At 41.8% G+C, this 68,398-nt stretch overlaps 4 protein-coding genes across 5 annotated transcripts in view; all 4 read right to left on the bottom strand.

Moving 5' to 3' along the window:
• Positions 1-4,155: 4,155 nt before the first annotated feature.
• Positions 4,156-11,353, bottom strand: LOC149303564 (sulfotransferase 1A1-like). The gene is made up of 9 exons (XM_089479780.1): positions 11,314-11,353; positions 10,544-10,728; positions 8,947-9,072; positions 8,553-8,650; positions 8,147-8,273; positions 6,915-7,009; positions 5,631-5,811; positions 4,698-4,832; positions 4,156-4,243 (listed from the first exon to the last, which is right to left on the bottom strand). Exons 2-8 carry the CDS (start codon positions 10,671-10,673, stop codon positions 4,720-4,722), a joined length of 870 nt encoding a protein of 289 aa, XP_089335906.1. The 5' UTR covers positions 10,674-10,728; positions 11,314-11,353; the 3' UTR covers positions 4,156-4,243; positions 4,698-4,719.
• Positions 11,354-15,203: 3,850 nt separating this feature from the next.
• Positions 15,204-29,437, bottom strand: LOC149303563 (sulfotransferase 1A1-like). The gene is made up of 8 exons (XM_089481155.1): positions 29,405-29,437; positions 22,925-23,113; positions 20,392-20,517; positions 20,029-20,126; positions 19,721-19,847; positions 18,786-18,880; positions 17,528-17,708; positions 15,204-15,919 (listed from the first exon to the last, which is right to left on the bottom strand). Exons 2-8 carry the CDS (start codon positions 23,052-23,054, stop codon positions 15,807-15,809), a joined length of 870 nt encoding a protein of 289 aa, XP_089337281.1. The 5' UTR covers positions 23,055-23,113; positions 29,405-29,437; the 3' UTR covers positions 15,204-15,806.
• Positions 29,438-35,571: 6,134 nt separating this feature from the next.
• Positions 35,572-60,282, bottom strand: LOC149303562 (uncharacterized). Of its 2 annotated transcripts, none has more exons than XM_089479753.1 (5): positions 60,213-60,282; positions 52,625-53,955; positions 43,085-43,211; positions 40,930-40,983; positions 35,572-38,667 (listed from the first exon to the last, which is right to left on the bottom strand). In XM_089479753.1, the coding sequence occupies exons 2-5, from the start codon at positions 53,780-53,782 to the stop codon at positions 37,355-37,357; spliced, it is 2,652 nt and encodes an 883-aa protein (XP_089335879.1). In that variant the 5' UTR covers positions 53,783-53,955; positions 60,213-60,282; the 3' UTR covers positions 35,572-37,354. The 2 variants fall into 2 exon arrangements, with proteins under 2 accessions (XP_089335879.1, XP_089335880.1); XM_089479754.1 differs by having other exon boundaries at positions 35,572-38,664.
• A 7,493-nt stretch (positions 60,283-67,775) lies between these two features.
• The window catches only part of LOC149303561 (uncharacterized), a 15,047-nt gene continuing 14,424 nt past the window's right edge, over positions 67,776-68,398 (bottom strand). Inside the window, exon 4 of the mRNA XM_089479755.1 lies at positions 67,776-68,398. This exon is cut by the window's right edge and continues 2,232 nt beyond it. The gene's annotated coding sequence lies outside the window, so the exon portion shown is untranslated.

Genomic DNA, 68,398 nt, shown 5'->3' with positions numbered 1-68,398 from the left:
TTCAGCCTCAGAGGAAGGCAATGGCAAACTCACTGTGAACAAATCTTGCTAAGAAAACAGTAATGAAAATTATGGTCTTAGGGTCACCATAAGTCAGAAGCGACTTGAAGGTACACAACAACACAACACAAAATTCATAATTTTCTCTATAGAGTGGGCAAACAGCATTAATTGCAGAAGCATAGGTTCTTTCACAACCCATGACCACTTTTGTGTTGTTGCTGCATCTTTTGTTTTGTATTTAGTTAGTGCCACTAACAGCAACAGCACAACTGTGTGAGTGATCTTGCTGCCATTTTGTAATCCTACGTGGAGTAGAATGGAAGAAATATTTGACTGTGTATTCCTGCATGGCAGGGGTTTGGACTGCATGGCCCTTGAGATCTCTTCCAGCTCTATGATTCTGTGATTCTATGACATCTTTTTTACTGAGATGGGAATGAATTCTCAGTATGTCTAAAAGTTCTTTCTGGGAAGTTTTGGCTCAGCTATACTTGTGACAGCAGCAACAACGTGGACATAGCCTTAGCAGGTTGTATGCTTGTTTTTCACTAAGTGAACCCAAGCCCATTTTGGGCTGGATGGGTCCTGTTTTTTGTCACCTCTCAGTGACTAATAGCCCAAGACTATGGTCTGTGGGGGAAGACAAAATGGTACTCGCCACCCAATGCACATGCAGGAGCTGATGACTAGAAGTTGAAAAATTCTCAGTATTGGGAAGCTGAGGGACAGCTTCCACAGCACCTGAGTCACCAGCCTACTGGTAGTTTAGGAGGCTGTGGAAAGTTATATGCAGTGATGTAGACTCAAGTTAATTGGCTTGGATTCAACTCACAAGTTGTATATTTTTAGCAAACAACTTACTGGCCTAACCATCTAGAAATGTTACAGTCACATAATGGAAGTGGCACTTTATCCTTATGCACAGGAAGCCCTTGCTTTCTGTAGACCCCCACCTCAAGCCCATTGCCTAATGTGTTTGCTGTTTCCCTTTGAGAAACGTGCCCTGTACTATGGGGGGTAAATCTTCCCTCCTGCTCCAAGGAAAAGCTTTAGAAGGCTCCTCCAATGTGCTATGGGAACAGACTGCTGAGTAGTCCTCATTTTTCTAAAATCCAATCTTGATAAATTGCCTATATTTTTTGAAAAAACTGATTTTGTGCATGTCTTCTTGATTTTCTAGTTAGAAAACTCCACACACCACCTCCACCACTACCTCCTCCTCCTTTATATTAAAGTGGGCTCCCAGGTTTGAGACACGAGACTTGACTTGAAAGTACCTTGCAAGGACTTGAGACTTGAGAGTTGGAATAAAAGGCTTGACTGTGTCACTGGTTGTATGATAATCACAACTGTATCCTTCCAAAAGAGGTAGCACCAGAGTAGGATTACCAGAGTGAAAAAGAGGCAGCTCCCATACCTTTTATGGTTGTGTAGAAGAGGAAATTTCAGCTGGTGTTGCTTGTTACCTGGTTGTGTGACAAGTAACACCTGCTGAAATGTCCTCTACACACCATTAAAGATTGGGAGCCCTCTCCGATTTTCATTGTGGCAACCCTAAACTGATGTGTTTATGAGGTACATCTGGGAGGCTGCTTCCACCAACCTGCAAAATCTGCCAGTTGAGGCTATCTCTTTGCTCTGCCTACTTTGGCTTGTTTTGGTGTTGGTCTGATCATATCTCAAGCCATCCTAGGCTGGACTCAGATATGACAACTTGCATAGGCTATCACCCAAGGTTGGGTGTTTCTCCATTTCCACTGCTGCTGTTGCTTCACACAGGCTTATAGTGAATTTGGGCCCTTCAGTGGCCCTATTTACCTCTCATTTCTAAGCCCAGATACTGCCTCTTTTCTCACTATAGTAGTGGATAGCCCCCCTTCCCCCACCCACCTCTTTGTGCCAATACAAAATAAATTTCAGATGCAAATTTCAGAGGAAAAACTCTCAACATGTTAGCCTTCCTCCTTCATACAGGCTCCTAAGAGCTTGTAGTTAATTGGTATTAGCCTGTCAAGTCTGGGAGAAACCCTGTGAAAATAAATATTATGCAACAAATGCAAATAGCACCCCAGCCAGGAGTTGTGTAAGAGGAAAGGAACAGAATAGCTGTGGGACAGTCTTAATCTGTTTGTGACTTGTTTTGCTCAGATGTGGTCTGCAGGCAGCCAAAGCTGAATCGGAAGTTCAGGTTGCAAAATAATATAGAAGCTAGCCCAGTTAAATTGTTCCTGTAATCTATTACAGGCTTTCTGCCACAATTCTGAGGACCAATATACATATTCTGTAATTCACACTTAACAAGAAACTGGTTTCTTGAAAAATTTGCATGAAAACCAGTTGTAATGCTCCGATCTGGAATGTGTTTCTAGTCCATATTGTGCCACCATAGCTGTTATTTGGACCCTGTAGGTAACTCTTCACTACAAGCTTTTGTTGTTGTTAACTGCCTTCAAGTCGCCCCTGACTCATAGGCCCGTTACAAACGGGCCGTTTTGTGCGTGCGGAGCGCGCACTAGGGTTAGGAAGGGGTGGTGCTTCCGCCCCCCCCTAACCCTAGTGCGCGCTCCGCACGCACAAAATGGCGGCGGCCGTTCCACACGGCCGCCGCCATGAGGACGTCACGGCTGCGCCACCTCTATATGGGACGGCGTGGACGTGACGTCCTCGCTCCGTGCCAGGGCGCATAGTGCGCCCTTAGCGCGGAGCAGGAAGGAGCTCCGTTTTGGAGCTCCTTCCTGGTTTGGTCCGCTGGGCGCAGCCTTCAGATGGCTGCGTCCAGCGGACCAAAGGAGAAAGGGGCCAAGCGGCCCCTTTCTCCTGCTCCCTGCCACCGTGGGGTGTCCTTGGGGCTTGAAGCCCCAAGGACACCCCTTTCCAGGCTGCGGGGAAGCGGCCTTTTGCCGCTTCCTCGCAGCCCGGAAAGCGGCGGATCAGGGCCTCAGCGGCTGCCGTTCTAACAGCTGAGGCCCCGATACACCGGGGAAAGGGACGGGTACAGCCCGCCCCAAATGGGCGGTCTGTAACCCGCCATAGTGATCTTGTGGATGAGACATTTCCAGAGTCTCTGCTTATGTCCTATATATCATACCTGTGACCTCCCTAATTGCGTCGATCAGTCTAGTGTGCAGTCTTCTATTTCTATTGTCGGGTTATGGGCTTTCACTTTATATTGTCTTTTGATGTTAGATTTTGTAAACCGCTATGATCTCTAAGGAATAGCGGTCTAGAAATAAACATTCATTCATTCATTCATTCATTCCACTCTTTCTGCTTCTCTCAACTTTTCCTTGCATTATTGTATTTTCTAGTGAGTCATGCCTTCTCATGATGTGGCCAAAGTACGACAGTCTCAATTTGATTATCTTAGGCCCCATATAGACTGGCCAAAATAAAGCTGCTTCGGGTCACTTTGGAGGTATGCTGTTTAAATGACACATGCATCTTAAGAGGCCAGAAGCTGCGCTAAAGCTGCACTCTAGTCTTTAAGACTGGAGCATGGCTTTGGCACAGCTTTCATACTCTTAGGGCACATGCAGCATTTAAACAGCATACCTCCAAAGTGACTTGAAGCAGCTTTATTTTGGCCAGTCTATATGGGGCCCTGGCTTCCAAGAAGATTTTAGGCTTGATCTGTACAAGGACTCCTTTGTTTGTTTTTTGGCTGTCCATGGTATCCTCCATACTCTTCTCCAGCACCACATCTCACATGAATTGCTTTTCTTCTTATCTGCTTTCTTCACTTTCCAGCTCTCACATCTGTGTGTGATGATAGGAAGGGATACAATGGCTTGGACAATTCTAACTTTAGTGCTCAGTTATATATCTTTACTCTTTAGGATCTTTTCTTTCATAGTTGCCATTCCCATTCCTAGTCTTGTTCTGATTTCTTGACTGCAGTCTCCTGTCTCTTTTAATTCTGCTGTTCGTTTTTTTGCAGCACGATTCTTTGGTATTAATTGTGAACTGATCTGGAAATTTGAAATTCATTTGAAATTGAAGATCAGGGTATACATGCTGCTTTGTTTTTGCAATACAATTGTACTTTGTTTCTCTCATTTAAAGTTTATTGTACAAGCGTAGTAACTTATAATCGAAAATTATTGGATGCAACAAAAGTTTTTCAAATTTGTAACAAACAACTAGCAGCAAAAATGAGTCTGTTGCATGTTCAGACCAGTTTTTTTTTTTAATCCTCAGTGGATAAAATCTAATAATCTTCCTCTGCATTCTTTGTTCCGTCCTGTGGAAAAGTTAAAACATAAAAATAGCTTTAATAAAGGCAGGTTTCCATAGGCCTTGTGATTTGGACTGGTGCTCTAAATTCAACCATAGATACTAAGAGGTGTGATTCAGGAGATGTGAATGGGGTATTTCGCACACAGGATTCATTTAAGAGAGTATGGGAACTTTGGTGAGATGAATGGAGGAGAATGTGAAATATCTTGTCAACAGTTGATCCTTGAACACACACACACACACACACCATGAATGCACACACACTCCCTGACAGTCAGGGATTGTGAGCCCCCAGAGCCATCTTCCTCTTCTCTCCAGTATCTTATCCTATGCTGTACTCATCAAACAGAAACCCACAGCTTTTCAATAAAAGATAATACATTTTTAAAAGGAAGTTAATAGTATCGATGCCATTATTTAAAACAAAAAGAAACACAATTGTTAAAAGGAGGTCATACCTAAGTAGCAAGGCAAAAGGAATTAGATCTCCATCCGGAACTGCAGGGTTGCTCCTTCCATTTGTCTCTTATAATCAGCATCAAAGAATTCATTTTGGGCCACTGTGAAATGGTTCTTCCAGTCACCAGCGACTCCTGGGTTGAGGGGAAGAATTGGTAGTCAAGGCAAACTACAGGAAAATAAAGTCTACTTCAACATTAGGAAGAATTTCCTAATAGTGCTTTTTAACAGTTGAACACATTCCCTTGGAGTGTGGCGGAGTCTCCTTCTTTGGAGGTTTTTAAACAGAGGCTGGATGGCTATCTGTCGGGGTGCATTGATTGTGTATTCCTGCATGGCAGGGGATTGGACTGGATGGCCCTTGTGGTCTCTTCCAACTCTACGGAGTTTATCACATGGGGAAAAGCAGGGGGTTAAATGGACATTCGTCCATGAAAATTGTGCAATCATGGTGAAGATTTTCACACAAGGTCACGATTAAAGAGGACTTATCCTGACAATAAAAAAGACATTTTCAAAGCTCTGTCCTGAGATGACCACCACACTTTATTTTAAAAATAAATGAAAGTACACAGAAATAGGCAACCCTTCTGCCCAATGCTGGTGAAGTCTGTGCACAGAAGGTTGAGGAGGAAGGAGAGGACAATGTGTCTCAGTTGGGGATGAAATGGAGTTTTCTTAAAGATGGCCTTATTGCCTGGCTAGAGCAGGAGCTGGCACTTCACCCTGCAACCATTTGTTGGGGATTGTTCTAATAGCAGTTTTGATAGTAGTGGTAGTATATTGACAATTAGCTATGTCTTCCTTAACCTTCAAATGATCCTTAAGTTTTTCAGGGCCCTAATATATGACATTAATAATAACAGCCTCAGCACTTCATCTGAGTAATACAGGTCTACTTTCCCTGCTCTTCAGGTATTGAATCAGCTCACCCTTCCTCATGAATGGAGAGATGGAGTGATCCATAAATGTTGAGGGAAGACGTGTGTAATTCGTCATGTGGTTCTGACGCATCTCTTTAAAGGAGGTGTAGTGTGTAATTTTTTCCACCAGCTGTTCATCAATGGGCCTCTCCAAGAATTCCATTACCTTCTGGATCTCCTGCTGTGGATCCTGGAGGAGAGGCAACAACTGGAGACTAAAACCAGGAGTTCTGAGCTTGGAAGGGGTGGTAGAGAGATGGATACAATGGACAGACTAATATTACACAAATAGATTAAATAGTGGTCCATCTCCTGTAACAGTAAAACTTTCTTATTTGGCAACTCATGCTCAAGTCCTGAATCTTGATATTTCTTTACAATACTCTATATGCAAATGAGAGCCAGTACGGTGTAGTTGTTTGAATATTGGACTCTAGAGACCAGGGTTCAATTCCCTGTTCAGCCTTGGAAACCCACTGGGTGACTTTGAGCAAGTCAAACACACCCAACCCCAGCAAATCCCATGATAAGTTCACTTTAGGAAGAGGGTGATAGGATCGCCATGTGTCTGAAATAACTTGAAGGCACACAACAACTAGAGGCAAATTCATAACTATTTGATGTCTACACAGAACCTCATTCAGAGGCATGATGATGATGAATGATGATGATGATGATGATGATGATGATGATGAATTTGATGTGTTGAATGCCTGCCACTGTGTAATTAAAGTACAGCCTCCAAAAGTTAGAGAGCAGTTTCTCTATATGTGTCAGATTCACCTTATCACACAGGAGGAAAGCGCCCAAATCCCATGGATAAATGGGGTTTAAATCAGGGAATGTGCTACAAAAGCGGGATCATTTTTAGACAACATCAGGTTAATTAAGCATTAACGCAACATTAACAAGTGCAGAAAGTTGCAAAATCGTGACACTTTTTACTTTCAAGAAAATCCCAAAAGTAAAAAGCGACGCTATTTTGCCCACTTTCTGCATGGGTTAATGCTCAATTAGCCCGATGTGTCTGAAAACAATTCCACTTTTGCAGGATATTCCTGGGAGCTCAACCCCATTTATCTATTGGGATTTGGGCCCTTTGTCTCCTGTGTGATAAGGTCCTTAGAATCAGAGTTGGATGGGCTCAGAAAAGGCAAGGCTCAGGGCCTGGGGAGATCAACCGTAATTACAAACCAAGACGTATAGTTGTTGATGTTGCAGAACTGGCACTGAGGGGCGTGTAAGCTGGTGAGGGGCAGAGGACGAACATTTTTGAGCAAAGGAAAACCTTGCCTCTTTCATATCTTCATAGAAGAGGTAGAGCATCCTTTGTTCTTCTCTCTTGTCCCACCAGTCTTTGACATGGTCATACCAGGATCCAAATGCAACTGAGGAGAGAAATAGATTGGGGCAGGGGGATGAAAACCAAGCTATGGAACATGTTTGTCTTGTATACAATACTGCTTTGTGATGGAAAATGGGTTGCTCTTCAAGTGTTATTGGACTCAGCCTCCCATCAGTCCCTATCAGCTAGCCTCAGTCTTCAGTATGTGGGACAGTGAGAAGTGGTGGTGGGAACTCTAATGGAGAGCATGGAAAGATACAGGCATTTGCAGCAGTAGCCTGGGATTATATCACCTTATCATCATAAATATCTAATCACTCTATCTCTCTGGCACATCTGTAGTGGTATGAAAGACTACAGTGTTGGTGAATATATTGCATTGAGCATAAACTGGCTGGAGCATGGCCATCAGAAATGAGGGATTAGTCCCTTGAAACTCCAGATCCTCAGCATACTGTTGCAGCCACCATTTGGGGTAACTGGAAATGCCATCATATCACTCCTGCTGACCTATGGATCCATTTGGGGGGGGGGGGGTTCTTACTTGTTTCAAAGAACACACCCAACTGCCTTTTAAAAATGCTGTGCTGTTTTGAAGGGGTGTTTTGCAAAAAAAAAAAAAAAAAGGGGGGGGGTGGTTGGGCTAAAAAAAAAATTGAAGGGTGGGAGTTGAGTCCAATAAAACTTGAAGAGCAACCTGAACATTAGGAGTAGAACACACTCCTGTGGAGTGTGTGGTGGAGTATTCTTCTTTGGAAGTTTTTAAACAGAGGTTGCATGGCAGGAGGTTTGACTGGAAAGCCCTTGAGCTCTCTTCCAATTGTATGATTCTATGAGTGGGAACTTTGGGGTTCCTTGAAGACCCTAAGGGACCATACAATTTTCAATCCTAGACGTTTCCACCACAAGGCAGAAGAACCTCAAAATGTTAAGAAGCTTCATCAGGGGGTGACTTAAATCTCTCTCTCTCTCTTCTGCAAATCTTGAAATCTAGGAAATAAATAAGGCAATGGCCCTAAATCATAGGAGTCCAACCATGCTCAAAACATCATATCAATGGTACTGGCAACAGTCTCTCTTGCCAATTCCACACCACCTTGGTACCCTTGAAAAGTAAGTTGGAAAAGCTGACCTAGGTCAATGCTCTGCTAGGATTCATTTCTCACTGCACAATCCTTACCGTCTCCAGCCATAAATTTTTCCAAGAATTCATTCCAGGTTCCAGGTTCAGGATGAACTTTTGCCATTTGATAGAAGAAGTAATAGGAGACAGCCACATCTTTGGCATTTCTGGCCAGGTAGATCATCTGTTGTCAGGAAAATAGTGTACAAACTCTAAGATGGTTGCCACATTTTAATCTACTTCTAGTCATGCAGGAGAACAAAGAGTGATGGAAATGAGATTGAAAGCCTTCCTAATGACCACTAAAAATCCTCCTCAGTTCTCCCCACCGATATTTCATATGTTGCTGCTACACTTTCATAGCTGCCTTCATAAGGACTGGAAACTTACTTTTTGAAAACAAAAGAAAATTATTTGGCTACTCATTTATCTCATACAATTTGTAGGCACCATGCCCTCTCACCTTGCAATTCTTTTCCCAGAACGATTTGGGGAGCAGCTGGACAGGAAGATGGGTTTTAATTACACATGGGCGGGGTGTTTTTTGTAGCAGCTTAAAGCCTAAATGGGGGGAAAGAGACAGTGAAAGGGCTTTTCCCATCCTCTCCCCATCTTTAATCTCCAGACCACTCCTGCAGTTTGCCTTCCTAAAACCAGGACCCTCTGTTTACATTGGACTACAACTGCCTTCATCCTCAGCCGACACGGCCAATAGGGAAAGTGCCTGATGAGATAAGAGTGTGACTCCAGGAAGTTCTATCATGTCACACAAGAGACATTCCCCCATGCTACACAACTGGCATTCACACATACACACACCTTGCTCTCTGGATTGGAAAATACATGGGGTGTTCTACCTGCATCTGATCCAGGAAAAGAGTGCTCCAAGAAAGGGACTCGCAAGTAGATGGGTTTCTCTCTGCAAGCCTCCACGTTGCCTTCTTTATAGATCATGTCTACAACCTCGCAGATCCAAGTAGTTCCTGAAAGGGCATAATAGGGTATGTGTGTGGCTTATTGTGCTTTAAAGTTGCCTGTTGACTTATGGTGATCCCTTGATCCCATGAGTTTCATAGTGTTTTCTGAGGCAAAGAATATGTACAGGTGGTTTTGCCAGTTCCTTCCTCTGAAATATAGCCTATCAAGTATTAGTTGGTGATCTCCCATCCAAGTACTAACCAGGGGTGACCATTCTTAGCTTCCAAATCAAATGGGATCTGGTGCTTTTAGAGTATTTGATAGGGTTGGTGTAAATAATAAGCAGGCAATATCAGCTGGTGACCAGTGGGATCTGTTAAATTTCATACTGTTAAAGTTCATACTAAAACCCATAGTGGATTCACCATCCCATTTCCATGGATGTGACCAGATGCCATCGCAGGCAGGGAAAACTGAGTGTATTCCTCATAACATACCATCACATCTTAACTGAGCACAACATCAACAATGACATGACAAAATGTAGGCCTATATGATTTTTAACAATTTTGCCTGATGAAGAAGCCAGTGGAGCTTCGAAAGCTTGCAGCATGCATATTGTGCATTTTGGTTGATCTAAAAAGGGTATGGCTGTTTTGCACATTTTGGATGTTACTGTACTTGGCTGTATGGCCAACATGGTTATCCCTGGAGATGAGTTCATTCCTGTATATGGTCTCCCTCACTCCCATTTCCTTTCTTTGCTTTCCAAGTCACTAAAAAGGCAAGTTCGAATGTCCCTCCAGCATCTTTTTAGTGAGAGAAGGGGTGGTCAGGAGTGTAAATTTCTCTTGAAAGAGCAGTTACTAGCCCTGAACTATCTGTCGATATCAAGACTGGAGATCCTATCAGCCTCTCCAGATATTGTTGGACGATGCCTCTGATCACCCTTGTTCATTGGTCACTGGGCTGTGGTTGATGGGAACTGGAGTCTAGCAACATAGGGAGAACCATAGTTTCCCTACTCCTCTTGGCCTTTATTGTCCCAGACCAGGACTCACTCTGGTACTCAGCAGTATCCTGCATTATTATTCTTATTTGGACTTGCTTTCTCTTGTTGTCTATAAATGTGAATTGCAACTAATACAGATGAATAACAACAAAGATTTCATTTACGTGGAAGTCTTGCTGAAGTGAGTTTAGCTGCATGGATGCACAAAAACCAACAAATGGTGAGGTCAGTAAACCCCCATGGAGAGTTCAAAAGTCAGTGAGCTGTGCTGATTTTAAACAAATTGATACTGGATTAATTGGGTCTGTCCCTGTCAAATCGGGGCAGTTGGACAACATGATTTCAGCAGTTGTCCCTCTGTCCATGGAATTCACGTATCTGAGACCCCATGAGGCAAAGAGGAGAGCAGAGCAGTTCGGAAGGGAGAGAAGGAAAATGTCCTGTAAGAAATAGGTTAAGCACCTTCTTTCTCAGCAAAACTCTTTTGCTTTATCAATGTGAATTCCACCTGAGACATCACTCACCAGATTTGGGGTACGTGGAGATCAGCAAGTCATCTGGATGTGCTTGAAATCTATCCACCTCATCCATGATGTCAGCAAAATACTTTAGCATGGGAACCCCTTTAACGGACTTTAGTGGAAGGCGCTCCATCTGTCCTTCTGGCTTTGCACACTGGCAGAGAAAGGAGTCTAGATGGACAGCTGGTCTGTGAGCAAAGTTAGAGCTTGGGATATTATCTTTCAAAGGTAATTCATTCTGTTGTTCAAAAAAGAATCTATTCCTTGTTGCAGCAGTGGGGGGAAAATGAACCCATTACATTATCCTTTGTACTACTAATTATTATTCAGTTACTTTCAGCTGCTTTATCAAACGAAAAATCCATCTTAGCATCCATAAGAGAAATTCCATAAAACTTGAAATCTACCAATTAAAATGCCTCTTAAATTGCCCTCAGAAGTAACTTTTGGAAATAACTAGAAACATCATACATGCATTCACTTGATACTATTGTATTGCCTATTCAGAGTAAGTATGAGTCAGTCTAATCCAAGATATAACTACTTAGAAGCAAGTCCTCCTGAGTTTATTCCCCAGACAGTGAAGGCAGCTTTGAAATCCTGAACAGGGGGAAACAGAAGCCAAGGTTGGTTGCTAAGGGCTTAGTCCTTCCCAGAAGTAGAAAAATGTTACTTTTTGGACTACAACTCCCAGAATCCCTCAGCCAACAAGGGACTCTATTTTGCAGAATATGGGGAATGGAAGACAACTTCCAAAGAAAGATATCTATTACCTTGATCCTGGGATTTCAGCTGGCTTTGTGTCTGTCTCCAGTTTAGAAAATAAAGTACATACTCATCCAGTTTATTGGACATGGACCAGGAATGGGTGGAGAAGAGAGGAGGGAATATTAAAAGTACTGCAGATATAAATTCACCCCCTCTGATTAAACAAAGTGAGGGAGGTCCTTGCATCACAAAAGATACTGATTTAGAAAACTTTATTACAATCTATACTGGGACTTTTCCCCAAATTCACTTTTGATATCTGCTATAGTACGTTGACAACTGCTGTGGCTCCATGGATTCCTGGATCTGTAGTTTAGTGAGATATTCGGAATTATCTTCCAGAGAGCTCTGCTCCCTCCCTCCCAACTACAAACCCCCAGGACTACATAGAACATGGCAGTTAAAGTGGAATAAAAATGTTATAATCGTGTGGTGTGAAAGGGCCCCAGGATTGATAGGATTCAGTTTGAATGATACAAAGGAGCTGCCAGAATCTGTCCCTCCAGGTCTTTGAACCCTGCCTGGCCTTGTATGTTTTGTGTGTGTGCTATGTGTCTTCAAGTCATTACCAACTTAATAGATGAATCTATTGTGAGGTTTTCTTGGCAAGATGTGTTCAGAGGAGGTTTGTCATTACCTTCCCCTGAGGCTGAGAGCATATGATTTGCCCAAGGGCATCCAGTGGGTTTCATCATGGGAGTTTATCACACAGGAGGAATTTCTCTTAATTTTGAATGAAAAGAAAGTGGGGCATTTACGTGAATTCGCTAGTTCAGCAAATTTATCTGAATTCGAATTGTGTTTGAACTGACTTCCCATTGTCCGAAAATAGCTTGCCATTGCCCGAATTTGCGTGTGGTAGTCTATCACGCAATAACGTTAAACCCCATGATTGCGTTCGGATTGCCATTGGATTATACTTCCAATTTCCCTTGTCTGATAAACTCCATAGTCCAACACTCAAACCACTATGCCGTGCTGGCTCTCCCATGTATGCTTTACTGTGAATTAATGATGCCCCATGCCTTTAACTGTGTCAGAATACAGACTTCCCAATCCTTTTTCTTCTGTAGGCTGGGGAAGAAAAGCTGCTGCAGGCCTGTGTTAAAGCCACTGTTGGGAAGGTATACACAGCACCAGTAAATAACCCAGTAACTGATGGAGCAGAATTGCTTATTTTGTGGTTCGACAAACAACATAGTTTGGAATTCTATATGATTCCTCATTCATATAGAAAATGGACTCTGCATTTTATTATTTTTCTTTTTACCTCTTCCAGGCACAGATTAGCACATCTTTAATGGTGTATATTAACCATACCTTGACATTTATTGTCCTGCAGGTGACCAAACCATTTCTACTTGTTTCATGTTTGTTTCATTCTCCCCATTTTGCCTGCTTTTGTTTCCCTGCAGTTCTAGCCAGAAAAAAAGGACAAGTACTAACTAGCCATGATTTTAAGCAAGCCAGGAATTCATAAGTCAACAACAAACCATTACGCCTAATTGTGGTTTGTATCCAGCTAACAATCCCTAGTTTGCTTGTGGAAATTAGTTTAGACAGGACAACCAGGATTCGATAAACTACATCCCGGGTTCTGGTTATGCATTTTAAACTATTTATGACAAATCACAGAGTACTGGGAGAAGAATACTTGTTTACAAAATATTTCTTGATTTGTGATGTTTATATACTATTCCATCAGATAAAATGATTTCAGAGCAACTTACCCAGTAGTACAGATTAAAAACAGGTGAAACAACAGCAGTCAGTAATATATGGTAAGCAAGATTGTAAACTGCAGTATATTGTATTTGCTTTTACCATATATCCATAAGGTGGATTGCTATCATTCCGGTGTGTTTCCAGGGCAGAGATGGGATTTCAGTCCCAGAACTTACTAGGTGACATGAAGTTTTTTGAACTCTTAAAGGGGTGGACTGAGGTCAGCACTCTGTGTCTACCTTGTTCTTCATAGATCACCCATACCAATATCCATCAAGTGGAGCAATGTGCTTAAGGTCAGAGGTACCCCTGAGCACATACACAGTGCATGTATTTGTTTTCTTTGACATAGTTCAGCTTTCAGCCTTTTCACACAGAATATTCAGTCCTGATATTCCTCCAGCCACCCTTGCCCCAAATTCCCATTTTTTCAGCAGCCAAAATTAGTCTTTCAGTTATTACTATTGTGCCCCCTCCCTCCCCATCTCATTTTCCTTGCATGGTATGTCTTCATTTTTCATTGTAAACCCTGAGAATAAGGATTGTCATACTTCATATCTTGTAAATTATACTGGCAAATCTTTGACTGAAGTACAAATTAGGACATATCCTCCAACTGTCCCGATTGTCTACTTTTTCAGCTACTTTTAAAATGCCCCCATTTCCCTTTCCTCCTCTTCCCCTTTTAATAATAATAATAAAATTTTATTTCTATACCGCTATTCCAGCGATCACAGCGGTGTACATCAAAGAGTAAGACAATTGAAACATTAGCATGAAATAATACAAAGTTAATAATTAAGAACAGTAAAAAAAAAAACTAACAACACTCTATACAAGTGGCTGTTTAGAATGGAATACACAATGTCCTCGTCTCACATCAGTTGCTGCAATCTGAAGTCATAGTGCAAAAGTACTTTGCACTCCATTAATTCAACAGAGAGGAAAAGTCAGAATCTGGCCTTTCCCACTAAGCTCAGGCAAAAACAAACTACTGGCAGCCTCTCCTAGCTTGTGGGTTCCTCCTCATTAATAACTTTTGACATCTTAAACATGCTGTGAAGTTGCTTGGCCACACATGTCCTAGTTTTCTTTTGGAATAGTTGGGTGGCATCTGTGCCCAGGAATCTGTGCCCAGCGTACACAGTTTAACCTTGTTGTCTAACAAGATTTTAATCCCAATGTGCCTGTTCTGTTGGGATTGCAGGGATGGCACCATCTTGTCTTTTTCTTTGGCCTCCATCTGTGTTAGATTTGTATATTTATTTATTTCGTCCTTTTTTTAGGGAGGGGGGGTTTACTCTGGTTTCTCATCCGATTGTGTTGATCTTTCACCTTTTACTAAAAATATTTGCGGATTGATTTGCATATTTCTAGTTATCCTAGAATCTTCCACTTCAGGAAGAAAAGAATTTTAGGACTTATTCTGAGACAAAATTATCAGAAGTGAGATGTGGACACTCTATTTCTGTTATGCCATCAATGGAGCTGTACTTACTAGGCAGACCAAGGCAACTGTATCAGGCCACAGATCTTGGATGACATGACGGGACAACAGATAAATATTCTGTTTGATTATATTTTTACTAGGAGGAAGAGGGAAAGATTCTACCTCTTGTGCCAAAGTAACTTTGCTGGATTCAGGTACAATCCATCTTGACTTGGCCAGAGGTGGAGCTGGCATTGTTTGCTCTACCTCAGGCTCCAGAATTATCATAATATGGGTACCACAAAGGAAAGATTCCCACATGACCCTGCCATGCACGCACCTTCCACTGAGGACTTGACTTTATAAATCCACTAATCTCATTATATAAATAAGATAAATTTGGAGAGATGGTCTATTCTATGTGCTTTTCCTCAATATAGATAGACTATACTGTCAAATATGTTTTTATTATTGATTTTTGTTTTGAAATAGTGCAAAGTAATGACGGTAGCTCAGATCAATTTAATCTAATAACATGTTGCTAATGCAAAATGTTGATTATTGACATTCAGACTAAGGGCTGGTTTTCATAAAGCATGAAAATGACAAACCATCTCAAGAACCAACAGCTATTATTAATCATTCAAATGATAAAGATGAAAGAAATTTTAATCTAAATATTTATTTGTTTCCAATGTGTGTGTTTTTTCTTAACTGAGTATAAAATGTAGGTATGAAAAGTTAATTAAAAATTATCTTTATTAGATATGTTTCATTTTGAGTAGTCTCTCCAAGAATAAAATGCTGTACTCTACAAAGTGAAATAAGGAGAAAGAAGCCAACATGTGCTCATTTTGGTACTGTAACATCCATGTGTTCTTGGCATTCTTTCCTGTGTCTGCTGCCAAGAGAAGGAAGCCAACAGGTAACAAGGTACTGAGTCATAAATTATAATGAACAATAGTTCAGATTTGTTTTTGGCACAGTCTGATAGGAAGACAACTAAAACTAGACTGGGATCTGAGTGGTGTGGATGTTTCACAAGAAGATGGCTCTTTTACTTTTGTAAATTTTTCAACCTCCAGACTGAAGGAACCGGGAAAATATCTGGATTTGACCTTCATTTTTACATCATCAATGTGCAAAGTATCTTCTCCAGCAAAGGTGGGGAACCATGTGGCTCACAGGCTGTCTGGCCCATTGGAAGGATCCTTTGTGAGCCATGGTATCCCTGCCGTCTATTTTGTTGTCAATAAAGCTAATAGCATCTATAAGAACATTTGAAAGAAAAGAAAAAGGGCATCACTGCAAGGAGCCCCTACACAAGCAGGGAAGTGAGAGCAATCAGATCTCCGTCCGGAAATGCAGAGTCGATCCCTCCATTTGCCTCTTATAATCAGCATCAAAGTGCTCATTTTGGGCCACTGTGAAATAGTTCTTCCAGTCACCGGTCATTCCTAGAGCAGGGGAAAGAAAGAGGAGTCAAAGCACCGTGATGATTAATAGCACTTAAGATAGAGGGTTATAAAACTAGAATCTAAAAACCTGTCAAATCTGCTGAACAGAGGAAGAAAAATAGAAGGGAGTTCTTATCCTTTATTGACTTCATCTTCTCAAGTTTCTCATTTTTCTATCAGCAGCTGAGACACTGCCTCAGAAGCCTGATCTGCACTGTAGAAACAATGCAGTTTGACACTTTAACAGCCATGGTCCAATGCTATGGATTTCTGTGATTTATTGTTTGTTGTGGCCCCAGAGCTCTCCGACAGAGAAGGCTAATTACCTCACAAAACTACAAATCCCAGCATCCCACAGCATTGGGCTATGCAGTTAAAGCAGTGTCAAGCAGCATCATTTCTGCAATGCAGATTAGACCAGAGAAAGCAAAGTGCGTAGTATGAGTCCTCCAAATTGGCCTTCCCTTTTGCTGTTCTGAATCAGCCAAGGGCTCCAGGCCCTGAGGAGGAGATAGATTGGCAGGCAATGGAATCTTTCTTCCTCACCAGACAATATCCTGTACTGTGCTTGAAAGCAGCATGTAGTTTAAGGATCAGGCCCTCTTACACACAGTTTTCTCACCTACCAGTTTCCTGGCATCTTCAAAGACCAGTCCCAGGGGCATCACTAGGGGGGTGCAGGAGGTGTGGGCTGAGCCAGGTGTTATCCTAAGAAAGGGTGAGACCATTGCTCCCCGAAAGTCTGCCTTTTGGCACAAACAGGTTGTGACTCTTTAGCATCCCTTTAAAACCCTGGAGCTGAGTGGAAGAGAAGGCATGAGTGGGACAAGGCTCAGTGGACAGAGAAAGGAGAGGTCTTGGGGGGGTTATTATTATTATTTTAACAAGTTTACTCTTTTTAAGTATTCTTTAAAAACAACACATCTTACCAAATTTTTCATTTTCATTACATGAAACTATGTAAATGTAAATGCATTTAGGTTGTGTTTATGATATTGTAATTTAAAGGTATAATTTTAATTTTGCAAGTTTTTTGTGTCACAACTATTGCCATTACCTTCAGTGATACGTGAGAATTATGATTTATGAGTAACATTAGTATGAAAAGCAGTACTAAGGATTCTGTGTGAGGTGGTATGGGAGGAGGTCAATGGCAATGGTGAGAGCATGAGTTAACAGACCAGGTGACACTAACCCTACTAGACACCCCCAAATTTGTAGAAAAATGTAAAAATTAAGGGAGAAAAACAGAAAGAGGCAACGTTGCCCCAGTTTCAATGAGGTCTGAGTGTACCTATTGAGCATAAAATGCTGACTGTTTGGGAGGGAAGGAAAACCCATGTATAGAATTTTGTATACTCTATACCCATGGAATGCAATGGAGTTTCCTGAAATAAGGCCTCATTGCCTAGCTAAAATACTGAACAGGAATTTGTTAGAGGACCATCTTGGATTAATACTGGTGGTAGTAGTAGTCATCATCACAACAACCTTTGGTCTTATCCTTCAAGCTATGATGTTTCTCCAAGCCCTCTAATAACTGCTTCAACTCTACTTCTGAAAAATATAGGTACACCTCACCCACCCCCATCATCTTCAGACACTCACCCTTCCTCATAAAAGGGGAGATGGAGTGGTCCATAACTGACGTGGGGATGCTTGAATAGTTGGCCATGCTGTTTTGACGCATCTCTTTGAAGGAGGTATGATGTGCAATCTTTTCCACCAGCTCTTCATCTGCAGGCCTCTCCAAGAATTGCATTACTTTCCAGATCTCCCGTCGTGGATCCTGGAGGAGAGGCAGCATTCAGGGACTGAATCTTGGAGGGGGACATAGAAGAGGAGAAGGAAGAGGGGAAGGAAGGGGGGAAGATGGATTTGGCCTGCCTACATCTCTATTATTTTAGAGTAAATATCTAGGAAGTGGGGATAGAGAGCCAGTGTGGTGTAGTGGTTAGAGCATTAGACTACAACTTTGAAGGACAGGGTTCAAATCCCACTCAGGTGTGTAAACCCACTGGGTGACCCTGTGTAACTCACACTCTCTCAGTCTCAGAGGATCACAGGGGCAAACCCCCTCTGATCACCATAAGTCTAACATTACTTGAAGGCACAAAACAACAACAATAACAATAACAACAGGAGGTGGGTGTATGTATGTGAAAAGGGAAGATTCTTTCTTTGTTCCAGGCCAAAACTAAAAAGCCATTTCACACTACAGTGGTCCCTCCACATTCGCTGAGGTTACGGGTAAAGGAGCCCTGTGAATGTGGAAAAACCACAAATAGAAAAAACACAATTGTTTTTACCTAAGAGAACATGTCTCTAGGAATCTCCACTCCTCCAATGAAATTTTATGGTTAACATCTGCCAGAAGCTGATCATAGAATCATTCTGGAGTCCCTACAAATGCCTAGGGAAATGTTTTCTCTAGGACTGTCTGGGTTCTCCAGCACAATTTTATGGTCAATTTCTGGCAGAGTTGTCCTGGAAGACCTAGAGATTCCTAGAGAGAACATATTAATAGAAACTGCAAATAATCAGATCCACAAAAGTTAAAGCTGCAAAAGTGGAGGACCAACTGTACACAAATATAATACTATGATTCCACTTAAACTGCCATGGCAACATCCTATGGAATCCTGGGATTTGCAGTGTAGGGAGAGATACTTTTAATTCACTGCCATGGTGCCCTAGTGCATCACTGAACTAGAAACTTCAGAATTCTATAGGATGCAGCCATGGCAAGTAACATGGAATCACAATGCTCTAACTGTATAGTGTGAAAGAGCCCAAACCAGCACTAAAAGGGATTAGATCAGAGAAGGGCAGAGGATTAATGTTTTTGAGATGAGAAAAGCCATGCCTCTTTCAGGTCTTCATAGAAGAGGTAGAGCATCCTTTGTTCTTTTCTCTTGTCCCACCAGCCTTTGACATGGTCGTACCAGGATCCATAAGAGACTGAGGAGAGAAACAGATGTACTTTATGAGAACTGTACTTGAAATAGATCATAGAATCATAGATGCTCCAGAGTGCTATAGTGGAGGAGAGGGAAACAGAAACCAGTGCAATGCCATAGATTTTCTTGCCTAAAGTTCTACTTAAGGGGTAGGGAACCAGTGATATTCCAAGCATTATTGGAATCAGCTACTCATCAGCCCCTAACAGCTAGGTTCAATCTTCAGGATATAGGGAAGTTTTCGGGGGGCGATGAAACTCTAAGAGAATATGGAAAGAATCCCAGCCATACACACAGGGTGATTAGACAGACTCCCGCCTGAAACCCAAGAGAGCTGCAGTTAGAGATTGCAATACTCAGGTAGAGGGACTCCTACGTTATTTCCTTTTTAAAATGGTAAAGGACAGAGTTTGTCCTCTTTTTAATGGATAGATAATCCTACCTGACTAGCTCATGACCCCCCCCCCCCCATGTCAAAAGGAAACTGTAGAGGCAAGACCACACTCTGAATGTCTCCTCTGCAAATCTTCAAACACAGGAAAAAGGTGTAATAATGGCCCCTAATGAAAAAAACTAGAAACATAAGGATAAGAAACAAGTTCAAGACATCACTCACATCACTGGTACTGAGGGCTTCTAGAAAGCCTGCAGTGGTCCCCCCTCAAGCATCTACATCAGCTTCATACCCTCGAGATGTGTCTAATGACAAAAGCCATCAATTTTACTCAAGAAATTCTTCTGCAATGATGGTTGGAGATTATGAACCTTGTGGTTGCCACGTAACTTCAGATCAGCAAGATGCCGGAAACTTAGGGTTCATTTCCCATTAAACAACCCTTACCATCTCCAGCCATAAATTTCTCCAGGAATTCATTCCACGTTCCAGGTTCAGGGTGAACTCTTGCCATTTGATAGAAGAAGTAATAGGAGACAACCACATCTTTGGCATTTCTGGCCACATAGATCATCTGTCATGTGGACAATAGCATATAAATTAAGCCACTTGGTACAAATGTAATGGAAATCACACTCAAGTCATCCTCTACTGGAGATCTGACTCAGACCTCTCTACTGGTATTTCAGATTTTTCTCTGCTATAGAATATATTCTATAGATAGTGTGCAATATTTAGCCACCATGCCCTCTCACCTTGCAGTTCTTTTCCCAGAATGATTTTGGGAGCAATTGGGCAGGAAGGTGGGTTTTAATTAGACATGGGCGAGGTGCTATTTTTAGCAGCTCAATGCCTAGATGAAGGGGAAAACAGAGTAAATGAAAGGATTTCACTCATCCTGTGCCCAGCTTTAAGTTGCTATCTCCACATCATCCCACCCCAGACCAACCTTCCCAAACCCTGTGCCTGCCAGATGCTTTGGATTACAACTCCCATCATGCTCAGCCAACATGGCCATTAGAGAAGATGATGCCAGGCAGTTCTTCCATTTCACACAAGTGGCATTTCCCCACCCCAAACACATCTTGTTGCCCAGATTAGAAAACTTGTAGGGTTACCTGACTCTACTTTAGGAGCGGCAAACTCCAAGAAAGGGACTCGCATGTAGATGGGTTTCTCTTTGCAAGCTTCCACATTGCCTTCTTTGTAGATCATGTCTATGACTTCACTGATCCAGGTAGTTCCTGAAAGGTTTTTACAAGGTAGAATTGAACCAAACACAGACAGCAGCAGTTGACTCCACTCTGGGTTTTAGTATGAACCCTAAACAAGCTATCTAAGGAGTTTACCACATGAAGGAGATTGGGAGTTTATCCCGTGAATATCCCAGAAAACTCACGCAATCACATGAAACAATTTCACATGACATCACACAAAACCCACCATTAAAGTGGTCACAAAGAAGCGTTAATGCACATCATTTTACTTTCTGGATTTCAGCAACAATGCATTTCCAATATCACTTTATTTGTGCAATTGCATATGATAATCATTCGCACAATTACTTGCCATTTTTGCTTTATTTGCAGGTTGCTTTAAATGAGCTTTAATCTGTCTTTAATGCCTAAATTAGTCCCAGTGTGATAAATTCCTAAGGAAGAGAATCTATGTGGAGATGGGATTCCTCCCCTGGGATAGATCTTTTAGAGTTTAGGGTAAAACCTAGAACCAATTTCTTATTCCACTGCCATAGAAGCACCCATCTGCCATTGCAGGCAGGGGAAACGAGAGTGTATATGAAATATAATTATCATTATTTCATTATTTCATTGTTATAATGATATTTAATTATTTAATTTAAATATCATAATGATATATAAAATTTCTATAGTCACAGGAGATATAATTTTCTCCATTTGTCTTCATACCTTCTAAGGTACTGAAAGGCCAAGTTCACAGTGATTCCAGACTCCTTTCAGTGAGAGAAGTGGCTGGAAGGAATACAGATTTCTGTTGAAAGCTCTTAACTGGTCATGTGTATCAGGGCTAGGAAACTTATCAGCCTCTCCAGATATTGTTGGATGATGCCACTGCTCATTCCTCTTCACTAGTCCTTGGGGTGTGGTTGATGGGAGGTGGAGTCTAGCAACATATGGAGGTCTATAGGTTTGTCTCCTCTTGAGCTATATTGTCCCAGAGCAGGGCCCTGTCTGCAATATCCTGCATTATTCTTATTAGCACTTGCAGTCTCTTGCTGTCTATAAATGTAAACAGCAAGTAATTCATATTATTTGCATGGAAATCTGGGCAAAGCCTTAATCTGCACTGCAGAAATAATCCAGTTTAATGCCTCTTTAACTGCCAGAGCTCAATGCGATTGAATTCTGGGAACTGTAGTTTTGGGGGGCATTTAGCCTTCTCCGTTAGACAGCTCTGGTGCCACAACAAACTTCAGTTCCCAGAATTCCGTAGCATTGAGCCACAACAGTTAAAGTGGTGTCAAACTGGATTCTTTCTGCACTGTACATGCAGCTTTATTTGCCCAGATAGGCACAAAGTCCAATGTATTTTCAGGCCAATAAACTTTCAAGGAGTTGTGTTGATCCTTTACAAACCAGTTTGGTCAGTTTTCATCTCAGCCAGGAACACCGTCTTTTGTGGCGACTGATCTAGCCTCAAATTTTCCCCATTATCCCAGGACTAGCTCACAACAATAATTTGTTCCAGCTGGGACAATCCATCTTGTCTGTCCTCACATGCCCCTCCACTCCACAGCCTTTACTGTGAGGAGTGCAGCTTAGTTCAGAGGGGACAAAAATTCTGGAGGGAGGAGGTGGTTATGTAACTCTTCCTGCAATTCAAAACATTAATGGTAATTTGACTCATATCTTGGACAAAGTTCATGCACTACAACTGTCCCAATATGGCAAGGATGATCTGCTTTTACGATGTTACAGTTTCACCTCTTTCAACTTTCCCACTTTCTTGTCAACTTACTTCAATGGCTGCAAAAGGAATTCAAAGTGTAAAAGAAGTTTATACTAAATTAACTCAGCGGAGAGAAGAGGGCACAAAGGAGCAGAATCTTTACCTTCCCTCTAGGCTCAGGCAGCAACAAACTGCTGCAGTCTCTCTTGGCTCATCCTTTATAACATTTTATAACTCCTCCTTTGTAACCTTTTCCAACTTGACCACACGCTGATGTTGTTTGGCCACAGAAATGAATTTGTTTGGTTTTTTAAAAAATATTTTTAAAATCTTTAGAGAGCTGAATACCAATGTGCCCCTGTGTGATTGTGCTAAAACCAATAGAAATGTTCTGATCAAAATAATCAACTATTCAGAGTCTAAACATTTGTGACGTAATACATTTCAAAGTCTTAACCAGGCTAATTTATTAGTTAATTTTTAAAATGGGTTTCCTGGATTCTTTCAAAATGCTAATCTTCCCCAGAAGGGGCTGCAAAACTTATTTGTTTATTTTAAAACTATTAAGATTTACTTTTAAAAATTACCATATATGTGTGTGTATATATACACATAGTCACCCACACTTTTATAATTCCTGGGCTGTCGAGGTGGAATAAAGAACCCAGGAGGCTAAAACACCTTCCTTTTCTTCATGCAAATGCAGGCTGAGGGATCACTCACCAGATTTTGGGTAAGTGGAGATCAGCAAGTCATCTGGATGCGCTTGAAACTTGTCCACTTCTTCCATGACTTCAGCAAAGTACTTTATCATGGGAACCCCCTTGACAGAGATAATTGGCGGGCGCTCCATCTCTCCTTCTGGCTTTATCTTGACAGAGAAGGTGGTTGAAGCGTTTACCTATGAGCAAGCTGAGAGCTCAGGAAGTTACTTTTCAGAAGGAATTCATTCTGTTGCTCATCACAGCACCTAAAAACCACACATTTCTCTAACCTGTTGCAGCAGAGGGAAAGTTAACCTATTGCACTATTCATTCCTTTTCTATTACTTTCTGTTGCTTTTTTTAAAAAAGGAAAATAATTATTTGGATTGATAAAAGAATGGACTAATACTTGCTTTTATCGGTTGAAATGTAACTTTGTTCTAACCCCATTACCCAAAAGTGTAGTTATTTCTCCCCAACCCCTGTACTACTATCTTGTAACAAAGTGAATACCTACAACTGATTCTCCTTGCACACACTCACAGATACACACATAGATGGGTATGGAACAATAACCAATTCATAGTTATATGTGAGCAGAAGCTGAGGCTAAAATGGAAGGTAACCGTACTAGGTAAATTCTGCATTACAAAACATTTTCGGTATCTAGTTCTTCTTGTGGACAGAGCAATCTGGGAGGGAAGAATTTTGCTGGGAGAGGGCTAAAATCTAATCCAAGCAGGACAGAGTAAGAGAACAGAGATTGCTCCTTGGTTTCAAAGCCACAAGTCCTCAGATTGCCCTCTATTCCTCTTCCCTTTTATAATATCAGCAGTGAGAATGGACCTTACCACACGGGGGCTTTTTGAGCGTCAGTTCGCATTGGCCGATTCGTATTCGCGTCATATCGCATCGTTCATCCACACTCACGCTCTCTGAATACGCTTTGCCAATTCGTATTCGCGTCATATCGCATCGATCATCCACACCTGGGCGGCCTTCCAGATCGAGGTCTTGCGCATCGGCCAATGCGTATTCACGCAAAGTGAGGCCAGTGTAGATTGGATCACCACATCAGCCCAATACAATGTGTGTTCGCTGATGCGCATTGGCAGCATTGCACATGCTCTTTGGGGCTCTGAACGGGGCGCAACATTTTTAACTTCCGGGGGTGAAGAATAATGTCACTGTTTAGCGCGGTATATCGCGAGATTTGCTGCCTTTAGCCACTTACGAAAGGGGTATGCACCATCTGTGTGTGTGTGTGTGTGTGTGTGTGTGTGTGTGCGCACATAAATACATACATACATACTTATACACATAGTGGTACAGCCAAAAGTGTGATGCCTTTTTTATGTGTACACACACATTTGTCTGTATGAGAGTTTATATATATATAAGTGTGTGTGTGTGTGTGTGTGTGTGTGTCTTTTTAGATTGTAAGCCTGAGGGCAGGGAACCGTCCAATTAAAAAGATTGTATGTATAGCGCTGTGTAAATTTACAGCACTTTATAAATAAAGGTTAATTATACACACACACACACACACACACACACACACACACACACACACACACACACCCCTTGTGAATACCAGCCAGCCTGCCTCCTGAGAGGAACCTCTCCTGAATGCTGACCTTCCCTCCCTCTTCCCACTGTTCTGGGACTCCTTGGAAGTAGCAGCAGCACCTTCAGCTCAGCAGAGAGAGAGGTGGGGCAGCATCCCCTCAGCCATCCCTCCCTCCCTCACCCTTAGAACCTGGGACGTCCAGAGGCTCTTATAGCTACCCTTCTCCTCTCTCATCTCCCTCATGTCTTGGGATCGTCAGCCCATTCCATCCAGCACTGTTGGACTGCACCTTTATTTTTCTGCTTTTCTCTTTTCTACATTTTCTCCTGCCATCTGTTTGTCACCCAAACCTCTCTTCCTCATGGCTCCTCGCACCTCTCCTTCTCCTTATCTCATCCCTATCCGCCCCCTCCCTATCTCCCAACTCCCATTCTCTTGCGCTCTCTGGAACTGCCGCTCCGCTGCGCCAAAAGCAGCGGCAATCCATTATCTTTTCCTATCACAATCATTTAATCTTCTCGCCCTCACTGAAACCTGGCTTCCGGCCCACGATACTGCTACCTCTGCTGCCCTTTCTCTTGGCGGTCTCTCCTTTACCCACACTGGCCGCCCTGAGGGTCGCGGAGGAGGGGTCGGCATCTTATTATCAAAGTCCTGCCAGTTTCAGGTTCTCTCTCCTCCCCCCAGCTATTCCTTCTCCTCATTTGAATTACACTCCATTGGACTCTTTTTTCCTCTGCAACTTCGGGTTGCCATCATCTATCATCCTCCTGGTTCAGCGTCTCAGTTTTTCACAGATTTCGAGTCTTGGTTGACATTTTTCCTTTCAGATACTGTCCCCTCCCTGATCTTAGGTGACTTTAACATCCACCTCGACGATCCCAAGAGTTCCTCAACCTCTCACTTCAGCTCTTTTTTAGCTTCCTTCGGTCTCCAACCACATTCCAACTCTCCAACCCATTCCCTTGGTCACTGTCTTGACTTAGTTCTCCCTTCCAAGTGTGTCGTGTCCGACTACTCAGCTTCTGATTTTCCACTATCTGACCATCACCTACTTTCCTTTACTCTTACCTACATCCCACCTCCCCGTCATACCATCCTCCGCCAGTTCCGCGATCTTCATTCTCTTAACCTTAACCATCTCACTCAGTCCTTAGACTCATCCTTCACTTCTCTCAATCTTGGGGACTCTGCTGACTCAGCTATGTCTTTACTGAAATCTACTCTCTCTTCAACTCTTGACAGCTTTGCCCCAGTATCTACGTGCGTGTCCTCCTCTTCCTCTATGACTAGGCCTCAGCCCTGGATCACTCCCATTGTTAGATTTCTCCGGTCCTGCTCCCGAGCAGCCGAACGTCTCTGGAGAAAGTCCAGGGAGTGGGCTGACTTTATCCATTTTAAGTTCGTTCTTTTATCCTTTTCATGCGCCCTGTCGATGGCAAAACAAGACTACTTCAAATCATTGATCTGCGCCAACGAGAGGCGCCCGCAGCGCTTGTTCTCCTGTTTCAACACACTGTTAAAACCCTCTCCTCCCTCCGTCTCTCCACTCTCCGTCCCTCCAACTTCGCCAACTACTTCATTACAAAGATCACTACCATTCGTTCTGAGTTAACTCCTCATGATTTGGCTCCCATCATTAATCTCCTCACCCCTCCTACTAATAAACTCTCTGTGTTTCCTCCTGTTTCTTTGGAAGAACTCTCTTCGCTGCTGAACTCATCCAAACCTACCACCTGCTCTCTTGACCCACTTCCTTCTCATCTTCTAATCTCTATAGCCCCCTCTTTGTTACCCTCCCTCCTCTATATCTTTAATCTCTCTCTCTCTTCGGGTTCCTTCCCCTCAGTCTTCAAACATGCCTTAGTTTCCCCTATCCTGAAAAAACCCTCTCTCGATCCCTCTTCCTTGGCTAGCTATCGTCCAATCTCTCTTCTTCCTTTTCTTTCTAAGGTGTTGGAACGAGTTGTCTATTCACGCTGTCTTGAGTTTCTTGAAATCAACTCCATTCTGGATCCCTTCCAGTCTGGTTTTCGCCCATGGCACTCAACAGAGACGGCCCTCACTAAGATCTCAAATGATCTTTTGCGGGTCAAGGCAAATGGCCTTTATTCTATCCTTGTCCTTCTCGATCTGTCTGCGGCCTTCGACACCGTGGACCACTGTCTCCTATAGATGTACTCTCGGACCTTGGTTTCTCGGGCCTTGTTCTCGATTGGTTCACATCTTACTTGTCAGATAGATCTTTTTCAGTGGTCTCGGGTGGTCAGACCTCGTCTTCTGTCCCCATATCTGTTGGAGTTCCTCAGGGCTCTGTTTTGGGTCCCCTTCTGTTCTCTTTATACACACTCTCCCTTGGCAAACTTATCGGTTCCTTTGGTTTCTCCTACCATCTTTACGCCGATGATACCCAACTGTACCTTTCCACCCCTAATCTTTCGCCAGAGCTAGAGCAGCAAGTGTCATCCTGTTTAACAGCTGTCTCCCACTGGATGCACCATCGGCGTCTGATGCTCAATATGTCCAAGACCGAGCTTCTTGTTTTCCCTCCTAAGCCCACCCTTCACTATTCCTTTTCTATTTCTGTCAATAACGTCTCTATCCAGCCGGTCCAGGAAGCCCGCAGTCTCGGTTTCATCTTTGACTCCTCTTTGTCATTTATCCCCCAGATCCAGACTACAGCCAAAGTCTGTAGATTTTTTCTCTATAATATTGCCAAAATCCATCCATATCTCTCAGCTTCTACCGCAAAGACACTGGTCCATGCCCTAGTGGTCTCACGACTAGACTACTGTAACCTCCTCTTAGCAGGGCTTCCCCTCTCTCATCTCCACCCATTAATTTCTGTTCAGCATTCAGCTGCACGCATTATTTCACTCGCTCGCCGTTATGATCATGTCTCCCCTCTGTTGTCCTCCCTTCACTGGCTCCCTCTTCCTTTCCGCATCAGGTACAAACTTTTGCTGCTCACCTTTAAAGCCCTGCATGGGCTGGCCCCTCTTTATTTAACCGATCTTCTCTCTCCCTACACCCCTACTCTCACTCTCCGCTCTGGTAGCCAAAGTCTCTTCTCTCAACCTAGGATTTTCTCTGCCCCGTCCCGGATCCGTTCCTTCTCTCTTGCTGCCCCTCATTCCTGGAACCTTCTTCCTCTGCATGCACGGCTCATCACTTCCCTAACCAGCTTTAAGGCTGAGCTGAAAACCATATTGTTTAGGGAAGCGTTCTCAGGGAATTTGTGATTGTCATCTGGCTGTCTGATAATATTTGATGTGATGTGATTTGTTTTTATATCTGATGTTTTTAACTTGTTTTTTCTTTTTTATATGGTAATTTTATCTATTCCTCTTTTTAATTGTTACTATCTTAGAGTGTATGCCTTGGGCAGGCTTTTATATACTCTTTAAGTTTACCGACTTTGTACAGTGCTGTGTATAATTACAGCGCTCTAGAAATAAAGTTTAATAATAATAATAATAATAATAATAATAATAACATATATATACAAAAACACACTGTGCCACAGCCAAAAGTGTGATGCCTTATTTATATGTCTACACACACATCTGTCTGCTTGAGTGTTTATATATATGTATATATGTGTGTGTGTGTATGTATACACACACACACACTTATAGTGTTACTGCCAAAAGTGTGAAGCCGTATTTATATGTGTACGTACACAGCTGTGTGTGTGTATGTATATATATATATATACACACACACACACACACACACACACACACACATACATATGCACACTCATGCATATATATATATATATATACACACACACACACACACACACACACACAAACTGTGGAGCAGCCGAAAGTGTAATGCTGCATGTATATGCTTGCACACACATCTTTGTGTGTGTGTGTGTATATATATATATACACACACATACATATACATACACACACACACACACACATATATATATATATACGCACACACACGCACACACACAAACTGTGGAGCAGCTGAAAGTGTAATGCTGCGTGTATATGCTTGCACACACATCTTTGTGTGTGTGTGTGTGTGTGTGTGTGTGTGTGTGTATACATTCCCCCCTCCCCAGACACAAAAGGTTTCTGCTTTATCTCGTTCAGTGGAAATAACGCTCCCTAGCCCCAGCGGTTGTGCTAAATGGGGAAAGGGCCACCGGAAGGAGAAGGGGGAAATTCCAGCGCAGCATCATGGGAGATTTGTAACCGATGGTCTTCAAGAGAACCAGCGGATTGGATGTACACACCAGCCAAAGTAGCAGAGGTTCCGCACTGGCCATCAATGCGGATCCAGCCGATCCCCTAATTTTGCGGACTCGGAAAACGGAGGAGCCGGCTGCCTTCAGTTCGGAACCCAGCCGTAAATACGCATTGGCCAAAGCGTATTCACGCTATATCGCATTGGTCAATGTGTATTCAGAGCTCACAGGTGTGGAACTCCAATGCCATATAACGCAAATACGCATTGGCCAATGCGAACTGACGCTCAAAAAGCCCCCGTGTGGTAAGGTCCAATGGCTCCTATTTACAGTACATCTATTCCTATTTATATCAGATCAGTCCTCCCCTGAGTTCAACAGAGTTTGTGAGAAAGTAATGGCAGGTTTGTAGTCCTGAATATGGGAAAACAGAAGCCGGGATATTTATTGAGGACCAGACCTTCCCTGTAGTAAAGAACGTTAATTTTTTGTACTACAATTTTTTTGGTATGCCTCTGTAACTTTTCTAGGTTCTGGCTCCTCTATGGATTAAGAAAAATACACACAAAAGCATCTTTACAGGCTTGCCTCAAGAAGAAAAGCCAGAACAGGAGTTTTGGCTGACATCAATTCCCCATAGCCTTTCCTTTCCCCAGCCTTTGGGGCCGCATTTTGCAGAGCATGCAGAAAGGGAGACAACATACAACAACATCCTTTACCTTGATCTTGAAGTTCCAGCTGTCTTTGTGTTGAACTCTGGTTTGAGAAATAAAATGCACACTCATCCGATTTATAGGGCACAGACCCAAAATGGGTGGAGAAGAGAGACGAGAATTGTCGCTAAACTGAATTCACCCCTTTTGAATACACAAAGCAAGGGAAGTCCATGTATTACCAAATACACAAGGCGTCATAACCATCTTTGATGCCAAGCTGGCAGGATGACAGACTTGGTTTGTTTAACACAGAAGAAATGCTGTAGGTTGTCCCTTCTCATTTTTGAAGGCTGTTTGTAATAAAGGTTTTATGCCTGCATTTTCTATTGTAAATTAACAATGCCTCTTAACAAAACAACTTCGAATTCCCAGTCCTCTTTCTTCCTTTAGCCTAGGAAAGAACCCCTGCTGCAATCCTGTCTTAAGACCATGTCAGAAAGCTGTATACAGCCCTGGTAAATAACACAGCTCAATACAGTTACCAACACCTCAATGGAGCAAGAATTCCTTACTTGTGGGTTGAAAGCCATCATGAATTGGAGTGGGTTGCATTACTAATTTATATAGGAAATACACTATACAGTTGTAAAATAGAAATAGAATCCCAGGGCTGGAAGAAACAACAGGGGCCGTCTAGTCCTAACCCCTGCCAAGTAGGAATAGACAATCAAAGCACACCTTGCAAATGGCCATGCAGCTTCTGTTTAAAAATCTCCAAAGGAAGGAGACTCCACCGCACTCTGAGGCAGCATATTCCACTGCCAAACAGCTCTTATCATCCTAATGTTTAGGTGGAATCTCTTTTCCTAGAGTTTGCATCCATTGCTCCATGTCCTATTCTCTGGAGCAACAGAAAACAAGCTTGCTCTATCTCAGTAAGACAGCTCTTCAAATATTTAAACATGGCTAACATGCCAGTGCTTCACCTTCTCTACTCCAGGCTAAACATACCCAGATCCCTAAGCTGCTCCTCATAGGGCATGGTTTCACCATTTTGGTTGCCCTCTTCTGGACACACTCCAGCTTGTTAATATGCCTCTTGAATTGTGGTGCCCAGAACTGGACACAGTATTCCAGGTGATGTTTGACCAAAGCAGAGTAGAGTGGTACTGTTATTTCCCGCAATCTTAACACCATCTGCTATTGATGAAGCCTAAAATTGCATTGCCATGACTCATGTTTAGGAGCACAATGTTATCTAGTATCACTTTATCTCATTCAGGCACAGACCTAGTATGCCTTTAACTGACCTTTAGCTATGAATGAGACTAGTCCTCTTCATTGTCTGTTTCTTTGATTTCTCCTTTCCGGCCCAATTCACAGAGGGACAAATTCCATCCCATGACCATTTTTGCACATTGTGTTAATGCATGGTTTACATTTGCCATAGCCTGATATTTATTGTCCTTCAGGTGATCAAACAATTAAACCTCATTTCTTGTTTGTTTCCTTTTCATTTTATCAGCTGCTGTTTTATTATAGGACTAGCTAGTAAGATGTAATCCTCAACTGAGATGTAGAGAACAAGACATGACTTTAAACAAACCAGAGTTCATAATCCAACTATTCTAATTGTGACTTCAAGCCATCTAACAATCCCTTGAAAAACTAGTGGCAAAAATTAGTGATCTGGTGAAAATACCACTAGGAGTGTCTGCACATGAATAAATGTGAATGTTACAGGCATGCTTCAGTTAACAACGTTAATTGTCCCTCCTCTTCTCATCACATCACATATCATGTTAGCTCCTCTAGCAAGTGTTTGACTAAAGGGTAGGGTATAAATGCTTTTGAAAGCCAGTATGTTTAACTTTGAGCGTTGGACTTTGACTCTGGAGATTAGGCTTCGATTCCCCACTGGGGAAGCCCAGTGGGTGAACGTGGGTGGGTCAAACATTCTCAGCTCCAGAAAATCCCACCATAGGTTCAACTTAGGGTTACCATCAATCAGAAGTGACTTGATGGCATTCAACAACAACAAATGCTTTAAACACAGGAACAGAGAACTAAAAGCCCTTACAAATCTACCAGTAGAACCTGATTTATCTTCTTCTGGGCATCCTCAGAAGATCTTGAAAGAGAAGAGAAGCTCCGAATCCTGTTGGTTGACATAACTATGCACCACTTGAAAAAGAACCTTACACTGGAAAATCAGAGCATTACGAGCATCATACACTGGCCTAAAGCACCATGAAGATTTCAGCCAAATTTTCTTACAGTCTGTTTAAATTCTACCAAACTTCTCCCAGTATGTGCAACTGCAAGAGAATTACATTATGAGGTGAAGGATGGTTCACATGAACTGATGTTTTGTATCAGAACAGTATCTGGAATCATCTCAGATTTAGGGGATAGAAGAGCAATGAATGGATGTTGGGAAGGGGGGAGTCTTCAGAGATCGTGGGATATTTAAAACAAATATAATTAGAGGAACATAAAAGAAATTTGGGAAACTCAAGTGGTATGCATTTTGTTCTGTTTTAAAGTTGGATTCCCCCACCCACAGCAGGCCTTGTAGGAGGCTGAAAGGAACATTTATTGAAGTTCAAAAGGAACAGTTGGATGGCATCTATGTAAAGGAGTGGATAGAACGGCCTGACCTTTAGTACACAGGTATAAACATACCTTTATGCTGCCTAACAAGACTAATCCAAATAAGCTCACTGTGTTGATTTTATGTGGTTTATAATATATAGTTAAGATCCAACTGACACAATTAACTCTTCTGAAATGTGGTGCAAGAGGAGAGTTCTATGGATACCATGGACAGCTGGAAAGGCAACTAAATGCGTCTAAGAGCAAAACAACTGTGAACTCTCCCTAAAAGCCAACATGACTAAACTGAGCTAAGTGTACGCTGGACATATGACAAGACAATGTGGCTCATCAGAAAAAATGATAATGCTTGGTAATGTTGAAGGCAGTAGGAAAAGAGGAAGATCACTTTGCAGGTGGATACATGCAATCAAAGAGACCACAGCAGTGACTTTGCAAGACCTGAGCAGAACTATTCATAATAAAGTATCTCAGAGGCCTCTCATTCATAGAGTCACCATAAGTTGAAGCCATGTTCTAGAAGAGTACACTACTAGAGCACTATTTCTTCTTTAGGTGTCTAGTGTACTGAGATGTGCGTGTGTCATGGACTTCCTTCCCTTCCCTTCCTTCTTTCCTTCCTTCCTGTTTTTTTTCTCTCTCTGGATTTGCCTAAAGGCAGTTCTGTCTGGAAGGTGTCATGCTGAGAAAGGATGTTATGAAATGTTTTCCTGGTAGGTTTTACATCAGTTTATCCAAAGTTCAAGAGTTTTTTTTACTGCTGTTTTGAAAGTTGCCCTGCCTTTGTTCTAAAAAGGGAGCAGGGAATAAAACATGTAAATATATATAAAGGGGTTATTCAGATAGTGTAAATAATCCTGTGGGTTAAATTTGTTCACATGAATTTCAAATGCATTCAATTAAATTTGGGGAGGGTAGCTTAAAAACCCACAAAACACAGGGTTTTTTGTTCCTCCCACCAAGTTTTCCTGAAAGATTCACATTGTCAGTTGTGTGAATAACTGATGTGATTAGACCCTGCATGTCTTGAACATGTTTCGAATACATCTGCATCATCGACTCCATCTTTATTTTCAGTGTATATACATGTGGGCAACAGAACTCACAGAGATGCAGTTCTGATGAAATAATAGTGTGAGCAACAAATCAGAAATGCATGAAATAATTCACATAGCCATATGCAGATAACCCCAGAGATACATAGGAGTTTATCATACGGGAGGCTAAGTGCCCAAATCCCTTGTAGAAACAGGATTTAAATCCTGGAAAAATCCTGCAAAAGTGAGATCGTTTTCAGACACATCGGGGGGCATTGAGCATTAAGCCGACATTAACATTAACCTGCACAGAAAGTGGGCAAAATCGCCCGCTTTTTACTTTCAGGAAAATCTTGAAAGTAAAAAGTAGCTGATTTTGTTCCCTTTCTGTGTGGGTTAATGTCGGATTAATGCTCATTGCCCCCAACATTATCTGAAAAAGATCCCACTTTTGCAGAATTTTCCCAATTTAAATCCTGTTTCTGCACAGGATAAACTCCATGTGATAAACTCCATAGTTCCAGACTTGATGAACATTTAAAATATGTGGAAGGCATATTAATAGTTTCTAAGCTTTGGGCACCACCTTGTGGTTCGAATCTTCAATACTATTGTATAATAGAAAGAGGCATGCTTTAAAAAGCTAAAGAGAGCAAGCTACCCTTAGGCACCCATATTCACAAGTAAATTGAGTTACAATAAATAGGTTTCTTTGCAAAGAGAAATTGACATATGATCATGTTGGCTGTTTCAACTAGGATTACTATTAATATAAGATAAAAAGGTGGTCCAAAGCTATTTATGAATCCAGTATACATTTTACTGGTTTTAACATTTTGTTGTTGTTGTTAATGCCATTCAGATTAACTTCAATTTATGGCAACCCTATGAATGAGCGACCTCCAAGTTACTGTTATCAACTGCCCTTTTCAGGTCCTGCAAACTCCAGGCCATGGCTTCCTTGAGTCTATCTATCTGTAATGCGGCCTTCCTCTTTTCCTACTGCTTTCTACTTCAAATGGCAAAGGTATCTCAAATGCCCCAATGGCTGGGAGATAATAAATGTACTCCACTTCAAAATGAAAACATGTACACATTCTTGTCTCTAGTATTTGCACTGCTAAGGAATGTTCAAGTGTTTTGAACCAAAAACTGGCAGACACATCAAAGTGATGTCTCTTTTGCCAGTGGTCCAAAAAGAAACAGCAAAAACAAGATAAGAACCATGAACCACAGAACTTGTGTGTGCCCAAACAAGGTCCCTTACACCACCTTGACTTCAACTAGGCCTCTGGTTTCAGCTTGCCTTGATGTTAAGTGCCTAACAGCATTGCAACAAACACCTTTCTTTAGCAATACAAAGAAGAAAGCTAGGAAAGGGGAATGAGTGCAAGGGAAGGCTTACAGCAAGAGTGGGAATCGTGTAACCCTCCAAAGCGGATGGACAACAACTCAACATTTCTCCCTATTAGCCATGTTGGCTAGGGCTGTTGGAAGTTGGTTTCATTCCCCCCCCCCCCAACTTTGCTCCACACCAGGGGTTCACAAATTCAGGTCCTCCAGATGTTTTGGACCTTAGCACTCAGAAGCCTCAGTCATTTTGGCCTATGCTCTGGGATTCTGGGAACTGAAGGCCAAAGTTTGGGAATCACTGCTGTATACTATAGACAGACAACCGATTTTACATTCATTTTAATACATTGGAGGCAAGTTGAAGAAAGTGGATTTAATCTTAACAGTCCTGAACAGCATAAAACCGAAGTATCTTTTCTTCTCCTTCTTCTACACCTACTTCCTTGATTCATTTTAATGCTACAAATGGGGTAATAAGAATCATGACCATGCTTATTACTTTTTTCTTCAAAGTGACACCAGAACATTGGAATGTCCTCCTGTCAAGGGTTCAATAAGGTGATATTTGATACATATTCAGTACTAGATAATTTTCTGGATCTACTAATTTTCATTCTGCTATAAATCCCAAGGTTCTTTGGAGAGAATTACCTTAGTAAGTCAGCACAATGATTAATGCTTTGAGACACATAGAATCATGGTTTTCCACAACCAAGTGCAGTACAAAAAGTTTGGACTACAACTATCAACTAGTATCTGCTGACTGGGTCCAACAAATCTGGATGGAGGATGTACTGACACATTTAAACCAGGGAACTAAGCCTGACAAAGCTGAAGTCTTATGAATAGTAGACCAGGGGCCTATTCCCACTGCACAGTTATAGTACTATGATTCCACTTTAACAGTCTTGACAACATCCTATGGAGTCCTGGGTTTTTTAGTTTGGTGAGACACTAAAGCTGACAAGAATTCCAAATACTCCTCCCTAAACTACATATCTAAGGATTCCACAGGATGTCGCCATGGCAATTAAAGTGGAATCATAATGCACAGTGTTGATGAGCCCCAAGATGGCAACAACCATTAATCCTTTCTCAGTCACCTTGGAGTTGTTTGTAAATTTCTGGGGGCAAGGAAGAGTTCCCAGTTCACTGCTTGACACTTGCTCCCTCCCAATATAATACACATGATACACAAAGAACCATTTGTAGAAAGCTCTTTCTTTTATTAAGTTATTTCCCAAAACAAGTTTATTTTTATTTCTTTAATAGGTTCCAATAGTGTCAAAGGTGAATCAAAAAAAAAGGAGGAAGAGAAAAAAAAAGAAATTCAGATAAAAGTTCCTAGAGGGAGAAAAAATACACTTTTCTCTCATCATCAAGGGTCATTGGAGATAAGAGAGAAAAAGAAAGGAAAATCAAAGCTTCCGAATGGGAGTGCTTCTAAGTGCTGTTCTCCCAAACTCCAACCCTCCCAGGATTCTCATCATCAAGGCTGAGCCCATTTTCAGTTCAGATACGCTTCCCCATTCCCATTTGGCCACAGACTGAGGTGGCAAAGTCCCTTCCTCTATTCCTGTCTGTCCAAAGAGCCAACGGTCAGTTTTCTTTAGCTGCAATCATAAAAGCACTTAGTAAGGAGTAAGCCCATTAATGACAGTGGCACTTATTCCAAAGGAAAGATGCAGATTCTTCAGGGAAATACTGTAGCTGGAGGATCAAGAAGGCACCTTTATTTCACGCAACAAACCCTTCATTCATCTCTTTCTCAAGTGGTCCTTAAGAGGTGTTGGACTACCACTTCCCATCACTCTAGCCTGCATGGCTATGGCATGAGGTTCGTGATGGGAATTGCAGTCCAACTTATCTGGAGGATGCCAAATTGGGAAAGACTGATCTAGTCCAGGGTGGATGGCTGACATGGTGTGATGTTCTCTCAAAACACCAAGAGTTAACCCTCTGTAAAAAAACCAACAACAACGCTTTTTAAAAAGCCCCAAAGAGTCATAAATGACAGTCAAGCTGTCATGAGATTAAAGGGAAATCTTTATCAGAATGTGCTCTCAAGGGACAAAGTCCCTAACTTTTGCTTCATGTTCTTTTGAGATTTATATCAATTAGTTCTTTTTACTGGGAAGGAAAGAAAGGGAAATTGTTACTAAAGAAAGAGTCTGCCAGATTTCATCCAGAAGTGAGTTCTTGCACAGAACTGGAGGAAGGGCATGGGAAACTGAGGAAGATGCAGCTTTTCTCAATTGCTGCAACACTACCATGGGAGAAGTGCACTTATTTGAATTCTCCCTTCTATATATGAACCATTTAAAAGCAAAGGTGCCCTGCACCAAATGAAATCCAGGCAACCTGTGGCCTAACAGAGTTGGCCACTAGGAAATCCACAGTTCTCTTTCCACATCATTCTGCTGACCTAGCTCTAGGACAAGGAGGAAAAAACCAACAACAGGAGTAGAGAAAGTTTGGGAGGCAGAAAGACTGGCTTCTGAACTCCACTGCGCACATTCCAGAGAACAGCTGTTCTAGCTGTTGAAGGGAGCAGGGGAGAAATCCTTCCAGTGTTTTACCTCCTCCCCAACTCTGACAAATGCTACATGGAGGCAAAATCTACAGAATTACAGCAGTGGGACTAATCTGGCTGCACAAATTCCCCAACATTTGCTGGGGGTGGGAAGGCAGACAGGTTTTCTCAGGCGACAATAAAGCAGCATGTGATCAGAGAGATTGTGTGTGTGTCCCTGCCCCAGCATCTTGTGTAACATGTGCCAATGCCACATACCAGGGCTTAGAGCCATGCTGCAGGAATCCTGAGGCACCTGCCCCTCAGATCACATAGTGCAGCCACTCAGGACAACCTCAAATCTTGGACCTACTCTGTAGGATGAAGCACATTGGGAAGGCCTTGGCCAGCTTTTATGATGATCAAGTCCTATGATTCAACCATCCAATGTTCCTCTCTTCTCCATCCCCACCCCTGGCCATCAACTCCCAAGTTTCAGATTGTTACATGGATGGGGCTCTGGATACCATCTGGAAGGTTTTCCAAATCAGCAAGGTTTGGCATGTCTGGTCCCCCAGCTGACTCTCTCATGTGGATCCTCTGGTGATAGATCATGCTGTGCCTTCTCCTGAACCTCACCCCACACTCCCCACACTGATATGGTCTCTCTCCAGTGTGGATTCTCAGGTGCCGAGTGAGGTGAGATTGCCGGCCAAACCTTTTCCCACACTCAATACAAGGGTAGGGTCTCTCTCCAGTGTGGGTGATCCGGTGTCGAGTCAGATGAGACTGACGGCTAAAAGTCTTTCCGCACTCTGTACAGGGATAGACCTTGCTCCCTAGATGAGTCTTCTGGTGTCTCGTGAGGGCATAGAGATCATGGAATATCTTCCCACACTCCATGCACTGATAGGCTTGCTTTTCTGTGTGGGTCCGCTGGTGGGCAGCCAGCTCTGAGGGCCAGATGAATCCCTTCCCGCACTCTGTGCAGAAATAACGTTTCTCTCCTGTGTGGATTCTCCGGTGGGTGGCAAGCTCTGAGGGCCACCGGAAAGCCTTGCCACACTCACCACAAAGATGGCGTTTCTCGGCCCCAGCAGCTCCCAGGTATGTAGTGAGATGACCGCTGTTGTTGCTGCAATCATTGACAACAGGTGAGCTTTCCCCCGTGTGGGTTATCTGGTGCGCAGCAAGCTCTGAGGGCCACTGGAATCCTTTCCCACACTCTGGACAGAGGTAGTGTTTGTTTTTGTTGTGGGTTTTCTGATGCGCTGCCAGTTCCGACGGCCACCGGAACCCTTTCCCACACTCTGGACAGAGATGGGGTTTCTTGACAGTGTGGGGCTTGGCAAAGTCAGCCACTGGAGGAGTTTTCTCACCTGTGTAAAGGTTTGGGTGCAGAGAGAATTCTGAGGGCCACTGGAACAACGAGTCGATGGTGTACTGTGACTGTTCACCTGCATGGATCCTCTGGTGGATAGCAAGCTCTGTTGACCAGCGGAACCTTTTGCCACATTCGGTACAAACATGGCATTCCTCACCCATGTGCGTTTTCTGGTGCCTGGTGAGATGTGAGGATCGACCAAACTGTTTCCCACACTCAGCACAGTGATAAGATTTGGGCCTAGTGTGGACCTTCTGGTGTAGGGCCAACTCTGATTGGCACCGGAACCGCTTCCCACATTCCATACATGGGTGGCGCTTCTCTCTCACACGGATCCTTTTAGGGGGCAAGTGTGGGACTGCTCCATTGAGCCTTTCTCCAAATTCAAACTGGGTGTCTGCTCTGCTGGGTGTCCTGGCACCTGCTTTGAAGAAGGGAGCAGGAGAGAATTCACAAGTTTCATTGCAATTAATTCTAGAGCATCCTCTCATTTAAAGCAATGTTACAATAATTAACTGTATGAGCTTTAGACAATTAAGCACTAGGATAAAAAAAACTTTACACTGATTATGTATAACCTCAAGTCATCTATTGGCATATTGCAACCTCATAAATTTCATAGGGTTTTCTTAGGCAAAGAATATTCAGAGATGGTTTGCCATAGCCTTCCTTTGTAGTACAGCCTTCAGCACCTTTATTTCTTGGCAGACCACCATCCAAGCACTAACCAAGCCTGACCCTGCTTAGCTCACAAGATCAAATGAGATCTGGTGCCTTCAGAATATTTAAGTGGCTTAACATTCATCATGCAGTATCATGAAATATTTTCCAAATCTGCTGAGAACGCCAATCTGTTGGGAGATTTTAAAATGTCCCACAGCCAAAGGAGTATTCATGTTCATAAAAATCAGATGTGTAGTAACAGCCAGAACCAACAGATACAAAGTATTTTTTTTAAACTGCACTACTGTTATTGTGGAGTGTTCCTATACTCCACTTCATTCTAACTCTGCTCTCACTGAAAGACCATTATTGGGGCCAACATACTGACAGCAAGAGTGTCACCTGTGCTTCTCTGCATTGTGGCTTGTTCAGAAAAGGTCGGGACATATTTTATTTTTTCCTAACATGCTATGTTGGCTGGGACAAAAAAGAAAGAAAGAAAGAAAGAAACCCATATTTCAACATCCCATTGATTTGTAGAGTATGTCTGTGTTTTGCCCCAGGTGGTTTTACATTTATTTTGATTGGAGATAGAAAATTGGAAATGACAAGGGGTCAGATTTGGGGGAACTGTTTAAAACTGTACATGTAGCAATAGCCTAGACAGATACTCTCTAAGGCTATTTATGTGTAACTTCTTCAGCAAAATACACACATTTGAAAACCCTCTTATAATACTATCATTATCACCATCTTTATTCTTACCCAGCCCTTCTCTCAAAATTGGAACTCAAAATAGCTTACAAATTAAAACGAATGCAATACAGGTAACAACATTCAAAAGATCAGTATTTTCAGATACATTAAATCTCATAGTGAGAGAAAGACAGGATATAAATTAAATAAACCTTTAAACAAAATGAAACTGTTAGCCTTATGAAAATAATGTTAAAAATACAATTAAAATAATAAAAAGCTATTTGAAACACAAAACAATTCAGCATTCTCATAGAAGCCTTTTCTTTAAAATTAGAAACAAAGGTTTTGCCTCTCGCGGGAATCACAGAAAGGAGGAGGCAGTTCTGGCTTCCCTGGGAAAGGAGTTCCAGAGCCCAGGAGCAGCCACCAAGAAGGCTCTATCTTGCATCCTTGCCAGCTGTGTCTGTGAAGGTTGTGGGACTGAAAGAAGGGACTCTCTGAAGGATCTCAGTATCCAGGCAGGCTTATGCAAGTAGATATTGGCCTGTTACAGACAGCCAAAATAAACCTGCTTCAAGTCACAGTGGAGGTATGGTGTTTCAATGATGCATGCGTCTTAAGAGTCCAGAAGTCGCACCAAAGCCACACTCCAGCCCTAAGGACTGGTGCGTGGCTTTGGTGTGACTTCTGCACTCTTAGGACGCATGCATCATTGAAACATCATACCTCCACTGTGACTCAAAGCAGCTTTATTTTGGCTGTCTGTAACAGGCCATAGTTTGTCACATAGCCTGGTCCTAAACCATATAAAACTGTATGGGTTATAACTAGTACTTTCAATTGTGACCAGAAACAGACTGGCAGCCAGTGGAGCTGCTATAGCAAGGTAGCGGTGTGGTTCCTGTAACTAGCTGCAATTAACACCATGTGTATTTCGGTTAAATCAATCATTTATTAGTACATTAGGGTTAATATAATCATCTGCATACCAATTTTTTAAAAAGGTAGACTGCAAAAGGGGGAAAAATGCTTCCTTTGTTTTCTGATAATGTGCAAATGTGTTGCAGAAGGCACTGTTTTAATAGTGGCATTCCCCCATCTGCTTCCTTTAAGGTAAAAGGCAATGTTTTTTGCAAGATAGTCATAATTATCTCCAGTTTTTAAAAAGTACTTGTATTACAAATAGAAACAAATGGGACCTATGACAACATGCTGCCGCATCAATTGTTTTGTGTTCCAAAAGGCTATAGTCCAAAAAGCAACTTTTCCAAACTGCTTCCTACCACCATGCACAGAAAGGAAGAGCCTTCTCTGTTGTACCTACCTGAGCCTCCTTCATCTGCTGAAGAATCCCATGTTGCCTCTGTGTCAGAAGAACCTATAGAAAAAGAGGAAGGGTATTAACTTGAGGCATATCTTGTAGCAAATAAAAGTCATCCTTCTTCCCTCCACTATTCACTCCACCACCCCCACTCCCTTTGCCCTATGGCTGGGTTGACTATGATTGTTGTGAAGGGGTGGAAAGGTTCCCAAAAATGGAGATTCTTCTGATGCTACTTTAGGCAAGGATACTAAGTTTGCTTTGGCTATGAATACCTGGATCCAGTTATGTGAGTTAAAAAAAAAAAGAACAGGAATATTTTCCAGTATTGTAACTAATGTTACTTGGTTTGGCACATTTAAATGTTACGTTGAAGCACATTCAAAGCTTCATGGTTGAAATTATTTTATTCGAATATTTGTAATAATGAAAAAGAATAGTATATATTTCTCCTAAATTTAACAACACATGACTAAACTTGAAGGAAGAATGGGTATATTTTAGGATGCATACCTCAAGAGAGCTGTACCTGATATATCTTATACAGGTTGTGTACTCCCTTACCTGAAAAATCCAAAATCCAAAACTCATGGATAGTTGTGATAGAGAGACCTTTGCTTTCTGATGGCTCAATATAAACAAATGTTGTTTCATGTACAAAATTATTAAAAATGTTATATAAATTTACCTTCAGGCTATGCATGTAAAATATATATGAAACATAAATAAATTTCATATTCAGAGTTGGGTTCCATCTCTAAGATATCTTAATATGTATACACAACTATTCCAAAATCCAAAAAGAAAACCCTGAAATCCAAAACACTTCTGTCTCCAGCATTTTGGGTAAGTGATCCTTAAACTGTATCAAAAATTTAACTTTCTTTGTCTGATTTGGATATCGAGGCAATCAATGCTTTTGCTTAATCAAAGGAGAAAGGGAGGGAATCTATATCAGGAGACTCATTTCTGATACTCCAAACAGGAGTGAGCAACATGTGGGGATACGTATTAAGTCCAACTTGGCTATTTTTTCACACACCCACACCCACAAAAGTAATGAAATTTTCAGTCAGTAGAAACATGGCTTGTAACAAGTGGTGAGGGCAGGGTAGACTGGTCTCCAGATGCACTAGATTGGCAAATCTAGCCCAAATAATTGTTTGAAGGAACATCTGAACCAGGCCTGCACAACATACAGCCTGCAAAAGGATTTCAGATGACTTATGAGGACTTAAAACTTTCTCCACCATCTGATTTTCGACCTGGAAAGAGCCCAGCTGCAGTGGAGAGGACAGATGGATGGGCACCCCCCCCCCCCCGAGTCTCCTCCACAGATGGGCTTTCTCCCTGGAAAGAAACAGGTAGCAGAGGAGGAGGACGGGCAAACATTTGCCCCTCAAGGCTCCTCCACTGCTCAGCTTTCTCCTAAGGAGAGGGCCAGGCCAAAGAGGACAGAATTAATATTAATAACTGTTTTTTAATGTTGTGAGCCACTTTAAGTCCCAGTTTTGGGGAAAGGGTGTAAATAAATAAATAAAAATCGATGTAAATCATTATTAATTAATTAATTAATTAATTATTCAAATAATTTATTCATTAATTATGCCTTTACTTGGATAATAAGTTGCTAAAAAACTATTTGCTGTCTGAAAAAGTTTAGCCCATTTTAATTTTAGTCCCTACCTACTGCCAAGTTGTGCAAGTCTGATCTGAACCATGGTACAGTAGGACCTCAGTATCTGTGGATTTGCCATCTGTGGATTTGAGCATCTGTTGATGGCAAGCCCACATTGTCCCCAATGGTGGCATATTCATGGACCCACAGTGCCATTAAGGACAGCCCATTGTCCCCAGTGGACACATGCACCATGTGTACACACCGCCATTGGGGATAAGACGGGCTTGAACATCCACAGATTTTGGTATCCACAGGAGTGTCCAGAATGGATCCGCTGCAGATACTGAGGTCTCACTGTACTGCGCATTTCTAAGTCACCTGTTTTATTTTGTATTATAAATGTGATGCCCGGATTGTTTTCTATCTTGTCAGATGCTCAGATACAGGATGGTAGTAAATGTATATATAAAAAAATAAGAATAAAGTTCTCTGGGTGCTAAAGGAGAAGCAGCCCAAACAAAGAACCAACATTCTTACCTAGCAAACAGATATCCACATCACCCCTCTGTTCTGCTTCCATGCACATCTCTCTCTGGTCCACATCTGATAGGACCTGGTCTTCATCAGGAAAATTCACCACCACTTCTTCAAATAGGTCTGAATCCTAAAACAGGAAGCCAAGAACCTCATTCACCAAAAGACCAATGAATGATTGCTTAACGTTTAACCAAAGTTCAGAAAAGGTTTGGTTGTTCATTTATTGCATTTATATGCCACATTCTTCCCAGTGGCAGCTAAGGCAACTCATCAACTATGAAACATAACTTCCACAGTTCCTTAGTTAACATCCCCAGTGGTGCAATCAAAAAAGTAACTATCCCAAGCTCTGTATTTAATCAATTAAACTGACAGTATATTAGTTTTAGTATATTCGCATGTTATTTTAGTATTTTAGCATTTTATAATGTTTTATTATTCATTTTTGATTACTGTATATACTCATGTATAAGTCTAGAAATTTTAGTCCAAAAACAGACCCCAAAAACCGAGTCGACTTATCCACAGGACAATGTAAGTACTGCACTTTGACTCATATATATACAGTATATGAGAACCATCCCCTGGTTAAAGGCAAAAATATAATCTGTCCTGGAAGTACTGACCCTCCTTTAGTCTCTCATCTATCCAGCCTTTAGTGTGAACAAAAACAGTTATGCTCCTGGAATTTTGTAAGTTCTTTGGCATGCCTTTCCTTTGCTTCATCCTTTAGATTCTTTGTTCCATGATCCTAAAGTTCACCCTCGACTTATCCACAGGTCATATCAAAATCCATTATTTTAGCCCCCAAACCTGCCCTTAAATTATATATGAAGTCGATCTATACTCGAGTATATATGGTACATATGTTTGATGTTCTGCCCTTTGGTGGAAAGAGTGTTATAAATAAACTTTGTATTATTATTATATATATATATTTAAATGTTAGCAGAACTCTCACAAAGAACAAGGATTGAAAGTTTGTTAATGTGCTAGCGCAAAAATTGCAGATAGTTCTTGCACTGAAGTCCATAGTCTTTGGAGTTTATCAGACAAGGGAAATTGGAAGTATAATCCAATGGCAATCCGAACGCAATCATGGGGTTTAACGTTATTGCGTGATAGACTACCACATGCAATTTCTGGCAATGGGAAGTCAGTCCAAACGCAATCATGGGGTTTCATGTTATTGCGTGAAAGGTGATCACACACAATTTTGGGCAATGGCAAGCCAGCTCGAATGCAATTCGAATTCACGTAAATTCGCTGAACTAGCAAATTCACATGAATGTGTTCTGGCCCAATTTTCTTTTCATTCAAAATTAAGAGAAATTCTTCCTGTGTGATAAACTCCTTTGTTTCACAGCCAAGCAGAATCCACAGCTCCGTTTGACAGACTTGGAAATGGAAGCAGAAGCGTAACTTCTTCTGCATCGTCTGCAAGACGTCTCTAATAAACTCACTCTTCTCATGCCCTTCCATCAGTTCTTACAAAAGGTACACCATTTCTGACTGCAATGTGTGGGTTATCCAGTTTGTTTTCTTTGGAGGGAGGAGGTTTGCTGTTTTTTGCTTCATTTTACAAAAGCTGGGACTCTAATAGTCAGGATTATTTGAAGGGCCTAAAGCAGACAGGAGGGGACATTTTGTCTGTCACATTGGCTTGTGGAGAATGCCAGGCAGCCAGCTGCTAGGGTAGAGGACCAAATCCTTTGTTTCCTAGGTTGCAGGACTACTACTCCCAGAAAGCTTTGCATAGGCATCTGTGAATCCTTTACACACAGGTGCAAAGGTCCTCTGAGGCTTTGTAGGCAGCTGTAACTGCTTTTTGGAGGAGGGCAGAAGGGGAAATCTAGCAATGGAAAGAGAGCTAGGAAGCCATAAGGCACAGGGAAGCTATTGCAACACATAGTTAAGGGCTGCAATTGTGGAACCTGCCCTGACACTCCAGAAACAGCACTGGGTCTAAGCACATCTGAGACAAAAAAATTAAGTAAGTTGGTTCAAGGGATACTGCTACGTTTAACTGAACAATTAAGTATAGCGGACCCTTGGAATTTGGTTCCAGGATCCCTGTGGATACCAATATCCATGGATGTTCAAATCCTATTAAATACAATGGCATAGCAAAATGGTGTCTCTTACATAACATTGCAATATCAAGGTTTGTTTTTTGGAATCTGCATATTTAAAAAATATATTTCAGTCTGTGAATGCTTGAATCTGTGGATATGGACTGCTGACTGTAAGTTAGCAGGGCTGGCCCTAACAAGAGACAGTGTAAGTATCATTAAGATTTTGCAGGTTTATCCAACCTGCTGCTATTCATTTATTGATTCACTTAAATTTCAAACTACCCACTAACTAGCTAACATTCTCTGCTTAGTCTGTTAAAAAATATATAGCAATGACTAAAAAAACCAGAGGGATCTTGCAACACCTTTGAGGCCAACTGAAAGAAAGAAGTGTTAAGGCCTATACTTCCTCAGATGCATGTAGTATGCATGTACAGTAGTATGTTTGTAGATGGAAGAAAGCTCTACGAAAGCTCATGCTACAAACTTCTTTCTTCCAGTTACTCTCAAAGGTGTTGCAAGATCCTTTTGTACACTGATTTTCCAGACTAACACAGCTATGTCTTTTTTAAAAAACAGAATACCTGAAGCAAGGTATAACCGTCAGCAGAGAATAAAACATTTCAACTTATAGAAACTAAACAAAAACCTTCACAGCAGGGCAGCAAGGTGGGGATGGAGGCGGGAGAGGTGGTTGTGGGATTGCCTGCCTCAGTAAAATAATGGTGTGCAAATGTGAGAGCAGACCTTCTCTGATTGTGGTATGCCTTCCTCTTGGTGTCAATACTGGCATCAACACTGATGCCTAATAGCTTCATCCAGACCTGTAAACATACCTGGTTTTAAAATTTTCACATTTTAAAAGAATTTAGTAAATAAATAAATAAATACGTGTTGTGAAATTTGTAGAAAAAAGTTTCACAGTATTAATAAGCAAGATTTGCTTTAATTTCATTAAAATATTAATGCAAAAAATGTTTTAAACAAAAAAGTTTTTTTTAAAAAAAAATCTGCTTTTTTCTAACTCTTCTCCAGAATTCAAAACCCCGATCAGCCATGGAAACCCACTGGATGACCCTGGGCAAGTCACACTCTCTCAGTCTCACAAGAAGGCAAAGGTAAACTCACAACGGACCAATCTTGCCCCGAAAACCCCTGATAGGTTTGCTTTAAGTTGTGCCTTGGGGGTCACCATAAGTCAGAATGACTTGAAGGCACACAGCAACAATAAATATTGTGAAGTTGAAGGCTTTCATGGCCGGCATCCAGTTTTTTATGGTTTTTCGGGCTATGTGGCCATGTTCTAGAAGAGTTTATTGCTGACGTTCTGCCAGCATCTGTGGCTGACATCTCCAGACTATGAAGATGCCAGACACGGATGCTGGCAAAACGTCAGCAATAAACTCTTCTAGAACATGGCCACATAGTCCGAAAAACCCACAAAAAACAATAAATATTATGAATGAATGAATCCATCCTTCAGTTTTATCTGGCTTTGGATACTTGGTACCTTGAACTGGGTAAAAGAGGCCACTCTGCCTCAAGCAGCAAAATTCATTCACCTGTAATTCATTAACCTGATCCCAAACTACTGGCACAACCTGTGGCAGCCTGCCTAAGTGATGGGAGAGGGAGGATGGCAACAAAAGCAAAATTGCAAGAACAAGAACTGTCCAACTCTGCCGAAGGCCACACACAGCCCTCTGACCTAGATTCCTGACTCCTGGAATCTTAACTATTTGTAATTACTCAGATTTAAGGAAGATACACAGCTGTCCCTGAAAACTTTCTTTCACTTGAATGGAGGCTGCTTTCCAGGGTGGGGAGACTTGCAACATGGTGACAGCACATCCACCATTTTGTAGGACTAAACCAGAGTTTAGAAAAATTCCCTCCCAGGATCCCCCACAGCCTTCTGTGAGATCATTAGATTTAAAAATATAAATAAAAACCAACCACTGTCTCACTAAAAAGCCACAACAGAAAACCTGGAATATATAAGCAAAAGAACAATAAAATGCACAATACAAAAACCCCACTCACCCTAATATTAAGCATATAGAATCTAAGGATAAAGGATGATATCACAGAGAAAGAGCACTTGCAATGCATGAATAAGGTCCCAAGTTCAACATCCATTAGAAAATAACAACAAGAGATAGGAAGTAACTATTAAGATATCACTCCTGTTTTTGTTTTTGGCTCCTTTCTTTCAGGATTTAGGCAGGTTCAAGGTCCACGGAAGACCAAATTAACCCAAAACTACCATTTTCTGTAGCTATCCGCACTGCAGAAATAATGCAGTTTGACACCGCTTTGACCATCATGGCTGATTGCTACACAATCCTGGAATCTGTAGTTTGTTGGAGGCACCTCTGATGGAGAAGGGTAAGTGTCTCACAAAACTACACATCCCAGAATTCTATAGCATGGAGCCATGGCACTCACAGTAATGTCAAACTGCATTATTTCTGCAGCCAGAGTGACTGTGTGGTAGTCTGAATTATTTTCAGGAAATTTCCGCCTCCCCAAAACATGAAAAATGAACGGATGGGGGGCTCCAGATGGTTTGGGTGTGTCCTGGGCGACTTGAGGACCCCCCCAAAAAAGGTGCTGCCCATCCCACACTCCAATGAAAGCTGCAGTACATTCAGCCCTCCGTATCCATGGATTCCTCATCCATGGATTCAACCATTCATGGTGTGTGTGTGTGTGTTTTCTCCAAAAAGCAAACCTTGATTTTGTCACTCTATATAAGGGATACCATTTTACTATGCCGTTATATATAATGGGACTTGAGCATTCATGAATTGTGGTATCCGTGGAGGATCCTTGGAACCAAATCCCATGATCTGCTCTGGTGGAAAGCACTTTCCTGTCTTTTTAAGTGCAATACAAGTCATTTCCACAGTTAAATTGCAATAGAGGGTGGAAATTAAAGCATCCAGCTATTCCTCTATTTCTTCCCAAGAATTTTAAAACTTAGTTCCATATTTTAATAATAATAATAATAATAATAATAATAATAATTTTATTTATATTTCCTGCTTTTCCCAAGGATTGAAGTCGGATTACATCATTAAAAATACAGTACTAATACAAATAGTGACTATAAAATCCTAATACTGAATTACAACCAATTGAAGTTTCAGAACCTGATACAAGGGTAGCCCCAAGTAGAGCGCATTACAGAAATCTAGACGAGAGATTACCAGTGCATATACCACTGAAGTGTATAGTCCACATAATACTGCCTCAGGATTTTACCACTTCATGTCACTGCATAGGTAGGCTGGTGAATCACATTGCATAAGGAGGCCTCGAAGAAACACATGGTTTTTAAAATGGTCCAAACCAAGGAAATAACATTGACTGAATATTCTCCTGAACCACTGCTGCCCCTGTAGGAAAGAATCTATTAAAGGCCTGCAAAGGAAATAAATACACAACTCAGTGCATCTACACTGTAGAAATAGGGCAGTTTGACACCACTTTAACTGCCATGGGTCCATCCTCCACAATCAGAGCTTTGTGAGGCACCAGCACTCTTTGGCAGCAAAGGTTAAAGACCTTGTAAAACTACAAATTGCAGAGTCCCACAGAATGGAGCTACGGCACTTAAAAGGGGGGTCAAACGGCATTATTTCTACAAGGTAGATACAACCTCAGAGGCACTCTGTTCATTGTTGTATGATTTATGAATTTATGAATCAAATTGTCCCATATGAAACCGGTGCCTAAGGAAAGTCCTACCTCAACTAAAGTCTTGACTCTAAATATTGAAGAGAGGTAAATATGGTCGCCATTAGTAGCATACATTTCTCATCCAAATCAAGTACAGTAGGCCAAAATGTGTGGATGCTCAAGTCCCAATATAGCCAATGTCAGAATAAAATGTATGTATATAAAATAGCAAAATCAAGGTTTGCTTTTGGGAATTTATATCTTCTTGGAATACTTTCAAGCCATGGGTGGTTGAATCTGTGGATAAAGAATCTGTGGATACGGAGGGCCAACTGTAAATTCATTCCAACCAAGCAACTGGGATAGGAACTTCAGGGCCCGAAAAGACAGGTCAAAATGAAGCTGCTTCGGGTCACTTTGGAGGTATGCTGTTTAAATGCTTTGGCGCAGCCTCCAGCCTCTTAGGACGCACGCAGCATTTAAACAGCATACCTGCTAAGAGGCTGGAGGCAGCGCCAAAGCCATGCTCCATTCCTAAAGACTCGAGCACAGCTTTGGCGCAGCTTCTTGCCTCTTAAGATGCGTGATTCGTTTAAACAGCATACCTCCAGAGTGACCCGAAGCAGTTATATTTTGGCTTGTCTGTTCGGGCCCTCAGTTAATATTCAGAAAAAGTTTGTGAGATATCATTTCAAGTTCCAGGTTATTCAGACACCAGACTAGGCTATCTCTCCAAAGAAGTAATGCCTATGTGGTCACTGGAATGCCCCTCTGCATTGCAGCATTTGTTTGCTTAGTTCTTTTACTCCTGGCATTCTGGAATGAAAGAACATTTTACTTTGGGGTGCTTTTAGGGCCTAAAACAATCTTTCCCCCCACAGTCATACAATTACTACATGACCAGAGTGAAAAGTATAATGTAATAGGGCAATGGTACTCACAACTTTTTACCCTTGGGACTTCCCTTTACATCTACATGCAGATGTCACATGCCCCCACTCAATGTGGTACATAAATAAAAATATTTTGTTTATTTAGTGTGCACATTTACATTTGCACCTTCATGTATATTCATATTTTAATATTTTATAAGGAAATTAACACTGTTCAAATTAGAACAACTTTATCTAAGTAAAATCAATATTTAACTCAATGTATGTGTAAACTTTACACATACAAAAGGTTGGGAAGAGGAATGATCAGGGTCTCCAAGTCTCACTCGCTTGAGCCCACTCCCATCCCGTGGGGGTCCCATCCCACAGTCTCAGGACCACTGCAATAGGGGAATGGTGGAGTAGTTTGAATCATTATTTTGGGAGGGCTACAATGCCCAAAATCCTCAAGCCAGTGCGGCAACTGTTTTTGCATATATAAAGGTTGACTCTTACTCCTAAAGACTGAAAGGACAGGGGAATATTGTATTTTTTTGTGGGTTTTTTTGGGCTATATGGCTATGTTCTAGAAGAGTTTATTCCTGACGTTTCACCAGAATCTGTGGCTAGCATCTTCAGAGAAATGAAGATGCCAGCCACAGCTGCTGGCAAAACGTTGGGAATAAACTCTTCTAGAACATGGCCACACAGCCCAAAAAACCCACAAAAACTGTGGATACCGACCATGAAAGCTTTCGACTTCACACAGGGGAATATTGCTTTAAAAACTGGTATTTTTTTACAAATATTTTATATATTTAAGTTGGATATTTGGGCCAAAGATATCACTATGAATATTAATTGCACAACCTCTAATTATACTCTGTGAATGTTAAGAGGAGTTTATGGGGATGTGAGGTAACCTGGTGAATCCTATTCTGCTGGTGGCGTACACTAAGTGCACACACACTCTTCTTACTTCTTACTAAGTGCTAAGATAGAGAAGGTAAATAAACTGAGAATTTGTGAGGATCACAGATGTGTACATGAGCAAAGGGCCTAAACACACGAGACACTATTTAGTGAAGAACTGAAAATTAAACTTAAAAGCAATTCAGAATTGTCTAGTATGTACCCATCATCTAAAAAAACCCTATATCTGAATGTACATTAAGATTATATTAAATAGCAACATACTTCTGCTAAAAAAAATGGTGATAAAATAGCACTATGACTTCAAATATTAAAACTGAGTCCTGCGGAGAATCGAATTATATCATGATTTCAATCCATTTGATGTAAATCAAATCAACCCTGTATAATACAGCCATTCATTCATTCTTTTAGGAGTGCTTTATATTCTTGAGTCATTTTATGACATTTTTATTCAGGTTTTAGCATTTTAATATGATTGACTGCATGCTGGTTGAGACTGTTAGCTGGAAAGTGATATAAAAATGTCTTCATTATTAACAACAACATAAAGAGGCCCATTCACTTTGCCACCACCTATGGCCGAGCTGATGTGGTCCAAAAGGTGAGATGAGCCTACCTCTCTCCCTCTACCCTTGCTAGCACCCTATAGCCCCTTTCTTCTCATTTGTGAAACCCCCAAACTACCTGAAAGGCCCTTGTGATATATGTTTTCCACTGGGGAAAGGCACTTGGGAGAGCCTCTTAATAAAATCTGTCCATAGGCAGAAGGAACCTCTGGGGCCCATTCACAGTATAGTTATAGCACTATGGTTCCATTTTAATTGCCATGGCTGCTCCAATAGGATCCTTGGATTTGGTGTGGCACTATTGCTCTCTGTTTGAGCTTAATGCTCAGTCCTAATATGCAAATCTTAGGGCTCCATGGGATGTTGCCATTGCAGTTAAGATGAATTTAGGAACTATAACTTCTCATATGTAAATCTAGAAATTTTAGTTGAAACATCGAACCAAAAAGCCTGAGTTGACCTATCCATGACCTATCCACAATCAATGTATTATACTTTAACTCTTATTTTAAAAAAGAACCATCCCCTATTAAAAGGCAAGAGTATAATGTGTTCTGGAAGTACTGACCCCCCCTTCTTATTATCTCATCCATCCAGCCTTTGATGTAAATACATAGGTCTCTATCACACGGGAAGCAAGTGTCATGAAAATGTGATTAAAACAAAATAACGGGAAATTCCCGTTATCCAATGATGCATCCAACACACCGGGTATGAATGGGAGAAGCGCGCAGGAGTGTGATAATCTTCCCCCCGATCACACTATTACCACGTTTTAATCACATTTTCATGACGCTTGCTTCCTCTGTGTGATAGTGTCGATAGAGTTATGCCTGCTGTAATTTTGTAAATTCTTTGGCATCATTTTCCTTTGCTTCCTCCTTTAGATCCTTTGTTACATGCTCCTAAGTTTTATCCTCAACTTATCCACAGGTCGTATCAAAATCCATAATTTGGGGCCCCAAACCTGCTCTCGACTTCAACGTGAAGTCGAACTAAAGCCGAGTACAGCGGATTCTCCACATTCTCTGAGGTTAGAAGCACAGAACCCCTGTGAAGGTGAAAAAATGCAAGTAAAAAAAATCTCTAGGTCTTCTAGGGCAATTCTACGGTCAAGATCTGCAGGACATTGACCATGAAATGGTGCTGGAGGACCTACAAATGCATACAGAAATGATCTCTCTAGGAATCTCTAGTTCCTCTAGTGTGACTTTTGGCAGGCGTTGACCATAGAGTCATGCTGGAGGACCTAGAGATTCCTAGAGAGAACATATTAATCAAATTTGTGAATAATCAAATCTGCAAAAGTCAAAGCTACAAATGTGGAGGGCTGACCGTATATACAGTATGTTATGTGAATGGGCTCTAGGTTTCCTGAGTGGGAAGGGGTCTGAAACCATTGCTCACCTCCTCCTCTTGTCTCTCCGCCTCGTTTTGTTTGGCCAGAAACTCCTCGGCCAGGGCTACTGCCCGTGCACAAGTCTCAGGGCTGCGTTCCCATACCCGGCTCCGAATCCCAGGAGGCAAGACAGCCAGGAACTGCTCCAGGATCAACACATCCAGGATCTGCTCCTTGGTGCGGTTCTTCGGCTTCAGCCAGTGATTGCAAAGCTCCCAGAGCTGGCCGCAAGCCTTCCGCGGCCCCTCAGTGTCTTTGTAGCAGAACTGTCGGAACCGTCGGCGGGCTGTCTCTAGGGTGAAACCACCCACTCCGGAGGCTGATGCTCGTGTCTTCCCGACACTCCCTCGGTCCGCGCTAGCAGGGCTTGTGTGGGTCTCTCGGTGGCCCTCTTCGATATATGTTGCACCCCATGGGGAGGAAGTGTTCCCTACTTGCTCCGAAGGAGTGGGCAAGACCTCCGGATCTAAGTCTATTGGTGTCATCTCAGTCACTGGGGGAACCTCTGGCTGCGGTGGTGGTGGTTGCGCTACTGCTGGTGCTACCGGTGGTGTTGCCGGTGGTGCTGCTGGTGGGGCTGGCTGCACTATTTCAGGAGCTGGGGACTGTGGTGCCTGTGACACCTCCTCCCACTGGACTTCCCAGCGCTGAGGTTCTGGGGTCTCCTCTGGTCCAACTGTGGGAGACACTTCTAATCCCAAAAGTTCTTCAACAGTCCCTGTGCATACCACCAGCAGGGAGTCATCTCCCTCGGCTGCTCCTGCTGCTACTCGTGCAGGCGCTGATGAATTTGTCACAATCACGTCATCATCGTCGTCGTCATCATCGTCCTCATCATCATCCACCTCCTCCTCTCCTTCCTCCTCCTCCTCTTCCTCCTCCTCTTCTTCCTCCTCAGCCCCATCTGGATCTACCTCTACTTCTTCCTCCTCTTCCTCTGCTGCTCCTTCTGCATCGACCACTATTTCACCCTCATCTTCTCCCTCCTCTTCTTCCTCAATTGTGATTTCTGGATACATATCCTGCTCGAGCAGGACCTTAAAATGAAGATCTAGTTCTCCTGATCCTTGCTCAGGTTCCATTTTGTCTTCTAAGAGGTAAATGGACTTATCCCAATTATAGACTGAGGTCTGGCCTGCAAGGCCCCAAGTCTCACAGGCAAACATAGTGGGAAATGCGTCTTCGGACACAGGATTTGAATGCAAGATTAGGCTAAAAACTGCCAGCAGATCCCCGGGGATTGAGAGAACTCTGTCAGAGAGTCTGCAGCATAGCAGGGTCGCTCCATACACTGAGCAGGTGCCACTTCGAATAAGCGTTTACATCTGCGTTTTCCTGCCTAAGGATGGAAAGAGAAAGGCTATAACCCAATAAAGAATCCAATAAATCAATTAAAAGTCCTATGAATTAACAAGGTACGCCTGCTTGTGAACAGAACAATACTTTTGAAAATAAAATACCCACACCTTTTTTTTCCTTTTTAGCTAATGATACTGAAGCAATCCTTGCAAAATTGTGTGGTGAAAGAGGAGGGCAGTGTTTGTTTTTAACGGTGTTTGTTTTTAATTAACAATATTCTTAAAATGAACTCTATGATTCTAGTACTATATCAATGGAGCAATTTTTTTTGTAATCGGTCAAGAGGATAACAACATATTTATGAAATCAATTCAACCATTGAACGTAGTGTTTGCATGTGTGTGTGTGTGTGCCTCCAAGTCTCCTTTTGACTTCTGGTGCATTTAGGGTATTTAGGTGTGTGTATGTGCCTTTAAGTTGCCAATCGACATATGGCAACTCCATGAATATCATAGGGTTCCATAGGCAAAGAACATAGCCCATAAAAAATAAAAACCAACCCAAAATTCAAGAACCATTTTCTTAAGATGAACCCTAGTACTTTATCAAATTGGAGCACTTTTTTCCTAACCAGTCAGGAGGATGACAAAAGATTAATCAAATCAATTCTTCCCCCCCCCCTTTTAAAAAATAAATTTATTGAATTATTTTAACATATATACTAACAATGTTACATGTGCCCCCTTCCCTCTCCCCTACGGTTTATTCAATCAAATAAATTTTAATTGAATTAATCAATTCAATTCAATCACTGAACCAGGTGTGTGTACACCTTCAAGTCAGCTGTCAATGTCTGGTGCAACCCCATGAATTTCATCCTATTTCATAGGATTTTCGTAGGCAAGGAATAAAACTCATAAAAAATAAAAATAAAACAAAATTAGAGGGAGGAAAAATTATGCATCACAGCCCAGCTCCATCCACAGTGAACTGCAGCCCCATCATCCCCAGCAGCTACATCTGTATCTTAAATTTTCTTCCATTCTGATATATCCAGTATATCGGATTGGATATGGAAAATGTATGACCTTATGGAAAATGATAAACTGACCCAACTGATCAGATATGGTTCTATAGATAAATTTTGAACAGACTGGCTACTGATGACAGAATATTTAAGATCAAATTGGGGTCAAATAACAGGGTGGTAAAGTAGGATTATGTTAATAAAATCATACAGATATATATATACATATGAAAACAGATACTATTAAAATAGGTAAAGAGCTTGTTTCTTTAATATTTACACAATATAACTATGATAAGTTTACATGCGGCAGAAGAACATTATATTATTTTACTTTTTAGTTAGTGAAAGGACTATGAATATTAGAAAATAACCAAAAATAAGATGATGGCAAGTCATTTAGTGTTATGTTTGGCTTTTTAAAAAGAAAATCGGGTTGTGTGTGTGTTATTAACCATGTTATTATTTGACAGAATGCAAAGATATAGTTGTATTAGTCTGTAAAATCAGTATGTAGAGAGATCTTGTAGCACCTCTCCATGTTATTACAGTGGACCCTTGTTATACGCTGGGGTTTGATTCCAAGATCCCCCGTGGATAACAAAATCCATGTATGCTCAAGTCCCATTGAATATAATGACATAGCAAAATGGTGTCCCTTATAAAAAAAGGTTTGATATTTGAAATTTATACTTTTTTGGAACATTTTCAAACCGTGGATGCTTGCATCAGTGTATAAAAAATTCGTGTATAAGAAGGGCTGCAGGGGCGTAGCCAGGATTTTAGGAAGGGGGGGGGGGGGGTCCAGACTAAGTGCCACCATTATAAAGGGGCTTGGGCGCGGCGGTGCAGCAGCACGCACCATTCATTTTCCTAATGGAAGGGGGGGTCTAGACTCCAAGAAACCCACCCCCTTGGCTACGTCCCTGAGGGCCGACTGCATATGTTATTGTATGTGAATGTATGTTAGTCAAATTTATTGCGATTGTTTTGTGAAGGTGACTAAATGAATGGACTAATTTTTTTTCTTCCATTCTGACTGTGGAGTAGAGACAAAGATAGAAACCCGACAACCATGGTATCACTGCATCATCCACTTGTCTCCAGCTCTCAGCCTATCAACACCTTCAGAACAATTGGGTACCACTGTCTTCCAAGGACTGTATCGCTTTAGAATACAGATGGGGGAGACACATAATGGAGTTATCCTCCCACCCATCCCAACCTTCTCCCTTAATTTTTCTATATTCTGGGAGTTTCCAATTACATTGTGTACTCAACCATGCAAGCCTTTCCTTCCATTCTGAGATGGTACAGACTATGCAGGGTTGTCCCACATATTTCCCTGAACACGAAGACCAGCCTTTCTGTCTTCTAGCCAGATGGCTGCAAGAACCTCAAGGACATTTACTGCCAACACAAAGCATTGTGTTCTCCTGGCTCAAAAAAAAGGAGTGCAGCACTACATGGAGGCCACTGCCAAGACAGGCAGATGCAGTCAATTTGCGGCTTAGCTACTTGTCTCAAACAAGTAGCAAACTAGCTATGCTGCTCTTTCTTTTCTCCCTTTCCAAGTAAAAGAAATCACACACAATCACACACACACACACACATGGAAGTAATGGACCAATACTACATATTAAGCCAATAGGGCACACCACAATGAAAATACTTCCATACAAACAAACATCACTTCTTTAACCAGCTTCAAAACGGAGTTGAAAACCATCCTGTTCAGAGAAGCCTTCCCAGGCATTGCATAATTGTCGCTTACTATTTGAAGTTCTTGTGGTGCCTGTTTATTGAACCATTTCCTGTATTGCTATGTACTGTATATGTTTTATCCTACTTGAGAGTATGTATTTTCCCTGGAAAATGATTAACCATCCATTATGAAGCCAAGCCCTCCCTCCAGTCCATCTGCCTTGGTCCAGGCCTTGGAGGTAGAGAGGAACTGCTGGACCTCTTACCCTTTCCCTCCACCACTCCCTTCTCCTTCTGTGTCTTGTCTTTTTAGATTGTAAGCCCGAGGGCAGGGAATCGTCTAACTAAAAGATTGTATGTACAGCGCTGTGTAGATTTACAGCGCTTCATAAATAAAGGTTAATAATAATAATAATAACAAGATTGGCCCCAAATAGTTTGCTGCCCGAGGCAAAGGGCAAAAAATCCTGCCCTTCTGTGTACAGACACTAACCAGACAAGCAAATTAATCTTATTTATAACAAACTGCATTTATTTCTGTAGTGCAAATTAAACCTAAATCAAAATAATTAAGCAGATTTGTACCATTTTACAAAAACTGCAAAATTCTTTTGGCAGTTCTGCTGAAAGGTCCTTGAAGCATGGGATCAAATAAGTTGAATTGCCCCTTCCTACTTCTCCCCCACTCCCTGAGGTGGAGCAAGGATAAGGTTAGCATTTGATGACCATTGCAAACACCAAGGTCTCTGTCATCTTTCAGGGTCAGGAAGCTGTACAAATGTTCCCACATTCTCATGGTTCTTCTCCAATTATATTTGATCTCAAAACTCAAGTATAAACAAACAAAACAATTAAGTGACAATTATGAAGTTGGATAGAAATCCTAAAAAATAAAATTATATTAATAATGAATGCATCATGCTCACAGAAGACTGTTACCAAATTCTGAGTAGTCTCTCCCCAAAACAAAAAAAGCTGAGAAAACAGACTTTCCACATTTACAATTAACTGAGAGATAATAAGGGGGGGGGGGGGATGCAATTTCCCCCCCAGACACAATTTTTCCTTTTGAAAAAAATTATATCCTTCCTTTTCCCCCAAGATGAAATTCAGTGCCAAGGCAGGATGCAATTCAGATGCAAATGCTTCACTCTCTTATCCATGCATAGCAGGAAAAGTGTTAATCTTTAAGAGACTGTCATCAAGTTTCATACAGTCAGATTCTGTGAATATCAATCTGAGAAAGTTTTTTCTCCACCCACATATTTCTAAAAGGGAATCCCTGCTATCTGATTTCCCAAAAACTGAGGATATCCCTTTCCCTAAAAAATCTCAAACCTTTTTTGAAAAACATGAATGAATGGAAGCAAGATAATCATTAATGAAGATGGGAAAACAAACACACCTAGCAGCAGGGGATCATTTTGCAATTCACATTGGGATAAACAAATTTACATATAAAGGGAAGATTTCTTTTCAAACCCCTAGTTGACCACCTGAGACAGGCAATTATGTCAGAACTAGTCTATTTTGATCTCAGTTATCTTTCCCCAATCATTTTAAGGAACTTAACAAAAATAATAATATCAAAGCGCTGGGACCTCTGGAGAGGGATCAGAATTTGTTTCATTGGCATCTGTTCTTGCCTCAGACAAATAGGGACACAAATATAATAATGCACAGCACAAATAATAATGCATAACACAAATATAATAAGGCATGTATATAATGAATTGCTGGCTGGTTTTATGGAGCAGGTGGGTTTTTAGTCTGTTTTTAACTTGTGTATATTTTATGTGATTTTATATTGGATATAGATGTTTTAATTATTTTGAATTTTATTGCAATTTTAAAGGTTTTATCTGTGAGCTGCCTTGGGTGACTCTGGGATGAAAGGCGGGATATAAATGCAATAAATATATTCAGTATATATTAAAAAATAATAAAATTTATGCCTGAAAGATCCCCAAATTTCATCATTAAATTATGCAAACAATCCAAGAGAGTGGTTGTGCCACAAAACAGTGCATCGGTGAATGCATCCCTGAGATGACCACAAAACGCGCAAAAATGTCAGCAGGATAGACAGACAGACAGACAGACAGTCAGTGAGGGGTGGATAAGAGAAACAAGGGACATGTGTTAAGAAACAATCCTGTCCAATAATTGCAAGGATGTCAATTCATCCATTGTGGGTTTTCTCATTTACCTGCTTATTACAACCAAGAACTTCATTTTAGTATTGTTTTGTAACTCAGATTTGATTATAGGGATTACCTGGTTTTACAGTTTTGTATTTTAATTGTGTCATTTGCTTAATTACTGTACAGTTTTATACTTTGTGATCTTTAGATTGTACGCCACTGACAGGTTTTAATGTTGGACTGATGATGTCTGTAAAGCGCCATGTACATTTTATGGTGCTACATAAATAAACATTAATAATAAAATAATCTTGTGGCAACTTCACACACTGTAACAAGTTTTGATTTGGCACAAGCTTTTGTGGACTTTGCTAGATAACCCCCTACTGGAAATCCCCCTGTTACCTGTAAGGAAATTAATTGAGAAATTATTGTTTGACAAGTGGGGCCCATTCATTAATTAACAAACCCATGGATTAGTAAACAAAGGCTGGGAAGAAGGAGAAGGGGATGAACTGGGAAGGAGGGCTGGTTGATCCCCCAAGCTGTTTTAACTTGCTCCCTAACCAAGTGGGCAGGTTAATCATCTCACCTTTTCCAAAGCAGAAGAGGGAAAGTTTTTGTCTTTTTTGAAATACCCATTCAAGCACCTTCTAAGGTTCACCTCTGCCTCCTGTGCAAGGCAACAGAAACCATTCATGAAACACATACCCAGACTCCCCACCATCAGAAAACACCCCCACACCAATCCTGGCTGTAAACTCAGCTTCTCCTCCACCTCCAGCAAAGAGGGCTCAAATTTCCACCTCTGATTCCCCCCCCCCCCGCTTTAAGCTTTCTGCCTATCTCACAGCAGGGGGGGGGGAGATCTGTCCAGCCCTTTCCCTCCTAGACCCCTATTGCCTAGCCCCCCTATATTTCCATCTCCCCCACCTTCATCTGGCTGGAAGCTCAGCCCCACCACCCTTTACAAAAGAAGGGGGGGGGAAGGGAGACAAGAAGCTGGGCCATTCATTGTAGTCCAAGCTCAATCCTTCCCCAGCAGAGCAAGGCTGAGCTTCTGGACCCCCACCACCCTCACATTCCCAGCCCTCCAAGCAAAGGGGTGCATTTGCAAGCCCCCTCCCTTTTTTCCTGCCCCCCCTCCCCATTTGACACCAAGACAAGGGGAATGCAGCCATTTTGCCTCTTTTGATGTGGCTGGGGGTGGGAGGGGCAAAGAGAGGAGGGCTCCCTTGCCATTGCAATGACCCCCTCCCCATTTCATAGCCTCCCCCCCCCAAGATCTTGGACACCTCCCATCTTATATTTGGGGGGGCAATCACCCATCCACCCACCCAAAAAATCAAACAGCTGAATCCATGCACCCCCCTTAGCTTTGCACATGCTTTTGCAAAATGGGGACCCCCCCTTGCAACTCACCCTTTGCAAAGAGAGCACCACCAGATGCAGCTGCTTGGGGGGGCTCTTGCAAACCAGACCCACTCTTCCCCCCTCCCTCCCTCCCTCCCTCCCTCCAAACCCAAAGGCGGAGCAGGAAGGTGCCTCCTCCTCTTCCTCCTTCCCCCACGTGGACGACAGAGTATTAACCCTTCCTCTGGCTCCAGTGGTCAAGGCACAGCTGTCTCCCTCTTTCCAGACACAGGCAAATCTGGGGTGTTTTGTGTTTGCTTTCTTTTGAATTGCACTCTCTCCAGTCCCTGCACCAGAGAGGATGTACCATAGACATCAAGCCAGACATTAGGGATGGGAATGCACAAAACCCAGTTACCAGGGCAGCAGCCCTTAAACACACACCAAAAAAAGGACAAAGGAGTTTATCAGACAAGGGAAATTGGAAGTAAAATCCAATGGCAATCAGAACGCAATCATGGGGTTTAACGTTATCGCATGATAGACTACCACACGCACTTTCGGGCAATGGGAAGTCAGTCCGAACGCAATCATGAGGTTTAATGTTATTGCATGATAGACTACCACACACAATTTTGGGCAATGGCAAGCTATTTTTGGGCAATGGGGAGTCAGTTCGAACGCAATTTGGATTCACGTAAATTCGCTGAACTAGCGAATTCATGTGAATGCGTTCAGCCCCACTTTCCTTTCATTCAAAATTAAGAGAAATTCCTCCCGTGTGATAAAGAGAAAGGATAGAATTGGTTTGAGGTTCCTATAGAATAGAATAGAATAGAATAGAAATTTTATTTTTACCCTGCCTCTCCCACAGGATCGAGGCAGCTTACAATATAATAAAATATACAGTGCACCAACTTCATACATGAGCGCCTTTTACGTGGCTTTCAGCTTGCACTGAAAGTGGCGCAACCGAAACAAAATGGTGTGGTGCGCTGCGTGCATGAGCCCCATTATTGTCAACGGGGCTCGAGCATATGTGCTATTTGCTTTATGCAGGGGGGTCCGGAACGTATCCCTGCGTAAAGCAAGGGCGCACTGTAACAATAAAATACAGCGATAAAATAAGATACAATAAAACACAACAATACATAAAAAACCCCTCATTATCTCTCCCTCCAGCTACAACCCATAATTCACAAAAACAATAATAAAATAGTGTCTAAATTAATTAAACAAGCAAACGACAGAGAGATGGCCTCCTGGGAGAGATAGTCCATATCAGTGGGTGGCTAGGTGGGTAACTCAGGAAAGGCCTGTCGGAAGAGATCTATCTTAACAGCGTTTTTAAAGCTGTCAAGGTTGGTAATGTTCCGGATCTTCTCCGATAGACCATTCCATAGTTTGGGAGTAGCAGATGAAAAGGTCCCTTGGGTGACTGCTGCGATTCTCATCTTTATTGGTTGTAATAGTTCTTCGCAGAGGACATAAGTGCGGAAAGTGGATTGTATGGAAGAAGGCGATCCAGCAAGTAAACTGGACCCAAGCCATGAAGGGCTTTAAAGTTCATCACCAACACCTTGTACTGTGCCCAGAAACTAATAGGCAGCCAATGTAGAGATTTCAAGATAAGTTTTATATGGGCATCTCTAGCCGATTCACTAATTAGCCCTTAGGTCCAAAACACACTGCAGAAATAATCCAGTTTGAGAATTGCCCTGGTTCAATGCTAAGAATATCTGGGGATTGTACTTTGTACATCTATGTGCCTATTACCTCCTGCAGCTAGGCAGCAATCTGCTAAAATTTAGAAACAATAGGTTGAGTATGGAAAAGAAGACAGCTCTTCAATTTGAACTATCCTAGATCCAAACCACAATGCAGAAATAATCCAGTTTTAGACCTCTTTAACTGCCCTGGCTCAATGCTAGGCAATTCTGGGAACTGTGGTCTTGGTAGACATTTGACCTTCTCTGTCAGAAAGAGCTCTGGTGCCACAATAAACGACAGTTCCCAGGATCCCATAGCACTGAGCCAGGGCAATGAAAATGGTCTTAAACTGGACTGTTTCTGCAGTGTGTCGGACCTTAGCCAAAATGCTTGGGACCAGGATGACCAGGATGACCAGATGTCCGCCTTTCCTAGGAAATGGCCTACATTTCAACCTTCTGTCCAGGAAGGATTTCAAAACGTTCTCCATTTTTTACTATAGCTAAGAATCATGAATGTATACAATGGGACCTTGTTATGCGCTGGGATTTGGTTCCAGGATCCCCTGTGGAGAACAAAATCCGTAGGTGCTCAAGTCCCACTTGCAGAGCAAAATGGTGTCCTTTAAATAAAATGGATAATCAGTGTTTGGTATTTGGAATTTATAGGTTTTTTTTGGATATTTTCAAGCCATGGATGCTTGAATCTGTGGATAAAAAATCAGTGGATAATGATGGTCGACTGTATTCAGATGAGTGTTCTTATCTCTTGGAGAGTGAGAGTGAGTGATTTGTTGGACTATGGCTTCATCCGCATTGTAGAAATAATCCAATCCAACACTACCTTAACGGCCATGACTCCATGCTGTGGAATTCTAGGAATGGTAGCTGGTTGTGGCACCAGAGTTCTCTGATAGAAATGTCTCACAAAACTACTATTCCCAGAATTCCATAGCATTGAGCCATGGCAGTTATAGCAGTGTCAGACCGGATTATTTCTGCAGTGTGGATACAGCCTATGACTTGAGACCAGGGTTCAATTCCATGCTTGGCCATGAAACCCACTGGGAATTGCACACTCAGCCTCAAGGGAAGGTAGTGGCAAACCTCCTCTGAACTAGTCTTGCCAAGAAAATCCCATGATAGGGTTGGGTCATCATAAGTTGTAAATGTATTGAAGGCACAAAACAAGAAACAACAATTTTAGCTTTTATTTGGTAATGCTGTGGTGCCTTGTTCTCCCTTGCGGTTATGACATCTGGTAAACTTGCTTGGGACCAGAAGTAATTTTATTTTATTTGAAATTTTGAATACCTGTCCTTGCAAATCCACCTCTTGAGTATTCCTTTCCTAAGAAAATCCTATGAAAATCATGGGTCACCATAAGTTGACAGGTGATGTAAAGGCACAAACTCAGATGCAAATGTGCAGATAATGCGCTATCTTGGAGATGGGACCCAAGTCTAAACACACATTTCATTTGTTTCATATACACCTTATGCAAATATTTCTTGTGTGTCTTCACATAGTGTTCGACTTATGGCAACCCTAAGGTGAACCTATCATGGGTTTTTCTTGGCAAGAGTTGTTCAGAGGAGGTTTGCCATTGTCTTCAAAGGCTGAGAGAGTGTGACTCACCCAAATTCACCCATTGGGTTTCATGGCTGAGCTGGGAATTGAACCCTGCTCTCCAGAGTCATAATCCATCACCCAAACTACTACACCATGCTAGCTCTCACCTGAAGGTAACTTTTATGCAATATGTTTAATAATTTTGAGCATGAAACATTTGTGTGTACATTTGTGTGGTATCACTATATCAGACAGCCATGGAAAAAGTTTTGGTTTTTGGAGTATTTCAGATTTTGGAATTCTGGATAAGGGAGACTCAGCCTGTTTACTCTGTCTGCAAACCCCAGTCCATCAACAATAGGTTGAACAGAAACAAGGGCTTCCTGGCACACTACACATATCATAATGCTAGTTAAGCATCATAAGTACTCTCTTGGTCAGTTCAAAACATCTCCTTTCTGATTCCCAGCCAGCATCACACTACATCTCAACAACAATCATATGGTTATCTGCTCATCTTGGCTTTAAGCAACATCCTTCCTCCTGCCTTTGTCCCCCCAGTGACCAGAACGGAACCTGTCACTCCATCACCATACCCATTAGTTTTGCATTTCTATTGCTGTTCACATAGCCTGCTTATAAAGGTCTGTTCCTGGACATTTCACTCTATGCATCTGAGTAAGTAGACTGAAGTCTACACAAGGTTATGCTACCAACATATTTCCTTCTCTCAGGTAGAGTCAAAGCTGATACAGTGTCCCTTTGCTACATAATCCTTTTCTGCGGATTCTTGTAAGGGAGGGCAAGGACAGCACAGACAATGAAGATTTAGAAGAGATCTCCATTTAAAAATTACTCCCCTCAAGTGCCTCCTTCCAAAACAGCAAGGCGAATAAAATTCCTAGTCATTACCATGGGATATGTTTGATAGTCATATTATATAGTATTTTTTGTCTAAAATTGTTTCAGAATTACTTTGAATCATTCTTGTGCTGTAAAGTGCCTGGAGATTTTATTCTATCAAGAGGCATGCTATTACTATGGCTAATTATTTAAATTGCCTGCTTGGGTTTTTGATGCACCATTACCAAACTAAGCCTTCTGAAACATGGAATTTCTGACACTTTTGGAAATCATACTTCAGCTTCCAAAAACAAAAACACAATTTTTCCCAGTGTAAAAACAAAACAAAAACAAAACCCAAATTTCCAGAAAGGCATTCTACATTTGAAAAAACAACAAAAGCCTGTGGCACCATATAGTTCAACACTTCATGTTTCTGCAGATTAGAGTCCCATCTGATGGTGCCGATGTCATAATACCTGTGTTTATGGTGTCTTTATTGTCTTTTTAACCTAAAAGACCAATTCTCTCTCCCGCTATCTCCTTCAAAATATTTTGTTGTATGGTACGGCTGTTCAAATTACAAGAGGTTTGGACAAGTGAGAAGAACTCTGTGACAGTTTTGTTCTTTTGGCTGGCAATGCTTCATTTAGTGAGAAGTTCCAAGGTTTAATATAGCAGAGCAGTAGGCCCTGGAAAGCACAGAGCCTTTGTAAGTAAGCCTTTGATGCTGAATTTTTGAGAATATTCATGTTGGCACTGCTATCCTTTCCGTTCATGTTGGCCTTGGTTGGTCAAAGTAGAACGACGTCACACAGGTGCTTCCCTGTCTTCCTTATCTGAGGCCATTCCTTTCAGAATTGAGCAGAAAGAAGTTTTTGTTCTTCTCAAGGATTTGAGAAAGTAAATACGGTAAAGCCACCCCAGACACTGAGTGGCTTCTGCCCAGTATGTTGCTAAGCACTTCCGTTGGGAAGGGAGCTTAAATGAGTTTCAAGGCACCACTTTGGAGAATGCTGGGTTAGCGAGTAAGCCTGCTGATATTGGCTGTTTTTTCAGTGGTATACCTTGGAATGCCAGTAACGTTTTCATATGGGGGTCCCTGAATGAAGCCCCATTTCCTGACATCCCATTAGAGCCATGGTTCCCCTTGGCATAAACTGATTTGGAAGGGTGTCAGGGTATCGGGGGGGGGGGGACAGTTTGGGAGTTCTCTTGGAGGCAGCATCCTTGGGCAAGCAAAGCCACAATGAGACTGAAGAATTAATGCAGTTCAATGATGCTTTAGCTGTCATGGTTCCATTGTATGGAATCCTGGGATTTGTAGTTTGCTGTGGCACCAGAGCTCTGACAGAGAAGGCTAAATATCACACAAAACTACAAATTGCAGAATTCCACAGCATTAAACCAGTGCCACACTGCATCAATTCTGCAGCGGTAGTGAGTGGCACTAAAGCCAATAGTGGCTGGGACCAGAAACTGTTGACCCACCACCTCTTCTCTTTGGTATCCTTTTTCTCTCTGCCATGTCTCTTCTTTCTTTCTCACTACACTCTTTCCTTTTTTCTGTGTTTCTTCCCTCTTTCTCTTCCCCTTTACTTTCTCCATCCTCACTTCTCTCTGCATTTTCTCTTTTTGCTTCCCTCCAGTCTGAATGCCACCCTTCCAACAGTGGCAATTAAATGTAGGAAAAAACATTCCATTTGTGTGTATTGCTGTGATATTCTTTGCCTCTGGAAACTGACTGGCTTACCTGGTTTCTTTAAAACCCAAACCACATGGTCCTCCCCCTTTTTTAATAGGAAAGCTGGGGTGACATTAAAGAGGTATGGGCATTTTTGAGGAAACAGTTGCTCCCACACCTGTTAACCTGCTACTTGAAACAGGGACCTAGTCTAGGAAATAAAAATCGCAAAAGTAATTTTGCATCAGTCTATCATATCCATTTGTAAAGGATTTACCCAAACAGTTCCTTTTCACTGGATGCACAAAGATATCCTGAAGCAGAAGTGAAAAAACTAGGCATTTCACACCATCACATCCCATTCTCTAATACTGTATCTAGTTATCTTTGGTTATTTTGAGTTGAACCAGACTGAGCTCCTTCTCTGGCACAGACTCTTTTGATATAGATGCTACATGGAATTCATTGCCAGATGAAGAAGTTTTTGTTGGCCTGGGAGACAAGGCCCTTCCATGGCAGCAGGTAAACAGAGGTCTAGGGAAGTGGCATCACTAAGGTTGGCATCACCTGGTGCCATAACTCATGGTGTCATCCTTCCATTGAATTCCTCTCATACCACATCATACAGAATCCTTAGTCGTTTTTTTATATTAATCTTACTCATAAATCATAACTGCCGTATTATCACTGAATGTAATAACTGTTGTGATGTAAACAACTAACAAAATTAAAATTATACCTTGAAATTATAGTATATGCCCAGCCTAACTGTATTAAGATGTACATAATTTCATGTGGTTAAAGTAACAATTTGGTAAAATGTGATGTTTTTAAAGAAAATTTTAAAATAATTTCAAAAATTGATTTTTTTAAAAAACTGGGGACTCCCCTTTCTCCTCACACTGAGGAGCATCCTACTCAAACCATTCTTCAGTGTTTGAAAGGGATGCAGGCAAACGCCACAGTCTGTTTCTGCAAAAAGGCAGGCTACAACTCCTGCAGTCCACTAATTTGGTGAGTCAAGAGTTCCTTACAGCTAAGCATGCACTACATAGATTGTGTTTTAGCAGTCTGAGAAACTGGCCAGTCTAACTGTTCCAAAAGACTGCCACTCTGTGGTAAAATCTGATTCTGCATCTTGGTACCATGGTTGCTCAGTAAGACTGTGTATTTTCTCTACAGTATTTAATTTTTTAATGTGAAATTAAACTGCAACATGGCATCAAAATAAAATAAACTGCAGAGATAAAATGTGTTCTATACGGATTGTGAAAATCAAAGATATTTGCATATATTTGTATGCTGCATAAATTATTCAGCAGTACATGGTACTGAAACTCTGTTTCTTAGTACTGTAGCTAAAAAGCTAGGCTGCCAAGCATCACCATATTTTTCACCAAGTTCTGATGCTTCATGAGCTTTCTAGAAACATGTTATTCTGCCCAAAATGAAATGCTCAGAATCCCAGGCTGTTCAATTCACAGCCCAAAATGCAATTCGTTAGTTGCACAAGAATCACACAGTTGGCTTATGCCACTTGTATGACAAAGAAAGCTCAAAGATCATCTCAGGAACACAGCATTGAAGCACTGAAAAACTGGCCAGTTTGGAACCTCAGGAAGGCTCCTGCTCTATGGTGAAAGCATCATATTCAGGTACAGACTACCTATCTTGTCCCTGAAAAATGTGTTGGACTACAACTCCCATCATTCCAACCTGCAGGGATGCTGTCTAGGCAATATGAAATCCAACTTCTCTGGAGGGTACCAGGTTGAGGAATACTGGCTTACTGATATCCTGGCAGATATGTAAGCTAGGAGTAAATAGGAATCCATGAATTGCATTGACAAAGAGTGTGTTTATTTGGGGAGGAGAGGAAGGACACTGTTAATAATTCAAAATGATCAACTTGTTCTGAATGTAGCATCACACAAACCCTGTCAGAGGTAGGAAACCTTTGCTTCTGGTAAAAACACTGTGATCCTCACAATCCTTTGCTATTAGTCATGCCAGCTGAGGGTTCTGTGAGACAAAATTCAAAATTCTGCTGGAGGGCCACAGGCTCGGGGCTTGCTGGTCATCTGAATTTGGCCTTGGTTGACTTATAACCAGCATGAGTGCTGTGGCTATGTCCTTACAGTGGGCTTTACAATGCTCTAGAGGTGCCAAGTGAAAGATCTTGACAGAAAAATTAAGTTCTTCCCTTTTACCCTCTAATACACTGTGTGACCCTATACAGGCATAGATCTATTTAACACTGAATTTTCAACAGGGTAATGCTGAGAAAGGGATGAAGCTGCAAGAAAGGTTTAAAAGAGGTCATCTGCAAAGGCCAAAAGGCCCAATTTTCCCCACTGAGGTGGTGTCCTGTTTGGACAACAAACGTACCAAACCCCAGTTCTGGTGCAAGCAATCTGGAAACATCCAGCACATTCCACACCAGAGCC

Source organism: Sceloporus occidentalis, unplaced genomic scaffold (genome assembly GCF_023333645.1).
Source record: "Sceloporus occidentalis isolate IW3139 unplaced genomic scaffold, rSceOcc1.0.p SCAF_14, whole genome shotgun sequence".
Classification (NCBI taxonomy): Eukaryota; Metazoa; Chordata; class Lepidosauria; order Squamata; family Phrynosomatidae; genus Sceloporus; species Sceloporus occidentalis.
The sequence above is the reverse complement of the archived record's forward strand: the minus strand, read 5'-3'. Positions and strand labels throughout refer to the sequence as shown.

Excerpts from the sequence above, each read along its gene's own strand:
- LOC149303564 (XM_089479780.1), bottom strand. The coding sequence starts at position 10,673 with ATGGAGCGCCTTCCACTAAAGTCCGTTAAAGGGGTTCCCATGCTAAAG. Across the intron at positions 5,812-6,914 it reads TCTATGAAGATATGAAAGAG|GATCCACAGCAGGAGATCCA; the intron begins GCAAGGTTTTCC and ends CCTCTCCTCCAG. Across the intron at positions 4,833-5,630 it reads CTCTCCATTCATGAGGAAGG|GAGTCGCTGGTGACTGGAAG; the intron begins GTGAGCTGATTC and ends CCCTCAACCCAG.
- LOC149303563 (XM_089481155.1), bottom strand. The coding sequence starts at position 23,054 with ATGGAGCGCCCGCCAATTATCTCTGTCAAGGGGGTTCCCATGATAAAG. Across the intron at positions 20,518-22,924 it reads CTCCACTTACCCAAAATCTG|GAACTACCTGGATCAGTGAA; the intron begins GTGAGTGATCCC and ends AAAACCTTTCAG. Across the intron at positions 19,848-20,028 it reads TCTGGGAAAAGAACTGCAAG|ATGATCTATGTGGCCAGAAA; the intron begins GTGAGAGGGCAT and ends TCCACATGACAG.
- LOC149303562 (XM_089479753.1), bottom strand. The coding sequence starts at position 53,782 with ATGTTTGCCTGTGAGACTTGGGGCCTTGCAGGCCAGACCTCAGTCTAT. Across the intron at positions 43,212-52,624 it reads CGGAGAGACAAGAGGAGGAG|GATTCAGACCTATTTGAAGA; the intron begins GTGAGCAATGGT and ends TTCCTGTTTTAG. Across the intron at positions 40,984-43,084 it reads TGTGGATATCTGTTTGCTAG|GTTCTTCTGACACAGAGGCA; the intron begins GTAAGAATGTTG and ends CTTTTTCTATAG.